This window comes from Notolepis coatsorum (assembly GCF_963971535.1).
Source record: "Notolepis coatsorum genome assembly, chromosome: 1".
Taxonomy (NCBI): Eukaryota; Metazoa; Chordata; class Actinopteri; order Aulopiformes; family Paralepididae; genus Notolepis; species Notolepis coatsorum.
This window is the reverse complement of record NC_140165.1, coordinates 90,837,447-90,909,535: the sequence shown is the minus strand read 5'-3', so window position 1 is coordinate 90,909,535 and position 72,089 is coordinate 90,837,447.

Below are 72,089 nucleotides of genomic sequence, written 5' to 3'. Positions count from 1 at the left end.
GGAGAGGATGAAAGAGGGTGAAGACAGACAATAACCTCCTTCTCAACTCATCAAAAACCCAAGAACTCATCATAGATTTCAGACGCCAGCCAAACCCCAAAACCCCCATATCCATCTCCGGCAAACCCATAATCACCACAGATTCCTTCAAATTTCTCGGCACTCACATAAGCAATAATCTCAAATGGAAAACCAACACAGACCACATACACAAAAAAGCAAATCAAAGACTCTTCTTCCTCCGCCAGCTTAAGAAATACAGAGTCAATAAACATCTCTTGCTCCGTTTCTACCAGGCCATTATACAAAGCATCCTCACTTTCTCCATAACTGTTTGGTACAGCAATCTGGACACTCACTCAAAAAACAAACTACAAAGAATCATCAATAAATCCTCAAAAATAATCTGCACCCCCCTCCCTTCCCTCGAATCACTCCACCGCCAAATTACAATCAGGAGAGCCAGGAAAATCATCTCCGACCCCACTCACCCAGCACACCACATCTTCCAGCTGCTGCCCTCCGGGAGGCGCTACAGATCCCTGACCACCAAAACAACCCGGTTCAAAAACAGCTTCTTCCCCACTGCCATACGGACACTGAACTCCCTGTAGCACCCCCCCCCCCCTGCAGTACCCCCCGCAACCCCCCTTACCTCTGCTGACATGGACATGGACAAACTCACAAACTCTGAACTGTATCTATGTAATTGTGTTTTCTTTTATGTACGCTGTAAGTGATGTTATATGTTCTATGTTTTTGTGGTTTTATGTTTTTATGTTGGAACTGCTATGAAACCTGCACTGAAACTAAATTCCACCAGCCTGGCTGTGTGGTCATTAAATAAATTGAATTGAATTGAATTGAATTGAATTAAATAAATTGAATTGAATTGAATTGAATTGAAGGAGAGGAGAAAAGAGGGTGGAGGAGAGGAGGAAAGAGGGTAGAGGAGAGGAGAAAAGAGGGCGGAGGAGAGGAGAAAAGAGGGTGGAGGAGAGGATGAAAGAGGGTAGAGGAGAGGAGAAAAGAGGGCGGAGGAGAGGAGAAAAGAGGGTGGAGGAGAGGAGGAAAGAGGGTGGAGGAGAGGAGGAAAGAGGGTAGAGGAGAGGATGAAAGAGGGTGGAGGAGAGGAGGAAAGAGGGTAGAGGAGAGGATGAAAGAGGGTGGAGGAGAGGAGAAAAGAGGGTGGAGGAGAGGAGGAAAGAGGGTGGAGGAGAGGAGGAAAGAGGGTGGAGGAGAGGAGAAAAGAGGGTAGAGGAGAGGATGAAAGAGGGTAGAGGAGAGGAGAAAAGAGGGTGGAGGAGAGGATGAAAGAGGGTGGAGGAGAGGAGAAAAGAGGGTGGAGGAGAGGATGAAAGAGGGTGAAGGAGAGGAGGAAAGAGGGTGAAGGAGAGGATGAAAGAGGGTGAAGGAGAGGAGAAAAGAGGGTGGAAGAGAGGATGAAAGAGGGGAAAGAGGGTGGAGGAGAGGAGGAAAGAGGGTAGAGGAGAGGATGAAAGAGGGTGAAGGAGAGGAGAAAAGAGGGTGGAGGAGAGGATGAAAGAGGGGAAAGAGGGTGGAGGAGAGGAGGAAAGAGGGGAAAGAGGGTGGAGGAGAGGAGGAAAGAGGGTGAAGGAGAGGAGGAAAGGGGGGAAAGAGGGTGGAGGAGAGGAGGAAAGAGGGTGGAGGAGAGGGAGAAAGGGGGGAAAGAGGGTGGAGGAGAGGAGGAAAGAGGGTGGAGGAGAGGAGTAAAGAGGGTGAAGGAGAGGAGGAAAGGGGGGAAAGAGGGTGGAGGAGAGGAGGAAAGAGGGTGGAGGAGAGGAGGAAAGAGGGTGAATGAGAGGAGGAAAGAGGGTGGAGGAGAGGAGAAAAGAGGGTGGAGGAGAGGAGGAAAGAGGGTAGAGGAGAGGATGAAAGAGGGTGAAGGAGAGGATGAAAGAGGGGAAAGAGGGTGGAGGAGAGGAGGAAAGAGGGTGAAGGAGAGGAGGAAAGAGGGTGGAGGAGAGGATGAAAGGGGGGAAAGAGGGTGGAGGAGAGGAGGAAAGAGGGTGGAGGAGAGGAGGAAAGAGGGTGAATGAGAGGAGGAAAGAGGGTGGAGGAGAGGAGAAAAGAGGGTGGAGGAGAGGAGGAAAGAGGGTAGAGGAGAGGATGAAAGAGGGTGAAGGAGAGGATGAAAGAGGGGAAAGAGGGTGGAGGAGAGGAGGAAAGAGGGTGAAGGAGAGGAGGAAAGAGGGTGGAGGAGAGGAGGAAAGAGGGTGGAGGAGAGGAGGAAAGAGGGGAAAGAGGGTGGAGGAGAGGAGGAAAGAGGGTGAAGGAGAGGAGGAAAGAGGGTGGAGGAGAGGAGGAAAGAGGGTAGAGGAGAGGATGAAAGAGGGTGAAGGAGAGGATGAAAGAGGGGAAAGAGGGTGGAGGAGAGGAGGAAAGAGGGTGAAGGAGAGGAGGAAAGAGGGTGGAGGAGAGGAGGAAAGAGGGTGGAGGAGAGGAGGAAAGAGGGGAAAGAGGGTGGAGGAGAGGAGGAAAGAGGGTGAAGGAGAGGAGGAAAGAGGGTGGAGGAGAGGAGGAAAGAGGGTGAAGGAGAGGAGGAAAGAGGGTGAAGGAGAGGAGGAAAGGGGGGAAAGAGGGTGGAGGAGAGGAGGAAAGAGGGTGGAGGAGAGGGAGAAAGGGGGGAAAGAGGGTGGAGGAGAGGAGGAAAGAGGGTGGAGGAGAGGAGGAAATAGGGTGAAGGAGAGGAGGAAAGAGGGTGAAGGAGAGGAGGAAAGAGGGTGAAGGAGAGGAGGAAAGAGGGTGAAGGAGAGGAGGAAAGGGGGGAAAGAGGGTGGAGGAGAGGAGGAAAGAGGGTGGAGGAGAGGGAGAAAGGGGGGAAAGAGGGTGGAGGAGAGGAGGAAAGAGGGTGGAGGAGAGGATGAAAGAGGGTGGATGAGAGGGAGATAGAGGGTGGAGGAGAGGGATATAGAGGGTGGAGGAGAGGGAGATAGAGGGTGGAGGAGAGGGAGATAGAGGGTGGAGGAGAGGGGGATAGAGGGTGGAGGAGAGGAGGAAAGAGGGTAGAGGAGAGGATGAAAGAGGGTAAGGGTGGAGGAGAGGAGGAAAGAGGGTGGAGGAGAGGATGAAAGAGGGTGAAGGAGAGGGAGATAGAGGGTGGAGGAGAGGGGGATAGAGGGTGGAGGAGAGGGGGATAGAGGGTGGAGGAGAGGGAGATAGAGGGTGAAGGAGAGGGAGATAGAGGGTGGAGGAGAGGGAGATAGAGGGTGGAGGAGATGCAGATATAGGGTGGAGGAGAGGGTGAAAGTCAGTGCCTGCAGGACAGCATGACGGCAGCTCTGGGAGCAGGATTATATTTACCTGAGTGAAACGTTTAGTTCCAGTCAATGCTCCAGTGGTCCTTTACTTCCTCATCGGTGACCAAACCCTCGTTATATAAAGACCCTTAGAGACCCTTAGAGACCCTAACTTGAGAACTATTAGAAATGTCTGACCCCTGTGTCTGACTCTTAACCACCAAAACCTGCCCGGACTATAACATACAGTATTTTATGCCAGTTAGGGTACAGATCCTCACCCGCACCTTGTGTATACTGTTTACTTTTACTCATAGTATATATTCTGATTCAATTTATTTTAATGTATTGCCTATATTTATTGTTATATGTCATTAGTGTGTTGTCGATGTGGACTCTGAGGTATTTGTAGTCCTCAACCATGTCCACATTGACCCCCCTGATGGAAAAAGGGGGTTACAGATGTAGTCCTCCTCCCCAGATCCACAGCCAGTTCCCTGGTCTTCGTCACATTTAGCTGGAGGTGGTTCCTTTTGCACCATGTGACGAAGTCCACTACCAGTGCCCAGTATTCCTCCTCATCACTGTCCTTCATACATCCCACTATTGCAGAGTCATCAGAACACTTCTGAAGGTGGCAGGACTCTGACCAATAGTGGAAGTCGTTGGTGTGTAGACAGTGAAGAGGAAGGGAGAGAGGACTGTCCCCTGCGGGGCCCCGGTGTTGCTGACCAGTCTGTCTGACACACAGCTCCGTAGGCGCACGTACTGTGGTCTGCCCGTCAGGTAGTCAACAACCCAGGACACCAGGGGGGCCTCTACCTGCATCGCCTCCAACTTCTCACCCAGCAGCCCAGGCCGTATGGTATCAAAAGCACTGGAGAAGTCGAAGAACATGATTATCTTATCTTATCTTATCCTATCTTATCTTAGGGTCAAGTTAATGTTACGGTTAAGGTTAGGATTAGGTTAAGGTTGGGGTCAGGTTAGGGTAAGGTTAGGGTCAGGTTAAGGTTAGATTTAGGTTAAGGTTGGGGTCAGGTTAGGGTAAGGTTAGGGTCAGGTTAAGGTTAGGATTAGGTTATGGTTAGGGTCAGGTTAAGGTTAGATTTAGGTTAAGGTTGGGGTCAGGGTAAGATTAGGGTTAGGTTAAAGGGATATTTCACTTTTGTAGAACTTGTCAAGTTGCAGCAGTCTCACCTCTTTGTAAAAAACTAGCAATGAAAGTGACTGAGGAGCCTGAGGAATGGTATGTCTGTCTGCCAGGCTGCCTGTCTCTCTCTCTATTTCTGTCGATCTGTCCCAAATCCGTCCAAAGCAGCGGGCTGATAGAGCTGTCCCCGAAGCCTGGTTTTATGATTCGAACTTCGGCAGGGTTTTTTCGAACGTACCTTCGAACCATAACCTGTTCCACCCGACGGGATGGCATCTGGTCATAAATCAATATTTTTCAGAGTGTTGCAAAAAAAATTGCGATTTTAAAATCAAACGCATTCAAGTATTAACGTCACTAACATGTCAAAAAAGCATGTAGAATGTATATTATCATCAATACGTTAGTTTAGCAATAGGTTAAAAGTGCCATTAGATAGTTTTAAGTTTTCTATTTACTGAAGTCTATTGCGAGACGGCGACCATTTTGGAAATTTTTAACCATGGGAATTGTAGTCTTTTTGTGGCCAATTTGAAAACGCAGTTAGTTTCTCTTCCCTATTGTTAGCATTCAGCAACAATTAGATTTGAAAATTGTTTCAAAATGGTGCCACCCTGATAAAAAAAAAGCTACTGTACATTACAGTAGATTTCATTGTCTATTCTCATGCACGCCTGGTGATACTAAATCCAAATTGAACTCGGGCATTTGAAAGATAATATATATATATATACATGTGTGAATTGGCTATAATAAGGTGCAATATATAGCTCTCTTATTGTCTGAGTTTAGTGAGGAGATAGAGTCTCTGTTGCCTGTGTGTTTAAGGTTTTGAGGTCAATAGACCTCACATGTGCGCACACTCTGCCAAGAGAAAAATAGCTGAGCACAGGTCCCCCAACATCACCAGCTTCAGTGCATCCTCATAGTGGGGTCATAACGATAGGTTATGTAGATAACCTAGTTATATTAGTATTGGCTAAGCGTCCCGCTCTGAGCCTTACGAGATACTCCTATCTCCTGTGATACCTAATGTATCTCCCACGAACAAAAACACATGCACCCCACCTGTATGGGGCCCCGCCCCTTATGGTGGTACCGCCCATATAACCATGACCCTGGTCATGAAACACCCTTCCTCGCCAAAACCCGTCCCAGGAAAAGATCCCTCAAGAGGGAACTCAGGGCGCGCAGAGCGGGACGCTTAGCCAATACTAATATAACTAGGTTATCTACATAACCTATCGTTATATTTCGTATTGCATCGCGTCCCGCTCTGAGCCTTACGAGATAATGGGGAAGAGCGGGCGCGAGACCCGACAGATGTACCCCCTGAGGACCCGTAAGCCCACATCAAGGGGTGCGGGGAGCCCTGTCACCCCATCCTTCCTAACGAAGGGGGGGCGCAGTCAACTCCACCTGAATGCGAACAAGAGGGAGCCAGAACCCCTTGAACACACCGTACAGGCGGAACCACGTGTGACTCAACACACTGCGGCCCATACCCATACACTCCTGCTACCCGACCAAAGGACGGGAAGCAGGAAAGGCCACAGACCCCAGAACCGCCTGGGAGACAGAACCCCCGGTCATGTCCATGAGGAAAAACCTTACAAAGGAGCCCGGGGAGGACCATGAAGCTGCAGCACAGATGGCCTCCACCGAGGCCCCACCCAGGAGAGCGGCAGAGGCAGCCACCCCACGAGTGGAGTGCGCCCTGATGCCCCCAGGGGGATCCTGCCCAGCCAGCGTGTAGCAGAGGGTAACACCCTCGCACAACCAATGGGACAGGCGCTGCTCCGACAGTGCCTTACCAGCACGAGCCCCACCGTAACAGACAAAAAGCTAGTCGGTAACCCTGAAATCCTGAGTACGGCTGAGGTAAATCCCCAAGCACGGACTGGACATGACAGGTGAAGGCCCGCATCTAACTCACCAGTGTGAGGAGGAGGACGAAACGCCTGAACCACAATATCCCGGGAGCGGAAGGAACTCCGGATATTCTTAGGCACGAAAGCAGGATTAGGTCGCAGAGTGACACCGCAATCGGTCCGAAAAGACAGGCACTCTGGATGTACCGAGAGAGCACAGAGCTCACCTACGCGTTTAGCGGAAGTGACAGCCAGAAGGAACGCGGTCCTGAAGGACAGCTGTCCCAACGGCGCCCGCTCGAGCGGCTCAAACGGGGCCAAGGACAACCGACGAGGACCAATTGAAGATCCCAAGTCGGAGCCAAGGAGCGTTGCACCGGCTTAACGCGTCGAGCGCCAAGCAGGAAACGCTTCACAAGAGGGTGGCTGAACAAGACATCCCCTCAAACCCCTCATGATAGGAGGATATAGCTGCTGCATATACCCTCACCGTCGAAGCCGACAGTCTATCAAGGAGAGACTGGAGGTAACTAAGGACAGCAACCAGGGGGCAGGAGACTGAGTCCTGGCCCCCCGCCTTACACCACACTTGGAACATACGTCATCTGCCCGCGTAAGCGCGACAGTGGAGGGAGCATGCGCATTCCAGATGGTAACACCATCAGGGTCAAGAACCTGCGCCCCTCAACGTACCCGTCCCAACAACTGACCTAACAGATGTATGGGGAAGAATCCCTGGCGGCACGGCATCGGTCCCAGACCTGCCTGGCCATGTCCAGACGCAATCCTCACCCGTCAGGATGAGGGCCGCCCCGCGACAGTACACCTGCACCCACATTCTCCCTGCCGGGGATGTGGGGAGCCCTTAGGCCGCGCAGATGGAGGACGCCCATAGCCAGCCGCCCGCCGCCTGGTGCAGACAGGGGGAGCGTACTCCTCCCTGTCTGTCGATACACGACACTGACGTCGTATCGTCCGTCCTGATCAACACCATTTGTGGACCAGAAGGACCGCTTTCAACACCAACACATTGAACGTAGCGCAGACCGGGCAGCATGGTTTGCCAGCTGCCCCCTACTGCGTTGGCCCGACGCATCACCAGCGAGGGAGGCGTCGGTGAAAACGCGACGTGAGACAGCGCCGTAACCGTCCTAGGACGGAACCTCCCGAGCGTGTTGACAACACGCTCTGAGATGGATGCCCATAGCCCTCCAACCGTTGACTGGGAAGAGGAATACTCTACATCCAGTCTACAGCAACCCCAGGCTGGTAGAGACCTGCCTGGTACGAGACCTGACGATCCACCTTGACCGCGAAGGACCAGAACGTCATCAGGGCAGAACACTCCGTAACCCCGGATGACGCAGAGGCCCCAGTGCGGCCTCCACGCACTTGGTGAAGATGCGGGGAGCCAGAGAAAACCGAACGGCAGCCTCTGGTACTCATACGCTAACCCTGCAAAGGAAGCGTAGGTAAGCCCTAGGATGGAAGATCGGGGATGCGCATACGCATCCTACAGGTCTATGGAGGAGAACCAGACCCCCACCTGACAGTGTTCAACAGGTAGGAGACGATCCAAAAAATGCTGAACCTTCCCATGGGACAGGTCCAGCCTGGGTCTTACACCCCTCCCTCCCGACTTCTCGGGCAGAGAACACCGGGAGGAGAACGCCACGACGATGGCTTGCTTCGTCCACAGAGATTGGATCTCGTCGACCAGAGCTGTCCCTGCTGGAGACCCCGACAACAGGGTCTGTACCAAACCTGAAAACGGGTGGGGTTGTGTAAACACAAGTCCCCGCCTCACCATTCTCTCCATCTACCTCGACATATGGTACTGCCGTAGTCATATGTGACGACACTCCCAACGCACCCGCCGTCACGTGGCGCAGGTCCGCCAGGAACTGTAGATAGTTGGCCCGGTCCCCCCCGCTGTGCGAAGACAACCCTGGAATCGTGCGAGGAGCGCGTTCCGTGTCGGAACACCTGACCCTGACACCACCCACGAGGCAATCGCACCCAAGGGGGAACCCCGACAGAAAAAGGGCCTGTCTGATACGGGGGGCTTCCGATCAAAAAAGCCCCCCCACTGAACACCCCTCCAGAACATGCTGAAGGAGTTGTTCTGCAGCCGGACATGCAAGGTGTAAGGCCCCCATGGGTTCCTACACACCGTAGCCCTGCAGTGATATCACTACCACCCCAAACCATGTGAGCTGCGACCACTTGCCAATATTCCAGGAGTGGGAGCACCAACATGATACCTGGCCTGGCGAAGGCGAGGCCGGGGAAGCCCGCACTGTGTGCCTCAAAAGGTTTCGAGCCCCCCTGCTGACAACACTTAAGTTGACAGACGTAACACCAGGCTCAACCAACACAGTTCAAGGTGTGGGAGCCGCTTGACAGCACAACATTCTCACGGACAGACCCAGGCTCAGCCGTCAACTGGGTGTCAGCCCCTGTCTCCATGAGAAGCGAAGAATGGGGCCGCATACGTTTCAAGAAGGTTCGCGGCCCGCAGCCAAAGGAACACACCCAGAGCCCCGCTTCTGAGGGTAACAGAAAGCGGACTGAGCGGGGAGCGGGCTGCTCGCGGCAAAATGACGACGGAGTGGTTTACCAACACCGAAATCACCCAAAATGGCCGATCCCTCGGCCGCCAAGACTGTCGGCCTCGCGATACCCTGTCGATTCTCCAACCAGGGCACCACTGGCGGGGGAAACATGGCCGCCTGTCGAGGGCCCCGTCATCGCCGCTGACGAGGCCGTGCTCTCTCTTCTTCTGGCTGCGCGGTGTGAGGCGGTGTAGGGCCTAGGACAATACCGCCCGCGCTCCAGCAGAAGACCAAAATCCCCTGCGGAGAGGGGAACCCTGAGCGGTTATAGCTTGCGGCTGGGTCAAAGCTAATAACGTCAACAACCTCGCGCGATGTGTCAACGTCGGCCGGCCCTCAAGGCCCCTCCACCAGACACCATTTCTTTAATAGAAAAAACACCAATTCGAACACAGTTCTAATCGTTGCCAATTCCATACCGTGGCGGTACAAGCCTTAACAGCCCACCAGCCACTCGCCAGGCCGACCCATGGTGTCGGCCGGGCGGGGCATTGTTTCAATATATCAAAAACAAAGGACTGACGTTAACATGGAGCACCAGTGGTGATTGCAAACAGCACCCTCCACTGTGGTGTGGACCATGAAAAGGTTAAATGAATAAAAGAGCTAAACCACAAAAACTGTAGAATGAGCAAACCCATACACACAAAGTTTAAGGGGAGACGGACCAGACCCGTCTTCATTCAAAATATTCACAACAGAACACCAGCCCTAGTTTAGCCCATTTACCAAAAAAGGTAAACAAAGCCCCCCCCCGCACTACTCCCCCAGTATACCGATTGACCGTCAGTATGAATGGTTTGAGAGGAGAGAAAGCTGTAGCAAGACAGACCTTCTCATAGCAGAGTGACAAAATGAAACAATAGCCCCCTACACAGGGCCGCCCCAGGAGATGGGGGCCCTCGCGTCTAAAAACGCACAGGGCCTCACATTTCTCCCAAGCGGCCCTGCCCTTATACTACTGCAGCCTAACGCCAGGCAATGTGGAACCCAAGACAACAATTGCCTGTGCACAGACACGCAACATGTTTACCATGTCGGCTGGACCCATAGCCCCACTACCCGACGCCAACCCAGATGGGAACACCGTTCAACAAACCCCGCCGGAACACAAGGTAATACCTGGCTAGAACCTAGCCACGACCTACCCCGTTGTCAACCCATTTACCCGAAAAAGGTAAATAGAACTCAAAACCCCACAACAGCTACCGACTGACCTTCATTGATGAACCGGGCAAGAGGCGGGAGAGTGACAACATCTCACGGCGGAGACATTAAAACAGCATAGCAATTAGCAGTAGTGATAGCATGCGGCAGTAGCGATAGCATGTTAGCATAGCTTTAGATGTTTTAGCAGCACGCCCAAGACAGCTTGGAAACCGTTCCCTGCAGAGAACGTTCACCAAACCATCTTGCCCCTGGCGCCAACACACAACAAGGTTGTGTTAACAACACAAACCAGCATTACTAACACTAATACCCATGCCTGAAGACACAGGGCCTACCTGAGTACAAGCTGGCCCGACAGCCAGCCTTGTACAGCTGAACCTCGATGTGCAGTCATCAAACGAGGAACATCACAGGCCCGTCGTGTCGCCGAAAACATGCGTCGAAGATGCCAGGGGCCAGCAACCTCCGGTAAGCTTCCAACATTATTAATCTTCCTTAATCTTTTCATTCCGCTAGCTCGTATGGTGCACGCATCCAATACGCTGGGACGAAAATAGAGGAAAGGGTGTTTCATGACCAGGGTCATGGTTATATGGGCGGTACCACCATAAGGGGCGGGGCCCCATACAGGTGGGGTGCATGTGTTTTTGTTCGTGGGAGATACATTAGGTATCACAGGAGATAGGAGTATCTCGTAAGGCTCAGAGCGGGACGCGATGCAATACGAAATATAACTCATAACCAAATTGTAACATCTGCTCCTCTAGTGTTATCAATGTGGCTATTAACACATATGAAATCATCCAGACCCACAGTCTCGGTGTCATCAATGTGAAAGCAAGTGGTTAGCAGTGTTAATTTTGGCAGCTATTTTCATTTTAGTTTTAGTCTTAGTCATGTGTCAAGTGCTCCTTTTTCGTTTTCATCATATTTAGTCATCTTCATTTATTTTTAGTTTAGTCAGTTTTAGTCAACTAAATGTCTGAGCATTTTAGTCTTAGTCAGTTGTTGTCTCAATTTTGTCTTTTTTGTTTTAGTCTAGATTTTGTCGACGAAAACGAATGACAATTTTGTCTATTTTTAGTTAATGTACTAGCTAGATGGAAATACAAACAATGTAACGTTACTGGTGAAAAAGTGATTTACCTTGGAATACTCCTTTACCAACTTGCTGTACTTTGCTTGCAGGTCTGCAGCTGGATTATGAATAGTCCCAACTTTAGCCAAGGTAACGTTAAGCTAAAACTAGCTTTTCAAATAGCTCTTCAGCTAACTTTAATGCTAATAACACAGAGCTCCCCGTCAGCCGTCACACTGCTCTGTCGGGACGATGACATTAAGAAAAGTTATAATTATTTTGTCTCGTCTTGTTTTAGTCAACAATATCAACATACATGAAGAGAAATTTCGTCCTGGTTTTTGTAAATTACATTCTTGTGTCCTCAGTTGTGGTCAACGATATTTAATAAACTATTTAGTCTCGAGTCGTTAGCGTGACATGGTTGTCACGATGGGGTTAGGTAGAATGCAATAATACAGAAAGGGAAGGAATGGAGGAGGCAGAGGCGAGGAGTGAAGCTTGGAGAAGGGTGTTTACTGTAGAAAAAGGAAAAATACAGAAACTACATAACAACTTCACAATACAAAACAACAAACACTAAGACTTACTAGAGGGAGAACGGTGCGACAAGACGTGGAGGAACAGGGGGTAACTGGAGGAATGTCGCCACACAGAAGGGAGGACAGACAGAACCCTATATACCCCAACTAATTAACAATTAAGAACACCTGGCCAACACAGAATCACAAACAACACCTAGACAATAAGCAAAGAACAACTAAACACAAAAGCAACTCCTAACAACCCAACAGTACACCACATCACACAAGGGAAGGGAAAGTCAACAACAGTACACACCATGACACCACATTAATCATACTATTAATTATTGTTATCACAGTAGTCAGGATGTCCAGTGTACTGGAGCGCACCGATTGTTTGTCACCACTAGAGGGTGGTAGGGCGCCAATGTCAGGCCGAGGGCCAATGTCAGATAGAGGGCATTGCCCAAAGTTAGGTGGAGGATACTGCCCAATGTTACCATCCTGCCCAGTCCAGCCAGGACCGGGCCTAGGATCCTGACAGTACCCCCCCCTCAACGGGTGGCTTCCAGACACCCGAAAACAACGTCCATAAGCAGGTGAGGGAGGAAGCCGGAACCCCGGAGAGGACCCAGGGAGAGGACCCGAAGACGAGGGACCAGGAGGCTGAACGAAAAACCCAGGAGGGGCATAGCAGCCAGGGGGGTAGAAAACGGGCGCAGATGCCCGGAGAGGGGGGGTGGGGACGGGAACAGAGGCCCGGGGAGGAGGACTGGACCTGGGAACAGAGGTCCGACGAGGGGGGGTGGGGATGGGCACCGAGACCCGGGGAGGGGGGCAGAACCTGAGAACCGAGGCCCGACGAGGAGGGCTGGACCTGGGAAACGAGGCCCGACGAGGGGGGGTGGGTACAGGTGTAGAAGCCCGGGAAGGGAAGCTGGACCCTGGAGCCGGATCCCGGACGAGAGGCCCTCCAGCCGCCGGACTAGGGACCGGTTCAGGAGAGCCGGAATGGAGGTGCGGCGGCGACGACCCCCGGAGCAGGATCCCACGCAGGCCCCGGCGAAGACCACGGCGAAGACCCCGGCGGAGACCACGGCAAGGACCAGGACGCCGATCACGGCGCAGAGCTGGACCAGACGGGGAGCCAGGATCCGTCGAAGAGCCGGGAGCCGGCACGGCAGCCGGACCAGGTGGAGAGGCCGGGCAGGGCGTGGAGACCGGATCGGTCTCGGCGGCGAGGCGTGGTGTAGGATCCGGGGATGAGGAGCCAGGACCCAGAGCAGAGGCTGGACTGGGCATGGAAGCTGGACCAGCTGTGGAGGCCTTACTAGCCATACTAGCCTCGGGGGCTAGGCTAACTGTGGGCCCTGGACTCACTGTGGGAACTGTGCTAGCTGAAAATGCCTGGCTAGCTTGGGACATCTGGTCCGTCTCAGGTACTAGGCTCACCCTGAACCTGGAGCCTAGTCTGGCAGTGGAGACTGTGCTAGCTGGAGACATCTGGTCTGTCTCCGCTACCAGGCTCACCCTGAACCTGGAGCCTAGGTTGGCAGTGGGCGTCTGGTTAGCTACTGTAGCGGGGCTAACAGGCGGAGCTGTGCTAACTGAGGACGGCCGGTTAGCTATTGACACAAAGCTAACCGGCGGAGCTATGTTAGCTGTGGAAGTCTGGTTAGCTGTCTCGGGCGTGGAAGCCGGAACAGCTGTGGAGGCCTTGTTAGCCATACTAGCCTCAGGGGCTAGGATAACTGTGAGCCCTGGACTCCCTGTGAGAACTGTGCTAGCTGGGAATGCCTGGCTAGCTTGGGACATCTGGTCCGTCTCCGGTACTAGGCTCACCCTGAACCTGGAGCCTAGTCTGGCAGTGGAGACTGTGCTAGCTGGAGACATCTGGTCTGTCTCAGATACTAGGCTCACCCTGAACCTGGAGCCTAGTCTGGCAGTGGAGATTGTGCTAGCTGGAAATGGCCGGTTAGCTATTGAAACGAAGCTAACGGGCGGAGCTAGGTTAGCTGGGAGTGGCTGGTTAGCTATTGACACGAAGCTAACGGGCGGAGCTAGGTTAGCTGGGAGTGGCTGGTTAGCTATTGACACAAAGCTAACCGGCGGAGCTAGGTTAGCTGAGAGTGGCTGGTTAGCTATTGACACGAAGCTAACGGGCGGAGCTAGGTTAGCTGGGAGTGGCTGGTTAGCTATTGACACAAAGCTAACCGGCGGATCTATGTTAGCTGTGGACGTCTGGTTAGCTGTATGAGCGGAGCTAACGGGTAGAGCTGTACCAACTGGGGACGTCTGGCCATCTATAGTGGCGGAGCTAACAGGAGGAGCTGTGCTAACTGGGGATGGCCGGTCAGCTATTGACACAAAGCACTAGGTTAGCTAGGTATTGACACTAGGTTAGCTGTGGACGTCCGACCGGCGATGGACATCCGAGCAACCTCAGCGGCTGTGGGAGGATCTAGGCTGACCGTAAGCCTGAGAACAGTCGGCAGGCTAGCTACCCTAGCCTTCGGCTTATGCTTCTCCATGAGGACAGCAACATGTCCAGCCATCTCCCACATCGCCGTCTGCAGTGTCGGATTCTCAGTGGCGACCTGGTCGATCTTCCGGAGTAGGAACCCCCATTTGGCCAGTGAGTAACTCTTCATGTCACCGGCCATCAGGGCCAGGACAACGGTGATGGTATCGCTTGCCTTTCCTGCTGCATTCGTTAATGTTGGTGGCGACATTCTGTCACGATGGGGTTAGGTAGAATGCAATAATACAGAAAGGGAAGGAATGGAGGAGGCAGAGGCGAGGAGTGAAGCTTGGAGAAGGGTGTTTACTGTAGAATCCAGTGCAATACAAGGAAAAATACAGAAACTACATAACAACTTCACAATACAAAACAACAAACACTAAGACTTACTAGAGGGAGAACGGTGCGACAAGACGTGGAGGAACAGGGGGTAACTGGAGGAATGTCGCCACACAGAAGGGAGGACAGACAGAACCCTATATACCCCAACTAATTAACAATTAAGAACACCTGGCCAACACAGAATCACAAACAACACCTAGACAATAAGCAAAGAACAACTAAACACAAAAGCAACTCCTAACAACCCAACAGTACACCACATCACACAAGGGAAGGGAAAGTCAACAACAGTACACACCATGACACCACATTAATCATACTATTAATTATTGTTATCACAGTAGTCAGGATGTCCAGTGTACTGGAGCGCACCGATTGTTTGTCACCACTAGAGGGTGGTAGGGCGCCAATGTCAGGCCGAGGGCCAATGTCAGATAGAGGGCATTGCCCAAAGTTAGGTGGAGGATACTGCCCAATGTTACCATCCTGCCCAGTCCAGCCAGGACCGGGCCTAGGATCCTGACAATGGTCTTCAATAACGTGGCGTCACGTCTCGTTGTCGTCATGAAAAAAATCTTTGTTGACGAACTGTTGAGGAGCACACTTATGATTAATTGATTGATTGAAAATGTTATTAACAGATTGCAGAATGGGTACAATACGGTACAGCTCAATACACACAATTGTTAAGGGGATGCAGACCAGAGACCAAGGCCTTCTTGGAATTAATTAATTAATCATAATTTCAATAAATATGACAATATTTGTACGATAAAAAATTACCCATTTGATGTCGGAAAAAATAAATAATATGGATTCATCTGATCACAGGGCAGCTGGAATAACCATATCTGAACTATCTATTTTGGACAAATGTATAATTACTTTAATTACTCAGATATTCAGACACAATTATGCAATTATTGTGAAATGATTGAAAATAATAATTATTTAATGCCTTCTGTGGCATTTGTATTTCTTATTTGTTCGATATCTGTTTTATTGATTAATTATACATTTGAAAGAATGCAGGTTATAGCCAACATGCACTTATGATTGGTACAATGGGACAGACATTTGTTTTATATAGCTATAACCTGCATTCTTTCAAATATATCATTAATCAATAGAACAGATATTGGAATACACTATGTAGCCTATGTGTCTAATGAATGAACAGTAGGCTTATATTATTCTTTTTTTGATTTATCTTTTTTTATTGGAAGAATTAGTACATATTTATACATTTCAGTTATCAAAATTATACAACTTCCATTTCCTTCCTCATTCCTATCCCCTAATCCCACCCATCCCACCCAGTGAGGGCGACGACAAACATACATGAAAAAGAAAAAAAGAAAAAAAGAGATATAAATAAAAAATAGACATTTAAATAATTAAACAAAAGTACAGATGTGGCAGACAAAGCTACGCAAAAGAAAAATAAAGTCAAATTAAAATAAAACAAAGATAAAACAGAGATATTTGTATATATACATACCGTAATAATAATATATAATATAAGTGTTACTCTCCATTTTAGTAGCGTAATTTCCAGATGGTAAAACAAATAAAATGGAGAGTAAATTTAACACCCTTAGCAGACCACCACAATGCCATCTCCCTAGCCATGCGTGGGCTAGCAGTGTCATGAAGGTAGATAGGGGGTGGAGGGGGGTCATGGGGTCCCAAGATTGGATGGAGTCATATGGGTTTTGAAATGGGATAGGAAGGGCTGCCATGTTTTGTGGAAGATATCCGTGTGGCCTTGTGTAGTAAATCTGATTTTCTCTATATGTATAAGAGACATGACATCCCTCATCCAGTGTAAGTGTGAAGGGGGAGTGGCTGCCTTCCAGTTGAATAGGATGAGACGTCTGGCAATGAGTGAGGCAAAGGCCATGGCATTGGATTGCCCAATAGATATTGTAGCGTTTTCCGGTGTCAAGCCAAATACACAAGAGGGCATGGGTCAATGTTCATAAAAAATATGTCTGAATAAGATTTAAAAATGGAAGTCCAGAAAGGGGCCAGTACTGGACAATGCCAGAACATATGGATAAGTGAGCCAGGGGCTTGGTGACACCGGTCGCATGTGGGATCCATGCCAGGATTTATCTTCGCCAGTCTAGTCTTTGACCAATATAGACGGTGGAGGAGCTTGAACTGTATCAGTGAATGGCGGGCACATATTGAATAGGGGTGGGAATCACCAGTTTCATCATGATACGATACGATATCGATTCTTTGGACAACGATACGATATTTGCCGATATCACAAAGTCTCTCACGATACAATACGATACGATTAGATTCAGGTGCCTGCGATCGATATGAGATGATATCATATGCCCATTTAACACAATCAGTAACATTTAGATCAACAAAAAAAAGGTAATGAAAATATCATTTGACATTTGTATTTTTGAGCTCTTCCAGACATTTAAAGGAAAATCAATCTATTGTTTTTAATACAAATAGACCTCCTGTTCACTGTAAAGTGCCATGTTTTTATATATTGAGCTTTAAACTTTAAGCTACATTTTTTGGAACTCAAAACTCACAACCTCCCTCTCCCAAACCGTTCCTACAACAATTTGTTGATGTTGCATGATCATGTATAGGCCTACATTTATTATGTATTATATTGTTTATGTTTAAATAACATTTAAACATCAAACTCCTCTGACCTCATCTGGTCTTTCCAAAGACTCGCGCACACACACACACACAGAAAGGGAGAATGCTATGCTGTAACGTCTACACACACGGAGCTACTGCTGTTGTTCTTGGGCGGATATGAGACTCGCCACAGGATTTTCAAAATAAGAGTATCGATATGAATCGATCTTATTACATCGCATCGATCCGATTCGATTGTTGATAATTACATCGATGTATCGATCTGGATCGATGTATCGTCCCACCCCTAATATTGAAGAAGAGTGTATTCGGGCAAGAGCGTTTTCCCATTCTTTGTCTGTAAATTGATGATTTAGATCGGACTCCCAGTTTTGTCTTATAGCCAATACTGAGGAGGGTAGGGATAGGGATATGATGTTATATAGTTTAGATATTGAGCCTTTGATTACAACCTTCACCTCCAAGATGCGATCGATCAAAGTTTTTGGGGGTGTATGGGGGAACTGGTCAAATTTGCTCTTAACAAAATCACGTATCTGTAGATATCTGAAAAAATTTGTTTTTGGTAAGTTAAACTTTAGGGACAGTTGTGTGAAAGACATGAAAGAACTGTCTTGGTACAAATCATAAATGTTCAGAATGCCCTTCTTAAACCAGTTGCTGAAGGTTTCATCCACCATAGAGGGAGGGAAAAGGAAGTTTTTGTGGACAGGTGACGACTGTGACATGGCGTGGAGACCAAAGTGTTTTCTAAACTGGGACCAGATCCGGAGGGAGTGTTGTACTAAGAGGTTGTTGGTATACTGGGCGGTTGTGACTGGGAGCGAGGAGCAGACTAAGGATTGCAAAGATGTTCTAGAACAAGATGCCCTTTCCATGTCCACCCATGCCGGTACCCACTGACAGAGTCCGTAGTGGGAGTGACTCCAGTAGAGAATGCTGTGAATATTTGCAGCCCAATAGTAGACCAAGAAATTGGGTAGTGCGAAGCCTCCCTGTGATTTAGGCTTCTGGAGGGCCATTTTATTTATTCGGACTGGGCGTTTGTTCCAAATAAAATCTGATATTGCCTTGTCGAGGGCTTTAAAAAATGACTTTGGAATAAAGGTTGGAATATTTTGAAATAAGTACAGAAATTTCGGTAATGTGTTCATTTTCACAGTGTTCACTCTGCCAACAAGTGATAAAGGAAGTGATGACCATCTGATAAAATCCTGCTTGGTGCGCTCCAGTAGAGGGGTGAAGTTGGACGCTATGAGATTAGAATGTTTATGTGTTATCGTTATGCCAAGGTAACGGAAGCTGCTTGGGGAAAGCTTGAAGGGGAACCTAGAGGGGGGGATATTTCTAGCTAAGGAATTTATGGGGAAGAGTTCACTCTTGTTTAAGTTTAATTTATAGCCAGAAAAAACACCAAACTCGTGTAGTATGTGAAGGACACGTGGAAGTGTGGCCGCTGGATCCGCGATATACAACAGGACATCGTCCGCATATAGCGAGATTCTTTGTTCCTGTCCATTTCTGATGATGCCTTGGACATGGCGGTCCTTGCGAAAGGAAATAGCTAGTGGCTCGATCGCTAGTGCAAATAGTAGCGGAGAGAGAGGGCAACCCTGTCTTGTACCGCGTTGTAGGGGGAAATATTCCGAAGTCACATCATTTGTTCGAACTGATGCCACTGGAGAGGAGTATAAAAGTTTGACCCAGGACACAAATTTCTCGCCGAAACCGAATTTCTGCAGAGTATAGAATAAATAGTCCCATTCAACCCGGTCAAAGGCCTTCTCTGCGTCTAGCGCAACAACGACCTCTGCAACGGGAGACTCGGTGGATGAGTAAATTATATTCATAAGGCGCCGCAGGTTGAAAAAAGCCATTCTATCCTTCACAAAGCCAGACTGGTCTGGATGGATAATACTTGGTATAACGGATTCCAGTCGTCGAGCGAGTACCTTTGCCAAGATCTTTGCTTCATTGTTAAGGAGAGAAATAGGACGATATGAGCTACAGTCTTTCGGGTCCTTATCTTTTTTTAAAAGCAGGGATATTGAGGCTTGATAGAGAGTCGGAGGAAGCGAGCAGGATTGAAAAGATTCCTCAAACATTGAAGCCATAATGGGACATAACTGGGTGGAATATTTTTTTTTAAATTCCACTGGGAACCCGTCTGGGCCTGGGCTTTTCCCACTCTGCATCATAGTTAAAGCCTGTTGGATTTCATCAGCGCTAATGGGCTCTTCCAAAAGAGTCATTGAATCATTGTCTATGACTGGTATATCCAAATTTGCGAAGAAACTATTCATGAGAGAGGGGTCTTTGGGGGAATCAGAGGTATATAGTGAAGAATAAAAAGTTTTGAATTGACCATTTATTTCCAATGGGTCCGTATAGATCTCTCCAGTGGCAGAGTTAATTTGTGTGATCAAGTTCTGAGCGGTGCGGTGTTTTAGCTGTAGTGACAGCACTTTACTAGGTTTATCACCGAATTCAAAAAAGGACTGCCGTGATTTGAGTAGAAGCTGCTCAGCATGACTGGTGGAAAGGAGGTTAAATTCCGTCTGTAGGGTCACTCTTTCATTATAAAGTGCAGGTGTCGGAGAGACTGCGTATGAATAATCCAATTTAATAATTTGGTCTGAAAGTTCAGTGCGTCTGCTGTTGTGCAGTTTATTACGTCGAGCACAATTAGAAATAATTTCTCCACGGAGAAAAGCTTTAAGAGCTTCCCAAATGATGGACATAGGCATGCCAGGGGTAGAATTTACCTCAATAAAAAATTTGATCTTAGTGGACAGGAACGATGAAAATGAGTCCTCAGATAGCAATAGTGGATTAAGTTTCCACGGCCTGAATGATGGACATTTGTCCGGGAAGGCTAGCTCTAAGATTATTGCTGCATGGTCTGAAATAACAATGCTATCGTAAGAGCAGGAACGCACTTGAGATAGAAATGTGTTGTCAATAAACAAATAATCAATTCGAGAATATGTATGATGAACTGGTGAAAAGAAAGAGTACTGTTTGGCGGTGGGATGAAGGAAGCGCCAGACATCTGAAATACCGTATTGCTTCAGGAAGGACACTATGGCTCTAGCAGTCTGAGATTGTGGAGCTGGATTAGATGATGATCGATCTAAGGCTGGGTTAAGAGCACAATTAAAGTCACCTCCCATAATCAGTTGGTTAGAGTTCAGGTCGGGGAGTGAAGAGATAAGTTTATTGATGAAATGCGTGTCACCAAAATTTGGAGCATATACGTTGACTAGGACTACCTTTGTGGAATAGAGAATTCCTGAAACTATAATGAATCTGCCATTAGGGTCAGAGATCACATCAGATGGAGTAAATGGTGTGTTTTTGTTGATCAGAATGGCTGTTCCTCTGGCTTTGCTCTGAAAACCAGAGTGGAACACTTGACCTACCCAAGCTCTGTGTATTCGACGGTGATCTACTCGCCGAAGGTGAGTTTCTTGCAGAAAAGCGATGCCAACCCCAAGCTGCTGTAAGTGAGTAAGGATCCTAGTACGTTTCAAGGGGTTATTTACACCCTTCACATTCCAACTAATTATGTTAGTATTGCCCCCTGACCCCCTATTAGGATTAAACACTGGCATAAGAAAGTGAAAAAATATTCATGACATTTGAGATGGCAAAGTGGTGGTCCAGGGTGCTTATAATTAAAGATGAAAAAAAGTCATAAGAATAGAAACAAAAAACAATAAACAAAAATAGACAAAGATATTCACTGTTAATATTAGCAATGAAAAACAAACAAACATAAAACGCCCTCTCACGTCCCCGTGGGGCGTGACTACTCACAGCCATAGTAACACTGACTGTGCCTAGCATTACAGCTAACCTTGTGCACCCTGTGCTCTAAACGAGCACCCTGTGAGAACTGTAATTCTTAATTACACATGGCAAGAACCAAAAAAGAAAAGAAAAAAAGGGAAGAAAGAAAAAATAATGAATAAATAAATAATTGCTCGACACGTGGCCATATATAATTATGTAACTAGCTTGGTTGGATAAGGCAGGTTTCTAACAATGTATACACCTAAACCCCTGTTTGGAATCTCATTGTAGTCCACCCCCTCAAGAGACAGGTACTGCCTATTTAGACCAGTAGAATGTAAGATATCTCTCTTTGGTTAGAGTTCTACACCAAATGTTTGGGCCATGGGGTATGTTGTTTTATAAAGGTGCATAGTGGCACCAAACCTGCCTTTTCCATATAACTAACACACACACCCACACACACACACACACACACACGGGGGCGGGGGCCAATTGATCACCGCCCTGACACACACATACCCACACGCACTCACACACCACGTATGTTGCTATGGTTAACTTGAATAAGTATGACAAAGATAAATCGCAAGCCTGCAGCCAATTCGGCGCATATAATGTAATGATACTAAATAATACGATATCACCAGTGTGGGATATGGGCGAGTAAACAGTCAGCTTGTACCCAACGTAGACTGAGACTGAAAGTTTAGCAATAGCCAGGCGGCTAGCTGTGGTAAGTGACGTCATCAAGTCAGCCACCAGTGACCCGGATGAAGATGAATATACATGTTAATCGCCAGCGGGATGACAGTCAGCTTGTATTTAACGAAAGAATAATAATAATAAGTTGGCTTTAGCAAGTAATAATAATAGTAACAATGAATTCACAGTGAACCGAGTTAGCCAACAGTCTATAGTAAGTGACGTAATCGAACAAACCCGGCAGTGACCCGGAAGAAAAAGAAATACAAAAATAATAAAAAAAAAATAGGCGACATTCACCGGCAGGTTCACATTCGGCTTGTATTCTACGTAATAAAAATAGTAGTAACAAATGAGCTTTAGTAAATTAAGACTAGTCGGCCGGTTATAACGAGCAGGTTGGCCGATGTACACAGCAATTGCATAGCGACAATCATACCGTGTTGTTACCCACATCAATTTCTTCAACATTATGTAATTATAAATAGGAGCAATAACAGATTATATAGTCTTCCATTACCTCCCAGATAATCTCAATGCAAAAAATTACGAAAAGTGGTGGCCCCCCTGATAGTAGATGAATGCGAATAAGAAATCATAATGATAATAGTAGTAATAATAATAATAACGGTCTAGCTAGTTGCTAGGACCGTGAGGATCGTTATCAGTCAGCCAAAATGTTCAAATCCACTTCAGCCGGGGGTGTAAGGGGAAAAAACCCTGAGTCCACTGGTGTGTATCATATCCAAATGTTGTTAGTCCTTTAGTGTAAGCAGGATTTATCGTCAACAGTATGGTATATAATATGAATAATAACGGATTGTTTTTTGGATAGTGTTCCATTACCTCCTAGGTAATCCCAGTACGAAAAAAAAAAAAATACGAAAAGTAGTGGCTCACCTGATAGTAGACAGATGCAAGTAAAATAAATCATAATAATAATAGTACTAATAATAATAATAACAACGGTCTAGCTAGTTGCTAGGACCGTGAAGAACGTTACCGGTCAGCCAGAATGATCCTTCAGATCCACTTCGGCCGGAGGTATGAGGGAAAAAAGTTTTTTCAAAAAACTGATGTGTATCATATCCAAGCGTTATTAGTCTTTTAGTGTAGGCATGATTTTTTCCTTGTAGAAATCGGCTGCCAGCTCTGGAGAGTCAAATGTGTAGCCTTCCCCACCGAATGTCAGGCGCAGCTTAGCCGGGTAAAGCAAGCCGTATCTGATGTTGGCCTCGCGGAGCAGGTTCTTGATGTCTTTGTATGCCCCTCGGCGTCCGGATAGATCCGCAGAAAGATCGGGGAAAATGTGTACCGTGGAGCCCCTGAATGTTAGCCGTCCCCGCTCACGCGAGAGCCGCATGACCAGCTCCTTCGTCTGGGAATAATGGAACCGTACCATCATGCCTCTAGGAGGGGCCTTCTGGTGCGTTTTGGGTGCCATTAGGCGATGTGCGCGGTCTAGGACTACCGGCTTGTCGAAGGCCTCTTCACCGAACAGCTCCACGAAAAAGGCGGACATGAATGTAATAGAGTTCTGCCCCTCGATTCCTTCAGGGATTCCAATAATTTTTACGTTCTGCCTGCGTGAACGGTTTTCGAGGTCATCAATTTTGAGTCGTAGGTTAGTGTTTTCGCTTAAGGATTCACACAATGTCTCCACTGTGGATGCACACAGTGTCTCTACTGTGGACAACCTCTCGTCCATATCCGCCAATGAAGTCTCCACGTGCTGTATTTTCTGCGTCTGTGTGGATATCGAGGCCTGGAGGACCGAGAGGGAGGTACGGAGCTCGGCCAGGAATTCTGTACGGAGGGAAGCTACCTCGGCACGAATTGTAGAGGTAATCAGCTCTTTCATTATCGCTGGCGTCAGCTCTGTTGGTTCCGCGGCGTCCGCCATCTTGTCGCCTGTACTCGAGCCCGTTTCCTCTAACTCTTCAAGTTCTGTCTTTCGCATATATCTTGTTGCATATATCTTGTTGCTGGTTGTTGCTGGTTTTTTAGGCATACCAAATGTCTGATAGTGTCGTCTGTTTAGTCAGAGAACATAAAATAATACTTTCAGTTCGAGCCAATTCAAATGGGCTGTAGTAAAACTTAATTTCTCACGGAGCTACTCTCATGTGCGTCGTTACTCCGCCAGCTTATATTATTCTAATTACTTGTTTAATTAGGATTTAGTAGATACTATATATATGCTCTGCCCTATACGTACAGTAAGTACAGTACACATATTAAGGCAGCCAGAGTCGGGCAGCGGACTGGTGGACTGTACTACTATATGCAGCGCAGTATCTGCGATCTCCTAATAAAACAAGTCATTAGAATAATATAACCCTTCTGCGTTCATTCATTACGCACGTAGACTATACAGTACTGCGAGCGTGTGTGTGTGTGCGGGGGGGGGGTATGCGCGCGCTGAAGCAGGTGGTCATTTTTAATGAGCTGGACAGGTGTGTCTAAACTCTCTACTTTTTTCGATTTAATTTGCACACGGCACAGAGCCTGCCTTATAAGGAGCTCTGGAGCCTAGGCGTTGTTTTGTATGCAAATTACCTAGACGGGAACGCGTGTTCATGTTTCTGAACGGTGAGATTCCTCAATGCCGGCATCACAGCTGTGATCAGGCATCAGAGTGAACTTGTCATTGATTCTGTCTCAGTCAGTTCCAAGATGGTTGTGTAGTACTTTTCCGAGCTTTATTGTTCTGATATGTATCAGAACCTAATATCTAATCTGCTCTGCGTTGTGATTCAAAACCTTTAAAGCCCTGAAGTACTATAAACAAAGACTGGGGGTCTTTGTTATGACGATCAGCGGTGAAGCAGGAGGAAGGGAGAGGAGAAGGTAGTTATTTCAAACGGAGTGGTTTATTAAATCCACAAAGTTATACAAAAATGATCTGTTTCAATTAAAAGTAAAAATGCTATAGTTGTGATCACGACACTATGCCGTCTGTGATCCCAACTAGGCTAATATTACAGTAGAGTTGATAAGTGTTGTTGATGGCTTTGTTCTCTGGCTGATGAACAAAGAAGTATATTCTCCCTCCTCTGTGATGTTCTTTGTTCTGCTGAATCTTCCTCTGCTTCCGCCGTCGTCTGCTCCTGTGTGCAGAGATGGGTGTGGTTCCTCCTCGGTGATTTGGTTTTCAGAGTTCTCTTCCATCATCACAACATCCCATTATATCCAAAAGCCTAGCGTCTCTGTGTGATGACATCAGCAGCTGTGTTCCTCCAATCACAGCCTCTCTACGTTTGAATGCAAATTGGGGGTTGTCTTTACACAGCCAACTGGACTTTCCTTTGTTCTCCAGTCAGAGACCCAAACCATCTAACAACCCAATACTTAAGTTATTCATTTCATAACATATATATTTGAATTGCAATTGATCACATAAACACAGAGATATTATACTTGTACACATTCTGTTATCATTAAGACTAATTTCACCTTAAGTAAAACTAATCTTATTCTGCAGGGGATTTAAATCTGTACCACAAAGTCTGCTGACTTTCAGTGAATTGCTAACAGGTCTAATCATTCTTTTAGCTTACATCAATATCTTCTATACAGTTTATACTTTAGCGTTCATTAATAATATGCTTTTATACAGTTTAGTATGCACATATTTAAGTATTTTCCAATGTAGTTTCAAACGTGACCCTCATTTCAAACTCTGTGATTCCCAGCCATAAACCTGGCCTATTTCATATTATTTAATTCAGAATTATTACCACAATATAAACAGGCCTAATTGTAGTTCATATCAAACTAATCTAAGTGTGTTACTAGACATTTGAAGATGTACTTATTGTTAATCAAGGCAGGAGCAAGCCAGGTGGTCACATGTGTTTATTACTTATTACTTACTAGGAGACCAAATGGTGGTCACATGTGTTTAACTAGGGCTTATCTGAACTCCTTCCTGTCCCCCACCCTGACGAACCCAGGTGGCTCTTTGTTCTAAAACCCCCTAAGGGGAAGTAGGTTATCTTGTTCAAACAGTTCCTTTTAACTTTTACAGCAGGCTATTTTGAGTGGCCATTGACACAACCTGTTTGAGAGGAGTCTTGTTGACTTACTCAGGCGGCTGTTTTCCTAATCAAAACTTAATCTTATGACCTTTTCTATGGGACAATGCGGTTTATGATCTATGTCTATTAAAAACGACTACAGTTGCCCTAAGTCTAAGAGAAGTCTTTGGAAAATATTGGGGAATGAGACCCAATGCCATTACATACAAACAATGTACTGTAGATAAAATAGCAGCAACCCCTCCCCCTTTCCTGTTTTGCCTGACCGATTCATAATATTTATAATTTAGAGGAATTCTATCAGCGTTGTCGCACCAGTAATGTTGTTTAGGCAGGTCTCGACTAGGATTATGCATTGCAAGTTTTTTTCAGTTATTAGATCATTGATTAAGATTTGTTGCTCAACGATCTGACATTCAGGAGGGCCATTTTCGGTGATCTTGTGATGGGGACTGATGATAGGTCTGAGGTTACTAGGTGTTACAGAGCGTGTCGGGTAATTCTTCTTAGTAATTCCTCCCTTAGAGAAGAGAGAGGGAGTAAGTACGTGGCGATGGAGCAGGAGAAAGGTGGGAGGGAGGGTTAGAAGAGAGAAAATTGTGAGAGAGACAGAGAGAGGGTACAGATTGGAAAATAATATATTCTAAAAAGCTATATAAACCAAATCACAACAAAACATTCTAATGCTGAAAGCATTCAACCCTAAATAAACGATTCCATGTTGAGCTTTAATATTCAGAGAGAGAGCCAGAGATCTGCGTGCGTGCGTGTGTGTGTGTGTGTGAGAGAGAGAGAGAGAGAGATTGCGTATGAGTGCCTGTGTGTGAGAGAGAAAGAGAAAGAGAGAGTGTGTGTGTGTGTGTGCGTGTGTGTGTGTGTGTGTGTGTGTGCGTGCGTGTGTGTGTGTGTGTGTGTGTGTGTGTGTGTGTGTGTGTGTGTGTGTGTGTGTGTGTGTGTGTGTGTGTGTGTGTGTGTGTGTGTGTGTGTGTGTGTGTGTGTGTGTGTGAGAGAAAGAGAAAGAGAGAGTGTGTGTGTGTGTGTGCGTGTGTGTGTGTGTGTGTGTGTGTGTGTGTGTGTGTGTGTGTGTGTGTGTGTGTGTGTGTGTGTGTGTGTGTGTGTGTGTGTGTGTGTGTGAGAGAAAGAGCATCTGTGAGTGTGTGTGTTACTAGAGTGTGTGTGTGCATGCATGTGTGTGTGTGTGTTGGTGTGTGTCTTTGTAGCTATGTTAACAACTGTATATTATATCTGTATATGTTTGTAACTGTATGGGGAATATAATAATAAGGATGTTTTCCCACTGATTGTCAGTATGTATGGGCGGTTCTTTAATTCTTTAAACAGCGGCCATCTTCACTAACAAACTGAACAAGCAGTTGAGGAAGGCTAGCTCCGCAGCAGGAGTGGAACTGGACAATCTAGAGGGGGTTGTGGAGAGGAGGATGAGAAATGAGCTGGACGCTTTCCCCCGGAGAACCCCTCCCACCCCCTCTATGAGGAGCTAGCTAAGACGAGGAGCACGTTCAGCCACAAACTCTTACCCCCCCCAACACATCATCACCTCGGTCAGTCCTTTGTGCCAGTAGCCATCAGCCATCAGCCACAGACTCTTACCCCCCCAACACATCATCACCTCGGTCAGTCCTTTGTGCCAGTAGCCATCAGCCATCAGCCACAGACTCTTACCCCCCCAACACATCATCACCTCGGTCAGTCCTTTGTGCCAGTAGCCATCAGCCATCAGCCACAGACTATTACCCCCCCAACACATCATCACCTCGGTCAGTCCTTTGTGCCAGTAGCCATCAGCCATCAGCCATCAGCCACAGACTCTTACCCCCCCAACACATCATCACCTCGGTCAGTCCTTTGTGCCAGTAGCCATCAGCCATCAGCCACAGACTCTTACCCCCCGAACACATCATCACCTGGGTCAGTCCTTTGTGCCAGTAGCAATCAGCCACAGACTCTTACCCCCCCCAACACATCATCACCTGGGTTAGTCCTTTGTGCCAGTAGCCATCAGCCATCAGCCACAGATTGAGCAGAGTAGCATCATCGCCTTCGCCACCGTCGGAAAGACGGCAGATTGTTACCGGGTTACGCGCACAATAACAATACTCAACCAGTAATGTACAATATGTACCTTTGCTAAACCACTTTTAAGATTGTTGCATTTTTCTGCTGTCAGTTTATAGAACCAGAAAAACTATATGGCGGCTATGGAACACTAGATCATTTGTGATACAGACTCGATAAATTGTATCTGAATCAGGAGATTCTCTCCTCTCCGTCAAAATGTATATTTCAATTTAAAGTCAATCTCTCCATCGCCCAGAGGCTGGCAGTTCGCTGACTGTTAAGTTATGATAATGATATCCCAATCACATCTGTTATTTGGCATTCAATGACATGCTTTTGAATTAATACATCATAGGCCACTGTTCTTATATTATCATAATTATTATATTATCTTCATCATATAGCCTACTGTACATGTTTTTTGTCTAATTCAATTTATTTCAATCTTTTTTTTGACATTTTTGGGACATGGAAATGTAGGGTTTGTGAAATAATAATAATAATAATAATTATAATATTATTATAATGATGATCTTGTATCTTTGTTTGTGAAATATTATGATCATTTTTGGAAAGTTGTGCTTCGATCAGCGATTTATCTTGGCTGCTCCTACGCCTGAGAGAAAGCTGGTCTTAACTTCATCATAAGTTATGTCAAATTTATATAAATATGTTTAGCATCAGTCAGGCTTTGCGCCTCCAGCACAGCACTTTTTTTTATTATAATACATTCAAATCAACAGCTTAAGTGTTGCCTATTGCCGCTGGTAGAATGGGGGACAGATAATCTTGCTCCATCTGTATATACAAGGGGGGTATCATACGTACATGCATTGTGTTATTATTATTATTATCAATAGAGTCTACATATGTCTCACCTGTCATTGTTTTGTTATTATTATCAATAGAGTCTACATATGTCTCACCTCTCATTGTATTATTATTATTATTATTATTATTATTATTATTATTATTATTATTATTATTATTATTATTATTATTATTATTATTATTATTATTATTATTATTATTATTATTATTATATTATTATTATTATTATTATTATTATTATTATTATTATTATTATTATTATTATTGTTATTGTTATTATTATTATTATTATTATTATTATTATTATTATTATTATTATTATTATTATTATTATTATTATTATTATTATTATTATTATTATTATTATTATTATTATTATTATTATTATTATTATTATTATTATTATTATTATTATTATTATTATTATTATTATTATTATTGTTATTATTATTATTATTATTATTATTATGATTATTATGATTATTATGATTATTATGATTATTATGATTATTTATTATTATTATTATTATTATTATTAATATTATTATTATTATTATTATTATTATTATTATTATTATTATTATTATTATTATTATTAATTATTATTATTATTATCAATAGAGGACTACATACTGTATGTCTCACATGTCCGGGCTGACCCAGACCCTCACCTCATTCTTTTACCTTTTTTTTCTTATATATTTTTTATTCTCATATATTCCTATAATTTCCTATTACCCTGCCTATACCACCCCCCCCCCCCCCCTACTTCCACTGTGCTGCTATGACCACTGAATCTCCCCAGGGGGATGAGTAAGGGGACATCTTATCTCGTGTTGCTTATAAGCCAGGCCTAACCCAGCAGCTTGGTGTGTTGTCCCCGTCCCCCCATGCCGTTGCGCGCTAACCCGAGCTGAGGTCGAGGCCTCACCAGTACGCTGTGACCCCCAGCTGAGGTCGAGGCCTCACAGTACGTTGTGACTCCCAGCTGAGGTCGAGGGCCTCACAGTACGTTTGTGACCCCAGCCTGAGGTCGAGGCCTCACAGTACGCTGTGACCCCCAGCTGAGGTCGAGGCCTCACAGTACGCTGTGACCCCAGCTGAGGTCGAGGCCTCACAGTACGCTGTGACCCCCAGCTGAGGTCGAGGCCTCACAGTACGCTGTTGACCCCAGCTGAGGTCGAGGCCTCACAGTACGCTGTGACCCCAGCTGAGGGTCGAGGGCCTCACAGTACGCTGTGACCCCCAGCTGAGGTCGAGGCCTCACAGTACGCTGTGACCCCCCAGCTGAGGGTCGAGTCCTCACAGTACGCTGGTGACCCCAGCTGAGGTCGAGGCCTCCACAGTACGTTGTGATAAGCTCTGAACGCTGCATGCATGCTGTAAGGTTACTGATACAGTATGATATGATATGAGTATACAGCATACGAGCGGCAGCTCCCCACAGAGGTGTGTTGTAATCCTCTTGGTGTTTTTATAAACAGAGGAGAACACACACGGCCTCGAGGGGAGATGGAGTGCACTCCCTCTAATGCAGCAAGGGGGTTACAGTCATACTATGATGTCACCTTCCATTATATACCATCACATTAAAGGCAATTAGATCCAAGACAGTTTATATTTTATTGTACTTTTGATTAATTGATGCACGAATACATTATTGATATAACATATAACAATGTGCCCATCAATAATCAATCAACATATTATGACATCCTTAGTGTGTGTGTGTTGTCTGTGTGTGTGTGTGTGTGTGTGTGTGTGTGTGTGTGTGTGTGTGTGTGTGTGTGTGTGTGTGTGTGTGTGTGCATGTACATGCTTGTGTGTGTGTGTGCATGTATGTGTGCAGTGTGGTTGTGTGTCCAGAGCAAGTGAATGCATCTATGTGGTGTGTGTGTGTGTGTGTGTGTGTGTGTGTGTGTGTGTGTGTGTGTGTGTGTGTGTGTGTGTGTGTGTGTGTGTGTGTGTGTGTGTGTGTGTGTGTGTGTGTGTGTGTATGTGTGTGTGTGTGTGTGTGTGTGTGTGTGTGTGTGTGTAGGTGTGTGTGTGTGTGTGTGTGGTGTGTGTGTGTGTGTGTGTGTGTGTGTGTGTGTGTGTGTGTGTGTGTGTGTGTGTGAGTGTGTGTGAGTGTGTGCGCGCGCGCGCGTGTGTGTGTGTGTACAGGATGGAACGAGACCAAAATAGATAGATATAAACAGAGAGAGAGAGAGAGAGAGAGAGAGAGAGAGGAGAGAGAGAGAGAGAGAGAGAGAGAGAGAGAGAGAGAGAGAGAGAGAGAAGCTTTCTTTCTTCTTATCTCCCTTTTGTACTTTTGTACAGAAGGGATTTGAGAGAGAGGGTAACCTGGAGGCGATCAGGGAGCAGAGAGAGAGACATGGATACGAACAGAGAGAGAGAAACAGGTAGGGACAGAGAGAGAGAGAGAGAGAGAGAGAGAGAGAGAGAGAGAGAGAGAGAGAGAGAGAGAGAGAGAGAGAGAGAGAGAGTGAGAGAGAGAGAGAGAGAGAGAGAAGAGAGAGAGAGAGGAGAGGGAGAGGAGAGTGGGAGAGAGAGAGGAGGAGGAGAGAGATGCGATGGATGGATAGGTAGAGAGAAGAAAGAAAGAAAGAAAGAAAGAAAGAAAGAAAGAAAGAAAAGAAAGAAAGAAAGAAGAAAGAAAGAAAGAAAGAAAGAAAGAAAGAAAGAAAGAAAGAAAGAAAGAAAGAAAGAAAGAAAGAAAGAAAGAAAGAAAGAAAGAAAGAAAGAAAGAAAGAAAGAAAGAAAGAAAGAAAGAAAGAAAGAAAGAAAGAAAGAAAGAAAGAAAGAGATAAACCTGATGGTGTGGAAAAGTGGTGATGCAATAGAGGAAGGTGAGTCAGAAAGAAAGAGAGAGGGGGGAGATGGAGGGAGAGAGAGAGGGAGAGAGTAGAGATATAGAGTAGAGAGAGAGAGACAGAGGGAGAGCTAGAGAGAACCTATCATAGAGAGCTAGGGAGAAAGAGAGAGGGCTACAGTCACGAGAATGAGAGAGAGATGGAGAGAGAGAGAGTGAGAGAGAGGGGGGAGACAGCTAGAGAGGACAAGAGAAACAGAGAGGGAGAGGGCTATGGAGAGAGAGAGAAACAAAGACATGGAACTCTATTTTTGCGAATATAGATGCAAGCAAACACAGGTTTATGTTCAGAGTGCTGGCACACATCTTATCTTTGGTCATTTGTTGACCAGAGATGCAAGCACACCCACACGCAGCACAGCACAGATCTGGAGTAGGAGGAATACATTATTAACAGGTGGAGTAGGAGGAATACATTATTAACAGGTGGAGTAGGAGGAATACATTATTAACAGGTGGAGTAGGAGGAATACATTATTAACAGGTGGAGTAGGAGGAATACATTATTAACAGGTGGAGTTGGAGGAATACATTATTAACAGGTGGAGTAGGAGGAATACATTATTAACAGGTGGAGTTGGAGGAATACATTATTAACAGGTGGAGTTGGAGGAATACATTATTAACAGGTGGAGTAGGAGGAATACATTATTAACAGGTGGAGTAGGAGGAATACATTATTAACAGGTGGAGTTGGAGGAATACATTATTAACAGGTGGAGTTGGAGGAATACATTATTAACAGGTGGAGTTGGAGGAATACATTATTAACAGGTGGAGTTGGAGGAATACATTATTAACAGGTGGAGTTGGAGTTGGAGGAATACATTATTAACAGGTGGAGTTGGAGGAATACATTATTAACAGGTGGAGTTGGAGTAGGAGGAATACATTATTAACAGGTGGAGTCTGTGTAGGAGGAATACATTATTAACAGGTGGAGTAGGATAAATACATTATTAACAGGTGGAGTCTGTGTAGGAGGAATACATTATTAACAGGTGGAATAGGATAAATACATTATTAACAGGTGGAGTCTGTGTAGGAGGAATACATTATTATCAGGTGGAGTTGGAGTTAACAGGGATTGATATAAACTTTTTGGCTCACTAGCCACTGTGGCTAGTGGTTTTCCAAAGTCACTAGCCACTCAGCATTTTCACCAGCCAAAAATCACCACACTAAATAATCTTTTCATCAATACGTTCCCATTTTATAGCGTGATGATGAATAGGTTTAAAATCTAAATGCATATGATCGGTATCATGTTCCACCATGAATGCATGAAAGGGGACGGACGGACGGACGGACGTTGTTTCTGATTATTGATTACCAATAACGGCATTCGTTATTGTAGCATCATACACTGATGTGTCATGATGTCATGTATGTTGTGTATGTCATAAATGTCACTATAAATTGAAAATGGGGGACCCTGACAAACGTCTTTCTCTGGTCTGCATCCCCTTAACAATTGTGTGTATTGAGCCGTACTGTATTGTACCCATTCTGCAATCTGTTAAATAAAGTTCTATTTCGTTATGGCTTTCGCTCAGCATCATACTGCACTGTACTTCACTTCGTGCACGTGCACTGAATAAAAAATTCCACCATGTACCTTTACATCCCAACATTCGTCTGGCCACACCCCCATCCGCTTACCTTCATAAGCAGGTGTGTGGTCACCTACTCGCCTCCTTCTTCACTTTCACCACAAGGAAGTGCCTTCGGTAGATCCCCACTTGACGAGGTTGTTAGTAGAAGAAAGTTGGAAAATAAAAGAACGGGAAGATACGTTGACATCATATCTTTATTTTCTCTCTCACTATTTCGAGAAAATACGGCGATATTGTCTTTGTTACTGGAGTGTCTGGAAGATGATGATCATTCTGACCTTCAACGGCTTTTTCGTATTAGGAGCTCACGCCGCTGACATGCTCCCCAGCTACAGTCCTCCTTGCTGCGGCTGGATGGGGTTGCCCTCCGGCCACACAGCTGGACTGTGGGAAGCACCGACTGTTGTGAGAAGCGGTTGTTTCCAGGATGGGGTACGTACTGTTTTGCTTGCGAGCTCTGGTTGTTGTTGATGCTGTGGGGGTTAGCTGACAATTTACGAAACGCCGACTCCAGGCTGGGGTCCTCTGCTCGGCTTAAACGGCGGTCGGAGGATCTTGGTCTGACGCCCATGATGGTCAATCTAGTGGGCCGCGACCAGGTCCTGGTGAACCCAGGATTCTTGAGCGGATGCTTCTCTGTCCCGTGCAGGCCCCATCTTTCACATAAAAATGAAAGTACACCCTAACGAGAAAATGTGGGCATAGGATCTTCTTTATCGGGAGTTCCATGCTCAAAGTCGGCTGCAGCCCGAAATGGGAACTGTGCTGGCCCCGCTGTATGTCTGGATCACCGTTGAAAACTGTGTTTGACATTCTTTTTCTTTTCCCTCTTAGGGGAGGGACTTGGACAGCGGCCTGTCTGAAGTGTGGCTTGTTATGTCGTTGTGTACAGTTCAGGTGATAGCTGCTTAGCTGGCGTGCTAGTTGTGGCCTACTGTGTTAGCCAGTCAGCTGTTAGCTGCGGCGCTAGCTCGCTGTGTTTACCAGGCTAGTAAACGTTAGCTTGTTGCTATCAGTCAGATAGCTGCTTAGCTGGCGTGCTAGTTGTGGCCTACTGTGTTAGCCAGTCAGCTGTTAGCTGCGGCGCTAGCTCGCTGTGTTTACCAGGCTAGTAAACATTAGCTTGTTGCTATCAGTCGGATGGCTGTTAGCTTACTGCTACACTGTTGAACGTTTTCTATGACTATAACATGCCTTAAACACTCTGACTACGACGTCATCTTTGACAGAGGATGTTAGTCGAACCTACACCGGGAGCCCTGCCAGCGAGGACTGCGTCAACATGGAGAAACGTAGCGGCTGGGTGGCGCAGCGACGTTACCCTCGTCGCCAACACAGGAGATGCTGTGTTCAACTTCGGTGTCCCGTTAGCCAGATTGCAGTTCTCTTGGCCTGCGCTCAGGGTAGGAAGGTCCCGACCGGACTTTAAACACTTCTTCTTTCCTTCCCTTCTAAATGTTTTGTAATAACGATGTTTTCCAAAACGTGTGTTGCTGCAATACATTGAGGATACGATGCGTGTTGTGTGTGAATTGTCTTGTCACTGTGTGTTCATGTAACGTGAACTCACAACTAAGGGGGTTAATTAACCTATGAAGATATGCTTAGTGACATGTGATTGAGGAATGAATTCTTTTCTCAGCCTGTAATGACAATGAACAGTGTGTTCACATATTAACAGGGTTACCTGTTCAACTTGGTTGTATCAAGGGTAAGGAAGGAGGGGTGGTCCCCCCGGTTTCCCTGGGGCTTCCCCACCCTCCTCTCAGACATGTTGTTTACAATATATTGTGTCACTGTGTTTGTGGGGATACGATGTAACCCTCTGCTTAATTGCTGGGGTTGTGCTTTCCGCTTGAGAAACAATTTTTTCCTAAAGAAAAGATTGTTTGGTCACTTATCATGTGTGCTTATCAAGGCCTGTGGCCAATACATAATCGAGGATTCTGTATTCTCTCGTTATGAAAAACGGCGTTCCTCTGTAGCAAGAGTGTACTTTTGCCATTTTTTGTTGTGATGAAGGGTTGTGTGTGTCTTGTGATCTACAACTGGGTTAGGTTTGGCCCACAGAAGCACATATGTAAGTCTGGTACCGGGGCTCTTAAAGGGGGCCCTCTCTGTTCTGTGTTTTTTCCTTAGTAAAAATCAGATAGCAGGTTAGCACATGAGCTATGTGAGGCTGTTCGATGCTTCATGTAGCGGGCTATGACTGTGTCATGCTCTACTTGTCATTACATCGTATCATGGGTGTGGGGTCGTGAAGGGGTGAACTGGTAATCCTTTCCTCCCCTTTTCTGATTGGTCAGGGGTTAAAACCTCCTGTCCTTCAAGGTTCCTGTTACGTTGCTGTTCGGCACGTTACAGGGTAAGAGGGGGGGGGGGGGGGGAGTTTCCTGGTCCCACGCCCTGGAAGATTGGGCGTGTGCACCGCGGAAATTCCCCCGCCATAGAGTACGTCACTGAGCGCGTCTCTGTTGGTAAGACTTCCGTGGGTTGTTCAGGTCCATGTTATGGATCTGTTTCAGGGAGTTGTCAGAGCTCCTCCTCACGAAGCTCCTCCTCGGGGAGAAGTGCCTTCTGTGAGTTCGGACTCTCCTTCCCTGTGAGGGAGCCTCCTCAGAGTTTCAGAGCCTCCTCCTCAGATTGTCAAGGTGAGTAGAACTTCAAAAAGGAGTTCTGCTCTATTGTGTGTGTATTCGATTCAATTCGATTATTGAGTGTGTATTGGTTCAGTGCCTCCTCCTCGGAGAGCTCTAACCCAAGTGTTACATAGCTCAATGTTGCAATATATTCTTTTCAATCTATACAGCTCGCGTGGGAAGTCTCTCTGGGGATTTCCGTCTCCTCCCTGTGGCGAGGGTGGTGGGATGTAAAAATGTAAACAATTTTTACCCTCAGCTGCGTCACGTGGGATTCATGTCAGTCTGTGTTTCTTTCTTTTTTAAATAAAAAGAGGAAGGAACATGAAGCACGACGGCTCCTTGTCGTTCTCCCAGGTGACTTGGAGGAACAATGTTTGGTGTCTTGCTAGACTATCCATTGATGTGTTTGGGTCTCGACGCGTATGTAAGTGCTGGCTCTGGGTGTTTCTGATGGGAATCACGCAGGGGCTAAGTGCGCCTTGGTTGCTTGTTATTAAAACAGCGTTTTTATAGGGCAACTGGGATGGAGTTTTGTCTCTTCCGAGCGCCAGTTTACTAGGTTGTTTCGATGAATTCTCGTTCATATCTGGGGGATGTTAACGGAATAGATCAGGACATAGGTAGAGGGGTCTCACGCCCTTGGGGTGGGCCACAGAGCACGGTTCAAACCGGCCCGTCTGGGTGGCGCCCTCTTTTCATGTTTTAGATCAACACGCATATCTGCCCCTTCTCCTGGAGTAGGCATGTCCGCGTGGTTAGGGCACAGGACTGGTTCTGGTCACGCTGGTCCAGGTCAGTTAACCCGTTGTCCGCCGGGGATGCAGATCTGCTGTTCTGGTACCCTGAGGGACTTGGGCTTTTTTCAGGGGGAAAAATGCCGGGTCGGCCCGGTTGTCACAGGGTTAGACGTTATGGAGACCCTTGTTGGGTACTCTTTTGTACCTGGCACTATCATAAGGGGCTGGTTCTCCTTTCTTCGCTCCTCTCTCACGCATGGCGAAGAGGGGGCTGTTGGGGTGGTCTTCTGGACCTCCTCTGGTAACCCTGTGTGCTTCCCGAGCTGCCGGGCCCGGTCCGAAGTAAAGTTGCGTTGATACCGTAGGCCTGGGATAACCCTTTTTTGAAAACTGAAACACTTGTACTGCGGTATAGCTGGTGTATACCCGCAGGTGTGTTTTGGAGTTTTTTCTTGAGGGGTTATAGGAACAACCACCGTCTGTACCGAGAGGGTAGTTGATTCCCTGGTATGTTGGGGCAGTGTCAACTCCCGGGTTGCCCGGTTGAGTGTGCCCCTGCACGTTCATGACGTCTGCCAATCATGTCAGCCTTCTCTGCCTCGACCCCTCTGGGTGGTTTTTTTTTAATGGAGGCTTTGTCATGGTGATCAACAACGCCAGCATACGCCCCTTCCGCCGGGGGGGCTGTTTTCAGCTGACTCCTTTGGCGCCTGTCTTGTCCGCAGTGCTCCAGGCTCAGGTTACAGCCTGCTGCCTGGTTTCCCCGGTGCGCTGCCTGCTTCCGTTGGTTAACCTTTTTGAGTGCTTACGGCCATGCTGACTGCCTGTTCTGCAGGGTCAGTGTGCCAGGCGGTGTGCTATTGGGGGGAAAGGGCCCGCTCTTGGAGGGGCCTTATCCGAATACGCTGACGATGTGGGGGGCGGTGTCACTAAGTGACCGCCTGGTGGGGTCTTGATGCCTGGCGTCATTGACCTCTCCGGGCCCCCTTTTTTCCGGGGGATCCAGTCCCTTCGGTGGGTCTGGGTATTCCTTCGCGCTCCGCTGCTACAGCCTTGCCACGGGGTTGGGTTTGCTCTTGACCCCGTGATTTTGGGGGCAGTAACGAGGTTGTTCCTTCCGTTCGTTCCCTGGTGGCATGCGGGTTGTGCTAACAAGGCCTGATCAGCATGAAATCGTTCTTACCTGTGGCCGGTTGGATCCCAAAAAGGATTTCCCAGTTATTGATCGCCATCTGGTAGATCGATATGTCCATTGGCTGATGCTATATTCCTTTACTGCATACTGAATTTGGTGTCGCAAAAGGTATTCCATGCGATCTGATGAAGGCATAGCTTCACGCTAACAGAAAAAGTAGGCCTGAATGAATTTTTTTTACATCTGGTCTGAAAACAAGGAGTACTCCATTCTCGAGACAGCACCACTACCAGGATCTTGCCGGTAATGCACTTTTCCGAATTTTTGTGGGAGTTGTAGTATTATGTAGTGTCACTTGGATTGACTTAATTATTGCCAATGCCTTTTGTAGACTACAATGTTTTTTTTTCATCGAAAAAAAGTCACCGGCCACTGTGGGCGGTAGAATGACAGAGTTACCAGCCACAGCCGAATTCTACCAGCATTTGGCCGGTGGTCAGGTGTTAATGTCAAGCCCTGAGTAGGAGGAATACATTATTAACAGGTGGAGTTGGAGGAATACATTATTAACAGGTGGAGTTGGAGTAGGAGGAATACATTATTAACAGGTGGAGTTGGAGTAGGAGGAATACATTATTAACAGGTGGTGTAGGATAAATACATTATTATCAGGTATGGTAGGAGGAATACGTTATTAGTCCTTTTAAATAGCGTGATTGATCACTGATTATCTAGCTCACAGCCATATGAGTATTATTAGTATTGATGATATCGAGCTGGAACAGGCGGCCAACACAGCACTGCAGATCTGATCACTCTATTCTCTATCCACCTGCCAAGCAACACACAGTAAATTATAGAGAGATATTAGGCTTACTAGGCTGCAGGTCAAGGGAGATATTAGGCTTACTAGGTTTCAGACCAAGATAGATATTAGGCTTACTAGGCTTCAGGCCAAGATATATATTAGACGTACTAGGCTTCAGACCAAGATAGATATTAGGCTTACTAGGCTTCAGCTCAAGGGATATATTAGACATACTAGGCTTCAGGTCAAGGGAGATATTGGGCTTACTAGGCTTCAGGTCAAGGGAGATATTAGGCCTACTAGGCGTCAGACCAAGGGAGATAATAGGTTTACTAGACTTACATTTACATTCAGCATTCAGCCATTTAGCTGAAGATTTTATCCAAAGCGACTTACAAGTTGTGTACAACAAGTCAGCAGGAAGGGTACAAATCTGGCAGCTAAGTGTAATAATATAAGGTCCAGTCAGAATGCTCTTTTGTGATCTTTATTCCAAGCTGTCAAATGCAATACAGGTCCAATGCCATACACAGCTGTTCCTCATTATTCTACCTAAGTAGGACCTGCATAGGACCCTGCAGGTGAAGGTCTGACTGCCTGAATGAAAAGTAACTCACATTATAACAATCCCTTCCCCCATAGTCCTGAATTTTTTCAGGACTATAGACTGCCCCTCCTCCAGACACCCAAGGGGATTATTCTGCCCCTGCATTGAAATCAGTGGGTGCCTGCCTAACTCTCCCTGGATAACACCATCCTATTTTCACTATTGTGACTGATCATAAACCACTACTAGGCCTTTTGGGAGAGAGTAAGGGCATCCGACAACCCGCGGCCGCCAGAATGCAAAAATGGGCATTCATTTGAGCAGCTCATGAGTACACCTTGGAGTATAAAAAACTGGAATGCAGACGCACTGAGCAGACTCCCACTGCCCATAACGCCCGGCAATACACCACAGCAGGAAAAGGTGGTGCTGCTTATGGAGCATAGGAATGGTACACCACTGCAGGTAAAACAAACCCGGCACTGGACTCGTCTGGACCCTATTCTGTCCAGAGTCCACCAGTGGCTGCTGCAGGGCTCCTGGCCCTCACAGAGCACCGACCCAGGAACACCCACGAGACGACAACACGAGCTGAGCGTGGAGGACGGGTGCATCCTGTGGGGGAGTAGAGTGATAATACCACTGTGAGGAAGACAGACTCTGATCAAGGGGCTTCACGAGGCTCATCCAGGGTCTCTAGGAGCTTCATGAGGCTCATCCAGGGTCTCAAGAATGAAAAAATTGGCCCGCAGTTATGTGTGGTGGTGGCCAAACATGGACACAGATTTAGAGTCAGCAGTGCACAGATGTCATGCATGTCAGTTGAACCAAGCCGCCCCAGCAGCAGCAGCTCCACACCGTGGAGGTGGCCAGACCAACCTTGGATGAGGCTGCATGTGGTGTTTGTTTTTAATAGTCATTGGGTCTCATTCCCGAATGAAGTTACGACAATTTTTTTTGTCTTAGCCAGATTTCGGCCCATTTAAGACATATTAGGGCTGGGAGTGGGAGTCCCCAAATTTTCCTGAGATCAGATTTGATCGTGGCTGAGAGCAGATTTAAGAGTGCTCATGATTGATTGACTAATTTAAAATGTCATTATAACTTGACAGACTGTGTTCTCATAGTGATTCCTTCACGTCAACGCTACAGGCCTCCTTGGAATTAATTACTTAATCATAATTAAAATAAATATGATAATATTTGTACGATAAGAAATTACGCATTTGATGTCGGAAAAATAAATAATATGGATTCATCTGATCACAGGGCAGCTGCTTAATGATATCTGAACCAGCTATTTTGGACAAATGTATAATTACTTTAATTACTCAGATGAAATGATTGAAAATAATAATTATTTAATGCCTTCTGTGGAATTTGTATTTCTTATTTGTTACACATCTGTTTTAATGATTAATTATATACATTTGAAAGAATGCAGGTCAACATGCAATGTATCCCATTGATTGGTATACAATGGGACAGACCTTTGTTTGATTGATTGATTGATTGATTGATTGATTGATTGATTGATTGATTGAAAACTTTATTAACAGATTGCAAAATGGGTACAGTACAGTACAGCTCAATTACATAAGGGGATGCAGACCAGAGAAAGAATTTCGTCTTGTTTACATCAGGGTCCCCCATTTTCAATTCATCATAACATATATGACACACACGACACAGATAGACAGTACTGCTACATCTATACATTTATGACATACCAGATTTGCAAATACAGTACTGTTTGTGATACAAAAAGAGTCCAGAAAAGAGAGTACATTTGACGTAGAAACTGTTGGAGGAGGTTGGGTAGGAGGGGTGGGTGGGGGATAGACTTACACTGTACAAGCAAAACTGTACATTGGAATATTGACAAAACCATACTTGGTAATTTACTGTACATTGGAGGGGGTTGATATAGCTATAAACCTGCATTCATTCGAATATATCATTAATCAATTAAACTTATATTGAAATACACTATATAGCCTATACACCAACACTGAAATGACATGATTGATTGATTGATTGATTGATTGATTGATTGATTGAAAAGTTTATTAACAGATTGCAGAATGGGTACAGTACAGTACAGCTCAATACATACAATTGTTAAGGGGATGCAGACCAGAGAAAGACTTTCGTCTTGTTTACATCAGGGTCCCCCATTTTCAATTCATCATATGACACACACGACATACAGATAGACAGTACTGCTACATCTATACATTTACCAGATTTGCAAATACAGTACTGTTTGTGATACAAAAAAAATCCAGAAAAAGAGTGTATATACATTTGACATAGAAACTGTACATTGGAGGAGGTTGGGTAGGTGGGGTTGGGTAGGGGGACATTGTACATTGGAATACTGACAAAGCCATACTTGGTCTTTACTGTACAACTGGGTTAGGACATTTGTAGGGGCCAGTTTTGAATTGCAGTCTCCCATAGGTGTTCTTTGAGAGTGGGTAGTGATTCACATTCCTTTACAGCTTTGGGTAGTGCGTTCCACATTGATGTGGCATAATTGCGAAACGTGTGGACAGTGGATAAATAAATAAGAACTAAAGCTAATCGGTGGAAATAGACTGCATTAATATTCCATAACAAGTCTTGTGTGCGCCTACGAATGAACGGTAGCCTATAGGCTTAATTATGGAATAATAAGCCATACTGCGTTCATTCATTACGCCCGCCGTAGGCTATATATATTATATTTCATTCATTCATTCATTCATATACAGTACTGCGCACGCGCGTGCGCGCTGCGGCAGGTGTACCGCAAGCTGTATATGATGCCAATACATTAATCTAATCTAGTTTTGATGGCGCGCAATCGTGATTACGAAACCTAGCCGCATTTCTCGGAGACGCTCTCTGATTGGCACTGACTGACGCTAGGTTTCGTAATCACGCGGCTCGCAAGACTCACAAAGCACTTCCGCCATTCCATTTGCACACAGCTGCGTCACTAGTTGCCTTATAAGGAGCTCTGGAGGCGTTGTTTTGTATGCAAATGACCTGAACGGGAACGCGCTTTCGAGTTTAAGACAGAATGCCATTCTCCAAGCAGATATCAGATCATAATTTGTGCGACCTTTTCAGCCACTTAAGACATATTACCAGCACGTTCAGGACTCAGAGTGAACTTGTCATTGATTATGTCTCAGTGGTTCCAAGATAAGTCTTCCAGAATATATCTTTGAAACATTTTCGGGAATGAGACCCATTGACGCCTACTCAAAGTGGATTGAGGCTCACCCAATGCATTACTTCATCCATGACGAAATTGAGGAGCATTTTTGCCACCCAAGGAATCCCAGCAGTCCCGGTTAGTGATAATTGACCAAGTCTGGTCACATTTCCTCACATAATTTTTTTATTAAAAGTAACTCACATTATAACAGGTCAGGGGGCGACAGTGGCTCAGGAGGTAGAGCAGTCGTCTGGCAATCCGGAGGTTCCCTGTTAGATTCCCGCTCCTCCCGAGCAGCGTGTCGATGTGTCCTTGAGCAAGACACTTAACCCCTAATTGCTCCCGATGAGCAGGTTGGCACCTTGCATGGTTGCCTCCACCGTCGGTGTGTGAATGTGTGAGTGAATGGGTAAAATGTGAGTAACAAATTGTAAAGCGCTTTGGATAAAAGCACTATATAAAAAAAGCAGCCATTTACCATTTATAACACTATGGGTCAGTGAGTGCATAGGAGTATAGACATATTGGCATAATAGGTAGTAATATAGACACAGTAGATTACTTAGTAGCAAAGTACATAATAGTAAAAGATAGACAGTATGAAGGTCAGTTGTTTTTTCTTTAGCCTATGGGGGCTGCTGGCTGCTGGCTTCCGATTCCCAAGACTTCCAAGACCAAGACCTCTTCCGTGCGCCGGTAATTGTTTACTGTCCGATTAGCAACCAACTCCTGTCATTTTTTAAAGGCAATTGTGTGATTCGACTTTGGAATTGAACAGCTGTCTTGTGGTAATTAGCATATAGCTGGTTAAGGACTGGGGTAGTTCTGTCCTTGAAGCGTTTGCTATTGAAAAGTCACTACAGTAGGTCCTCTGAGGCGCTGACATCAAGGTGTTTCATCCTGGAGACACTGTAGCTGTTTATAGAGATTAGGCCTGTTAGACAAACAACACCACTTGGTATTGACTGCCAGGAGTGCACGCTTCTGCTGGCTTTGTTTACACAATGTCAGTCACTTTGGATAGAAATGTCTGAATGACTAAATGTAAATGTGATTGTTCCATGTAATTGCTTTCTGACATGAAGTGGAAACAGTCTTCATAGTCCAGTCACCCTGACTTACTAACCACATGTTGTTTAAATACAGTTTACACTCCAGTCACCCTCTTTCAATCTGGATTTAGTACCACCAGGCGCCCCTGACAGGGCAGCAAAAACCGTGAATGAAATCTACTGTAAAGAAGGGAGGAAACAGAGAGAGAGAAAGAGGGAGTAAGAGAGAGAGAGAGAACTATGGTAGCTTCAGAGCGCTAGCTGTATTATCGTATAAATCATATCAGTGGGCAGTGGGCACAGTGAGATTGAATTAGCGTAGCAGTTACTTTTTTGTAATGTAAATAGCTCCGGCATTTTTCATCTGATTGAGCCCCGGTCTTTTTCCAGACATGCACAGAAAGGTAAAGAAACAAACTACATTCTATTTTATGGCAATAACATTCAGGTTTGTTCAACCCGTGAGATATGATCCCAAAAATAACGTAAAAAGAATTTCACACTGGAAGTCAGATGATTGAAGGGCTGGCGTGAGCTGGGAAGTGTAGTTTTATAAAATTCTAAAAAGCCCATCGAAAGTCCTGGGTCTCCTCGTTCATAGGACTACACACACATAGGACAGCTTCCTTTATTTCCATCTAATTCATCCGGTTTCCGTGGGGATGCGCCAAGATATTTATAAACTCATATTTTGCTAATAACACCTAAAATCATTGGTAAACAAACGTAGTGCTGAAAATATACATGTTGACTGTTGTTTTGACAGGGTTATGGTCTTTACTCTTGGCTACATTTGAAAAAGAAACGCAACATTAATTAATACGTTCTGTATTGATCGATTTATGGCATGATATGAATAATAATAATAATAATAATAACTTTATTTGTATAGCACTTTTCATACAGAGATTGCAGTTCAAAGTGCTTCACAACAGTAAAAAATACAGGCATGAGCGAGCATAGCAAGGTATGGTAAATCACAGTGTTTCACATTAGGATCTAGCATCCTAATAGGCTCTCTATTCAGTAATACAAATAATAAAATAGTTTAAAATGATTAAGTTTAAAGATAGTCTAAAAATTATAAAATAGAACGGACATACAACAACAGTAAAAAATACAGGCATAAGCAAGCATAAGAATAAAAAATGTAAATAGCAAGGTTACAGTAAAAAGTGTGATAAGATTGTTCAATCAGATGAAAATGGCCCAGTTAGGAGAATCAACCTTGGCACGATGTACCTAACTGGAATGGTAAACAACTTTGCTAGATTTAGGTCAAAAGTCATCTTCTCCTCACAACAGAGCATCACTCTAACATACATATGAATTTCATTGGAAGTGTATGAAAGTAGGTAGGGTAAGAATTTAGCTCTGTTTACAGTTTGATTCAGTAATCCAAATAATAAAAATAGTTTAAAAATTATTCTGTTTAAAAATAGTCATCAGTAAGAAGTAAAAAGTGTGATAACCGACACATAAATTTGATAGGCAGTGTATAAAAGTAGGCAGGGTAAGAATAGTGCAGGTAAGTACAATTTGTGTCAGGATATCCCTGATGTTTCTATAATAATATTTACCCTTGCCACTAGTTGGTAGCAGATATCTATCTTCAGATATTTACCTGCATTACCCCACAGTGAAATGCCTGAGCAAAGAGATAGGTTTTAAGCTGTCTTTTAAAGATGTCTAGCGAGTTGGCTTCTCTGATGTTTTGGGGTAGTTTGTTCCACAGTTTTGGGGCATAGTTGATAAAGGCTGCATTACCGATCCTCTTTTGACTGTTTCTGGGAGCCTCTAGTAGTCCAGCAGCTGATGATCGCAGTGTTCTTGCTGGTGTGTAATTTATTAGAGTGTTGGCGATGTAGCTAGGTCCCTGTCCATTTAGAGCTTTGTATGTAAGGAGAAGGACCTTAAAGTCAATTCTAAATGTTACAGGAAGCCAGTGTAAAGCAGCTAAGACTGGACTAATGTGCTCTCTCCTTTTGGTTCTAGTTAGCAGTCGGGCTGCAGAGTTTTGGATTAGCTGAAGCCTCTCTGTGGTTTTCTTAGGGAGACCTGTGAAAAGTGCATTACAGTAGTCTAACCAGCTAGATATGAATGCATGAATTAGCTTCTCAGCATCGTTCTGATTAACAAATGGTCGTACTTTTGCTATATTTCTGAGATGGAAGAACGATGTTTTCGTCACTTTGTTGTCTCGGTCCTGTACCGGGCCCGCCAGGCTTAAGGGGTTAAAGTTTACAGTCCAGTCACCCTGACTTACTAACAACATGTTGTTTAAATCACAGAAACAAAGTAAATTAAATCTTCTGTTCAATGGGGGCTAATGTAAGAGAGGGATAGAGAGAGGAGAGACAGAAAAGAGAGGGATAGAGATAGGAGAGACAGAGAAGAGAGGGATAGAGAGAGGAGAGACAGAGAAGAGAGGGATAGAGAGAGGAGAGACAGAGAGGATAGGGATAGAGAGAGGAGAGAAAGAAAGAAAGAAAGAAAGAAAGAAAGAAAGAAAGAAAGAAAGAAAGAAAGAAAGAAAGAAAGAAAGAAAGAAAGAAAGAAAGAAAGAAAGAAAGAAAGAAAGAAAGAAAGAAAGAAAGAAAGAAAGAAAGAAAGAAAGAAAGAAAGAAAGAAAGAAAGAAAAAGAGAGAGGGAGAGAGTGGGGGAGGGAGAGTGAGTGAGTAAGAGAGATGGAGTGTGTAGCAGAGAAGAGAATGAGTGACAGAAAGAGATGGAATATGACATAATGAATTAATCATTGCGTGTGCAGAGAGAGAGAGAAATAGAATGATAAAGAGAGAAGGTATAAGTCGACTTAATAAAGGATTGGAGGTAAAAGAAGGGAGGAAACAGAGAGAGAGAGGGAGAGAGAGAGCTACGGTAGCTTCAGAGAGCGCTAGCTGTATTAGCATATAAATCACATCACTGGGCAGTGGGCACAGTGAGATTGAATTAGCATTAGCGTAGCTTTGGGTTAGCATATTGCTTAGTTTAGTGATGAGGGCAGATAACATTACATTAGCTAACTATGTAGCATAGCTCCACTTTGCATATTTTCTGGAAGTGGTCAGGAGAAGATAGGGCAGAAATAGAATTAGCTCAAGTTGTGCAATTTAGGGGGCAAGGGCAGATTGGAACCAAGTAAGCATATAGCTTTGTTTGGCAGATATTGCAGAGACATTTTAATTCTTTACCTTGGGTTGCCTTGCTGATTTGAATGACAGTTAAGGTTGTTTATAGCCTATACCATGCCAGCAGACATCCTAGCATAGTATTGCTTATTCTAGCAGTTTGTTTATTTTAATGTCATACTTATGTTATTCAGAGCAGGACAAATCTAATTAGTTAAAAGGCAGTCAGCACGGGTGTCAATCATAATGCAATGACTCGGAGAGCTGGGTGAGTCATTACCAGAGAGACTGGGCAAAGCAGATGGTTGGGGGCATTCATAGAGCATGCACAGAGCGACTGGGCAAAGCAGATGTTTGGGGGCATTCATAGAGCATGCACAGAGAGACTGGGCAAAGCAGATGTGTGTGACCAACAGCACGCTTATAAGGAAGGTCACTCAACAAGTACACAAATGACAGATGGCTGGCTGAAATAAATGTATCAAAATAATATTATGGGAGTAGTACTGTTAGATTTCCTGCCTATGATGTGATTGATCACAAATTGAATAAATGTATATAGAAAATAACAAAGAACAAACAAAAAAGTCTAACTAAATTTTTTTTATTTTTTTTGTCATTTACATATTTGAAAAGGAGTGGAAAGAAGCATACACTTATTTAATCCCACCCCTATTTACTCATCAGAACATACTATATTTGATTTACTAATTCATACATTACTAGACTTATATTGAAAATTAACTTAGTTTAACAATACATTTTTTAATAATACCTTATTAATATGTGCCAAACTGTATGTTACCCTGTAAAGTTCCTCTAGCCATTTTTATACATATATACAACTATATACCTACATATGCACATATATACATTTATATATACATACACAGGGCCGCCTGGGAGAAATGCGAGGCCCTGTGCGAGATTTAAACGCGAGATTTTTTTCATACAGTCAACATATTCTTAAATAATAGCGCTGCCCGAGGCTGGGCATGATACAGTCAACATATAGCAAGAGAGAGAGCGAGAGAGAGAGCTCCCGTTCTACAGTCAATATACAGTGTTATTGCTGCACAGACCCGGCAATGCCCCTGACCCTCCACCAGAGCAAGGCCAGAGAGAGAGAGAGAGAGAGAGAGAGAGAGAGAGAGAGAGAGAGAGAGAGAGAGAGAGAGAGAGAGAGAGAGAGAGAGAGAGAGAGAGACACACACATTGGAAAGAAACAACCCAAAACCAGAGCAAATTGAAATGCTATTTGGCCCTAAACAGAGAGTACACAGTGGTAGAATACCTGAGCACTGTGACTGACCCAATACTAAGAAGATCCTTGACTAGGTACAGACTCAGCGAGCACAGCCTAGCCATCGAGAAAGGCCGCCATAGGCAGACCTGGCTCACAAGCGAAGACACAAGATGAGGTGGAAACCGAGCTCCACTTCTCAACAACCTGCCCACTATACCAAGACATATACTTCCCACAAATTGCAAACACCCAAAGAGACTTTGAAAACATGGACAATAACTCAAAACTCCCATACCTACTGGGAGAAATACAAGAATGTGAAATAAAGCCCATTTGAATTGAAGAGAGAGTGATAGATAGAGCATGTCTGTGTGTGTTAGAAAGAGAGAGATAGAGAGAGAGCATGTCTGTTTGTGTGTGTGTGTTAGAGAGAGAGCATGTATATGTGTGTTAGAAAGAGAGAGAAAGATAGAGAGAGAGCATGTCATTTTGTGTGTTAGAGATATAGAGCATGTCTGTGTGTGTTAGAAAGAGAGAGAGAGAGAGAGAGAGAGAGAGAGAGAGAGAGAGAGAGAGAGAGAGAGAGAGAGAGAGAGAGAGAGAGAGAGAGAGCATGTGTGTTTGTGTGTTAGAGAGAGAGAGCATGTCTGTGTGTGTGTGTGTTAGAGAGAGAGCATGTATGAGAGAGATAAGCAAGACAGCTAAGATGAGCCCCTAAAGGATATTCAACTTTTAATGGAAGAACAAAACAGAAGGAAAAGATAACTTCACAAAGGCAACATGAATATACATAGATCCAAAAGGACAAAGATCAACACTTAAATCCAAAGAGAAGAGGGTCTATCCCAGAGAAAACAAAGTAGCAAGGAGCAAACGGCCGACATCAGCTAAATAGGCTAACTGCAAATAGAGTAGCCAGGTACTGACACCAGGTACACACCGTTAGCTACCACAGCTAGCCGGCCCGTTTGGCTCAATATAACGTTAGCTACGTTAGCTAGCCGGCCCGCTTTGGCTCAATATAACATTAGCTACAACAGCTAGCCGGCCCGTTTGGCTCAATATAACGTTAGCTACGTTAGCTAGCCGGCCCGCTTGGCTCAACATAACGTCTACGACAGCTAGCCGGCCCGCTAGCTCAACATAACGTTGGCTACGATAGTTAGCCGGCCCGCCAGCTCAACATAACATTAGCTACGATAGCTAGCCGGCCCGCTAGCTCAACATAAGGTTAGCTACGATAGCTAGCCGGCCCGCTGGTCCAACAGAACGTCAGCTACGATAGCTAGCCGGCCCGCTGGCTCCACATAAGGTTAGCCAACATAACGTTAGCCATGATAGCTAGCCGGCCCGAGAGAGAGAGAGAGAGCGATATCTCCACGGCGGGAATAGAATAGAGTGCATTAAAAACTCACCAAACGTCCAAGAGGATGGAGACAACCGCGTGGAGTTGACGAAGTTCATGTGCCGAACGACCGTCCTCTTCATCTTGGCATAACAATGCTGCATGCGCTCTCTCTAGGTTAGCTAACGCTAGTTAGCCTTTAGCTAAGATACTAGCCGACATGGCTATCCCGACTGAACCACACGTTAGCACTCGATATTATAACATAGTTAAAGCTAACTAGCTGTCCCTGCCTTTAGCTAAGCCGACATGGCCAGCCTGACTGAACTGTCTAACATGCAACAACTTTCATCTTCAGTCCATCTGCCGAACGACCGTCCTCTTTGTCTTGGCTGGCATAACCTCCAATGCTGCACGCGCGAAATAGTCAGACACAGCTGACGCACGCCGGCCGACTGTACACATGTAACCCCTCCCTTCGTTGAAACCAATAGTATGTCTGCTGCAGAGCCCCAGAGCTCCAATAGTGTATCTGCAGAGCCGCAGAGCCAGGAACAAGTCAGACACATTCTACAAACGTGTCTAATGTGAAATATATAAGCATATAAGAAAAACTAGATTTTAGGTCTGTGATGAAAAAGGGCCTCGCGGGAAGGGGGGCCTCGCAAAAAAAATAAAAATAAATAAAAATAAATAATAAAAATATAATAAAAAAATTATAAATAAAAGATATTTTTTTATTTATTTATTTTTTATTTTTTTGTGCGAGGCGCCCCTTCCTGCGAGGCCCTGTGCGACCGCACTGCTCGCACACCCCCTGAGGCGGCCCTGTACATACATACACATACTGCCAGTTATCAAACCCTGTATCATGGATAGAAAGTTATCTATCCAATAGAAGACAAAGAGTTTAATTTAATGGATGCTTTTCAGAGGCTAGGAATGTAGCGTGTGGCATTCCACCAAAAAGGTCTGTGTGTCCATGTTTGCAGATCATACAGCAATATACACATTTCACAGTTAATGAAATCACTGCAACCCTCAACAAGCAGTAGCAGAGAGTACTAGAATGGGTTACTAAAGTAGTCTTAAACATAGCAAAGACTAAGAGCATTGTATTTGCTGCAAATCACTTCTTGAGCTCTAGACCTCAACTGAATTTGATGCTGAACAATGTAGCTGTTGAGCAAGTAGAGGAAACAAATCTTCTTATAATGTTATTTTACATTGTAAACTGTTTTGATTCTTGTTGTAAAGATGTGGAGGAATGTACAAACCAAACAGGTTCAGCTGACACTAGTTTTGACACTCGTGCTGCAAAGAAAGATCTAGGAAAAGTGTAGCTGGCTCAGAACAGAGCAGCTGGTCTTACCCTCCGATACACATACAGTCTAATGTGAACAAGGTGCATGTGTTTGAAAAAAGCAGTATATGGTTGAAAGGTGAGCAGAGACAGGCAGCGGTTCGTAGAGCCTTCAGAGAGTAGAGACTGGTGAAGCAGGGGTTCATAGAGCCTTCAGAGAGTAGAGACTGGGTGAAGCAGGGGTTCATAGAGCCTTCAGAGAGTAGAGACTGGGCGAAGCAGGGGTTCATAGAGCCTTCAGAGAGTAGAGACTGGGCGAAGCAGGGGTTCATAGAGCCTTCAGAGAGTAGAGACTGGGTGAAGCAAGGGTTCATAGAGCCTTCAGAGAGTAGAGACTGGGCGAAGCAGGGGTTCATAGAGCCTTCAGAGAGTAGAGACTGGGCGAAGCAGGGGTTCATAGAGCCTTCAGAGAGTAGAGACTGGGCGAAGCAGGGGTTCATAGAGCCTTCAGAGAGTAGAGACTGGGCGAAGCAGGGGTTCATAGAGCCTTCAGAGAGTAGAGACTGGGCGAAGCAGGGGTTCATAGAGCCTTCAGAGAGTAGAGACTGGGCGAAGCAGGGGTTCATAGAGCCTTCAGAGAGTAGAGACTGGGCGAAGCAGGGGTTCATAGAGCCTTCAGAGAGTAGAGACTGGGCGAACCAGGGGTTCATAGAGCCTTCAGAGAGTAGAGACTGGGCGAAGCAGGGGTTCATAGAGCCTTCAGAGAGTAGAGACTGGGCGAAGCAGGGGTTCATAGAGCCTTCAGAGAGTAGAGACTGGGCGAAGCAGGGGTTCATAGAGCCTTCAGAGAGTAGAGACTGGGCGAAGCAGGGGTTCATAGAGCCTTCAGAGAGTAGAGACTGGGCGAAGCAGGGGTTCATAGAGCCTTCAGAGAGTAGAGACTGGGCGAAGCAGGGGTTCATAGAGCCTTCAGAGAGTAGAGACTGGGCGAAGCAGGGGTTGATAGAGCCTTCAGAGAGTAGAGACTGGGTGAAGCAGGGGTTCATAGAGCCTTCAGAGAGTAGAGACTGGGCGAAGCAGGGGTTCATAGAGCCTTCAGAGAGTAGAGACTGGGTGAAGCAGGGGTTTGTGGTTCGAGAGCAAGTCTCTTTAGAGCTCCTTGGAAGGCCACGGGGTGTGGCCTAAAGCTTTAAGGTTGTTGGTTAGATTCCTGGATGGCAGGAATACATTTGGGAGGGAGTGAATGAATAACACAGACACTGAGATATTCTGAGGAGGAATGACTGAATGAATAGATGAATTGATGAATACATTAACAAATTAATTCATGAAATAATGAACGAACGAATAAAACAAACGGATGGACGGACAAATGAATGAACAAATTAATTGACGAGTGAACCAATGAATGAACGAACAAATGAACAAATGAATGAATGAATGAAAGCTTTATTTATTAATGTGTCATGCTACATAAGCGGCCCATCCCATATGGAATTACAAGACACCATGATAGAAGAACAGAGATCAAGCCTCCGGGCCGGCGCTGACAGGGAAGGTTGTGGAGCTTCACATGGTCCCCGAGGCACGAGGACACACAGTTCTCACCTTATTAAAAAACATAACTGCCGATAACTCCACCATGTCTTATGTAAAAACACTACCGGGTTACCTTTAAAGAACAGTGTCTCTCCGCTCAGGGCATATTGAGATTGAGTTTAAGGAAAACATTATTCAGAGAGAGAGAGAGAGATAGAGGGGGGAGAGAGAGGGGGGAGAGGGGGGAGGGAGATAGAGAGCTAACGCAGCTACAATAGGGACTTCATTCTATACTTCTAATATATCACGTATTGTAAAATTGTTTATACTGCATCATGTATTTATGAATCATTTGTATTCACAGGGGGGTTAGGGAGAGAGAGACAGAGGGATAGAGAGGGGGGAAGAGAGAGATGAAGAGATAGAGAGACAGAGAGGGAGAAGAGAGTGGTTGGGGAGAGAGAGAGGCAGCAGAAGAGAGAGAGATAATTGAGGAAAGAGCAGGAAATATGTTTGGCAATTGGAGAATGTTTTAGAAAAGAGACGTGAGGTTGATGTGAGATGACAGATGAAGAGGCAGCCAAGTGGAAATGAACAGAAGGAGAGAGAAGAGGATTCTGGAGTGAGTGAGAGAGAGAGAGAAAGAGAGAGAGAGCGTGAGAGAGAGAGAGAGAGAGGGGGGGGGATTAAGTCAGACGTGGTAAATGGATACAGTCTGGACTCTGGAGGAAGGTGTTAAAGGTCAGAGAAGCAGGCTTGTGATTGGTCCAGTCCCCCGGCACGTTGGGAAAACGTGGGTTGGGGAAGTAAAAAATAACCCTCTCCCTTCTTTCATTAACTGCTGTTGAAGTCAAGTCAAGTCAAGTCAAGTCAAGAGTTTTAATTGTCACGGCATACAGGTATACAATGAAATGCGGCTGGTCTTGCCCGCGACGATGTGCAATACAGTGGTACAACATATAATAGAATCCAATAAAATACAGTGGTACAACATATTAATAGAATCCAATAAAACAGTGCAATAAACAGGTACATGGTGTGCCATCTCGGTATCTGTACATTAGTATTTACAGAGCATATAGGACATGCTAGGTAGCTTTAGTAGTGCAATACACTGTTCCTGATGCTATACTACTTTAAGTGGCCTTTCCTCTGGCCATAAGTGTGCGTGTGTGCGGCATGAGTGTTAAAGTGGCTGCTAGTGTGTGAGCGTGCTCAGCGTGCGTGTCGTGTATGTGCTTGTGTGTGGATAGTTCAGTTTCTGTGTCTCTCAATGTTCATTGTTCAAGGCTCTGATGGCCTGGGGGAAGAAGCTTAGCCTAAGCCTCTCCGTCCTAGTAGCTGGAGTTCGCAGGCGTCTGCCTGACCTCAGCAGCTGGAACAGGCTGTTATTGGGGTGGTGGGGGTCTTTCATTATCCTGCAGGCTCTGGATTTGCACCTCTTGTTGTATAGAGCCTGCAGGGGAGGTAGCGCAATACCCGTGGTACGCTCGGCTGAGCGCACCACTCTCTGTAGGGCCTTCTTGTCCTGTGCCGTGCTGTTCCCATACCAGGCAGTGATGTTTCCGGTCAAGATGCTCTCTACAGCTCCTGAGTAGAAGGACTGGAGTATCTTCCCCGATACTCTGAACTTCCTTAACTGTCTCAGGTGGTAGAGGCGCTGCTTCGCTTTCTTTACTACTGTGTTTATGTGTGTTGACCATGTCAGGTCCTCTGAGATGTGGACCCCCAGGTACTTGAAGCTGCTCACCCTGTCCACGGTAGCCCCGTTAATCGTCAGTGGTGTGTGTGTCTCCTGCTGTCCTCTCCTATAATCCACAATCAGCTCCTTGGTTTTACCAATGTTCAGGAGCAGGCTGTTGTCCTGGCACCAACGTTCCAGTACCTCAACCTCCTCTCGGTAGGCCTTCTCGTCGTTGTCCGAGATCAGCCCCACCACCACCGTGTCGTCGGCGAACTTCACAATGGAGTTGGAGCTGAACTTGGCCGCACAGTCGTGTGTGTAGAGTGAGTACAGCAGGGGGCTTAGAACACAGCCCTGGGGGGACCCGATGCTCAGGGTGATGGTGTTGGAGGTCTGACCCTCCACCCTGACCGCCTGGGGTCTTTCACTCAGAAAGTCCAGTACCCAGGCGCTCAGGGCGGAGCTCAGGCCTAGCTCGATCAGCTTGTCCACCAGTCTGGTGGGGACTATGGTGTTGAACGCTGAGCTGTAGTCAATGAACAACAGTCTCACATAGCCCCCCTTCTGATGGTCAAGGTGGGAGAGAGTGCTGTGCAGTACCTGGGAGACCGCGTCATCAGTGGACCTGTTTGTCCTGTATGCAAATTGCATAGGGTCCATATCACTGGGGAGAGAGGCACAAATGTGGTCCTTGACCAGCCTCTCGAAACATTTCATGACCACAGAGGTGAGTGCCACCGGTCTGTAATCATTTGGACATGTTGGGGAGGGTTTCTTCGGTACAGGGATGATGGTAGACATCTTGAAGCAGGCAGGGACTACTGACTCCGCCAGGGATTGATTAAATATGGCGGTGAACACCGGGGCAAGCTGTGCAATTGTCACTGAACCCCTGTGGTTGTACTGGGCACTGGGCAGCTCCTAGTGGTCAACAGTGTCAGACTGTGGTTGCACTGGGCAGCTCCTAGTGGTCAACAGTGTCAGACTGTGGTTGCACTGGGCAGCTCCTAGTGGTCAACAGTGTCAGACTGTGGTTGTACTGGGCAGCTCCTAGTGGTCAACAGTGTCAGACTGTGGTTGTACTGGGCAGCTCCTAGTGGTCAACAGTGTCAGACTGTGGTTGCACTGGGCAGCTCCTAGTGGTCAACAGTGTCAGACTGTGGTTGTACTGGGCAGCTCCTAGTGGTCAACAGTGTCAGACTGTGGTTGCACTGGGCAGCTCCTAGTGGTCAACAGTGTCAGACTGTGGTTGTACTGGGCAGCTCCTAGTGGTCAACAGTGTCAGACTGTGGTTGTACTGGGCAGCTCCTAGTGGTCAACAGTGTCAGACTGTGGTTGTACTGGGCAGCTCCTAGTGGTCAACAGTGTCAGACTGTGGTTGTACTGGGCAGCTCCTAGTGGTCAACAGTGTCAGACTGTGGTTGCACTGGGCAGCTCCTAGTGGTCAACAGTGTCAGACTGTGGTTGTACTGGGCAGCTCCTAGTGGTCAACAGTGTCAGACTGTGGTTGTACTGGGCAGCTCCTAGTGGTCAACAGTGTCAGACTGTGGTTGTACTGGGCAGCTCCTAGTGGTCAACAGTGTCAGACTGTGGTTGTACTGGGCAGCTCCTAGTGGTTAACAGTGTCAGACTGTGGTTGTACTGGGCAGCTCCTAGTGGTCAACAGTGTCAGACTGTGGTTGTACTGGGCAGCTCCTAGTGGTCAACAGTGTCAGACTGTGGTTGTACTGGGCAGCTCCTAGTGGTCAACAGTGACAGACTGTGGTTGTACTGGGCAGCTCCTAGTGGTCAACAGTGTCAGACTGTGGTTGTACTGGGCAGCTCCTAGTGGTCAACAGTGTCAGACTGTGGTTGTACTGGGCAGCATCTAGTGGTCAACAGTGTCAGACTGTGGTTGTACTGGGCAGCTCCTAGTGGTCAACAGTGTCAGACTGTGGTTGTACTGGGCAGCTCCTAGTGGTCAACAGTGTCAGACTGTGGTTGTACTGGGCAGCTCCTAGTGGTCAACAGTGTCAGACTGTGGTTGTACTGGGCAGCTCCTAGTGGTCAACAGTGTCAGACTGTGGTTGTACTGGGCAGCTCCTAGTGGTCAACAGTGTCAGACTGTGGTTGCACTGGGCAGCTCCTAGTGGTCAACAGTGTCAGACTGTGGTTGTACTGGGCAGCTCCTAGTGGTCAACAGTGTCAGACTGTGGTTGCACTGGGCAGCTCCTAGTGGTCAACAGTGTCAGACTGTGGTTGTACTGGGCAGCTCCTAGTGGTCAACAGTGTCAGACTGTGGTTGTACTGGGCAGCTCCTAGTGGTCAACAGTGTCAGACTGTGGTTGTACTGGGCAGCTCCTAGTGGTCAACAGTGTCAGACTGTGGTTGTACTGGGCAGCTCCTAGTGGTCAACAGTGTCAGACTGTGGTTGTACTGGGCAGTTCCTAGTGGTCAACAGTGTCAGACTGTGGTTGTACTGGGCAGCTCCTAGTGGTCAACAGTGTCAGACTGTGGCTGTACTGGGCAGCATCTAGTGGTCAACAGTGTCAGACTGTGGTTGTACTGGGCAGCTCCTAGTGGTCAACAGTGACAGACTGTGGTTGTACTGGGCAGCTCCTAGTGGTCAACAGTGTCAGACTGTGGTTGTACTGGGCAGCTCCTAGTGGTCAACAGTGTCAGACTGTGGTTGTACTGGGCAGCTCCTAGTGGTCAACAGTGTCAGACTGGTTGTACTGGGCAGCTCCTAGTGGTCAACAGTTTCAGACTGTGGTTGTACTGGGCAGCTCCTAGTGGTCAACAGTGTCAGACTGTGGTTGTACTGGGCAGCTCCTAGTGGTCAACAGTGTCAGACTGTGGTTGTACTGGGCAGCATCTAGTGGTCAACAGTGTCAGACTGTGGTTGTACTGGGCAGCTCCTAGTGGTCAACAGTGTCAGACTGTGGTTGTACTGGGCAGCTCCTAGTGGTCAACAGTGTCAGACTGTGGCTGTACTGGGCAGCATCTAGTGGTCAACAGTGTCAGACTGTGGTTGTACTGGGCAGCTCCTAGTGGTCAACAGTGACAGACTGTGGTTGTACTGGGCAGCTCCTAGTGGTCAACAGTGTCAGACTGTGGTTGTACTGGGCAGCTCCTAGTGGTCAACAGTGTCAGACTGGTTGTACTGGGCAGCTCCTAGTGGTCAACAGTTTCAGACTGTGGTTGTACTGGGCAGCTCCTAGTGGTCAACAGTGTCAGACTGTGGTTGTACTGGGCAGCTCCTAGTGGTCAACAGTGTCAGACTGTGGTTGTACTGGGCAGCATCTAGTGGTCAACAGTGTCAGACTGTGGTTGTACTGGGCAGCTCCTAGTGGTCAACAGTGACAGTCTGTGGTTGTACTGGGCAGCTCCTAGTGGTCAACAGTGTCAGACTGTGGTTGTACTGGGCAGCTCCTAGTGATCAACAGTGTCAGACTGTGGTTGTACTGGGCAGCTCCTAGTGGTCAACAGTGTCAGACTGGTTGTACTGGGCAGCTCCTAGTGGTCAACAGTGTCAGACTGTGGTTGTACTGGGCAGCTCCTAGTGGTCAACAGTGTCAGACTGTGGTTGTACTGGGCAGCATCTAGTGGTCAACAGTGTCAGACTGTGGTTGTACTGGGCAGCTCCTAGTGGTCAACAGTGACTGTGGTTGTACTGGACAGCTCCTAGTGGTCAACAGTGTCAGACTGGTTGTACTGGGCAGCTCCTAGTGGTCAACAGTGTCAGACTGTGGTTGTACTGGGCAGCTCCTAGTGGTCAACAGTGTCAGACTGTGGTTGTACTGGGCAGCATCTAGTGGTCAACAGTGTCAGACTGTGGTTGTACTGGGCAGCTCCTAGTGGTCAACAGTGACTGTGGTTGTACTGGACAGCTCCTAGTGGTCAACAGTGTCAGATTGGGCCTCATGCATGAAGCGATATAAGAACAGATTTTGTCATTCTTACCCAGATGAGAAACATTTAAAAAAGCCTACCATTCATAATAATAATAATAATAATACATAAGATTTATATAGCGCTTTTCCTAATTCTCAAAGACACTTTACAAAACAAACAATATAATACAATACAGTTTTAGTAGATCAAATAAAAAGATATATATAAAATGGTGAGAGAGGAAGGAGTTCATGGGTTGAAAGCAAACCATTGGTCAATTGCCCCCAAATACAGTACCCCCAAATACGACTTTATAAACCCATGCAGAACTTTTCAATAATAATTATTATTATTATTATAATAATAGGCGTTCTGCTTCTGACATGGATTATATATTGCTGTTAGAACAGTTAGAGGCTGGCTGCCCAGGCCGTACGCATATAACGCATATTTACAACCTCTCCTCTCCTCTCCTCTCCTCTCTTCTCTTCTCTGTATAGATGTAGCAGTACTGTCTATCTGTATGTCATGTATGTCATATATGTTATGATGAATTGAAAATGGGGGACCCTGATGTAAACAAGACGAAAGTCTTTGTCTGGTCTGCATCCCCTTAACAATTGTGTGTATTGAGCTGTACTGTATTGTACCCATTCTGCAATCTGTTAATACAATTTTCAATCAATCAATCAAAACTCTGCTCCACACCTAAAGTTCTGAGCGCACTCTGAGTTTTATCCACGGACATTTTAGAGAGAGATGACAGGTGACAGATCCGGTATTTCCGAACCTATAGCTTCGGAAATACCGGATCTGTCACCTGTCATCTCTCTCTGAAAGGAGAGAGCATTATGGATCAGCGGCATTATATATATCAGTATACTGCGCGTCGCGATTGGTTCTTGACAAGCGCACAGCCAGTCGTTCAAATTGAAAAAGCCTACTTTGCTGGAACGTTTTATTTCACACTATACAGTACGTATAAGTACAAGTATAAGTCTGTATTTGTCATCAGATTAACACACACACACATGCGATGAGCGACCCACAGGAACACACACACATGCACTGAGTCGCAAGTCGTGAGACGTGTGTGTCTGTGTCATTTTGAGATCGCAAAGCGCTTCCTGTTGAATATACAGTATCACACAGGGATCAGATGGCGAAACTCTGCTGTTTTACACCCGCCTCATTCGCCTTATAAGGAGATGGTGGGCGTGTCTATATGCAAATGAATTTAGCGCAAACACGCTTTTGAGTTTAAGAATGAGTGGGATTCAGCATGCAAATCTCCTGGGTACGCACATATTTCGATGTTAAGAACGGCTTGATGAATGTGGCAGTGGCTTTTCTTATTGTTCTCTTAACAGACAGGTAAGCAAGAATATAAGAAAAATAATAAGAGAGTATTGTTGAATGAGGCCCATTGTCCTTATACATCACCTTAATCTTGGCAATGAATCCAGGGCTGAGGCCAAACCTTTCTAACACTTTCCACAGGTACTGGTGCTCAACCCGATCAAAAGCCTTTTCCTGGTCCAAAGAAACCAGACCCGCATCAAAACCCGCTGAACCAGAGACTTCCAAAAGATCTCGAATTAATGACACATTGTCAACAATGGACCTGCCAGGCACACAGTACGTTTGTGTCCTGTGGATGACCTGGTCCATCACCTTTTTCAGTCTGTTGGCTAGTGCTTTAGACAGCAGCTTATATTTGCAACATAAAAGCGACACTGGTCTCCAGTTCTTTATTTCTTGGAGGTCTCCTTTTTTGGGCAACAGAGCCAGAACTGCTCTCCTGCTACTCTGAGGCAGCAATGAGTCCTCAAAACTCTCATTAAAAACCTCCAACAGATCTTCCTTCAATTCATTCCAGAAGGCTCGATAGAACTCTGGTGGGAGCCCATCTATCCCAGGAGCCATCCCCCCCTGCATGCTCTGCAGCGCCACATCCACCTCCTCTGCGGTCAAAGGGTCCTCCAACTCCTTATTGCTCTCCTTTGAAACAATAGGTAGACCACTGCAGAAAGATTCAAACGCTGGTTCATCCTCATATTCACTTTTAAACAAGTGAGTATAAAAATCAACAGCCCTCCGCCGGATATCCCTGGCTTCAGTTAGAACCTGCCCTTTATCCGAACGGAGAGCATGGATAAACCTGCTCTGTCCATTTCTTTTTTCCAGACTGAAAAAAAACTTTGATGGCGAATCCATCAGCGCAACATTCTGAAAACGTGACCGGACCAGCGCCCCCTGTGTTCTAGTGCCCAACAAGTCTGCCAGTACAGCTTCTTTGAATTTGAGGTCTTCATTATACCCTCGATTTCCTGTGGACTCCGCAGAAGCCTGCAGCTCCACTATTTCAATCTCCAGATCTCTCATAGATTTGGTGATGTCACAAGAAACACTGAGAGCATATACTGTTGACAACGCTGTTGAATCTCCACTTTCCCACAATCCCACCACTGTTTCAATGATGCAAATTCCCCTTTCCTAGTTCTAAAAACCTTCCAAAAAAATACAAACGTTTCCTTAAAATTCACATCTAAAAGCAAAGCCGTGTTAAAATGCCAGTATGCAGATTTGTGTTTAACATGTGCAATAAACACATTGCATGATACCATTGAGTGATCAGAAAAACCTACAGGTATTATCCTGCACTCTTTCACAATACTAAAGTGATGTTTAAAACAATAAAACCTATCAATCTGGCCATAGAAAAACGATTATCTCTACAATGAGCCCAAGTGTATTGTCTTTGTTTATCGTGGATTCCCCTCCATACATCAATTAAATTATTAATGTTCACAAGCTGCTCCATAGCTTGTTTTGAAGCAGGATGTGGTTCACTGTGGTTTTCTGATCATTCTCCGTACAATTGAAATCACCTCCCAAAAATAAAAAGTCTTCAGGCTCACACTGACCTAAAACTACTCCAATTTCACTTAAAACTGAACCCTGGTAAATCAAATCAAATCAAATCAAATTTATTTATAGGGCCCGACAACACACGTTAATGTCCCCATGGGCCGTACAGGTCTTCTTTAAACAAGTCAAGAAGAAAACATAACAATAAGTCAAGAACAGAACAAGAACACCATAAGGTCCAAACATTTTTAGATGAATGCAAATAAATGAAAGAATGCAAGCACTCCCAGACATACCCCACGCGAAGGTAAGGAAAGATCCTACATTTGGAGCATAAACATTTACAAAAACAATATTAAAAAGCTCATATTTGGCTTTAACTACCAACAACCTACCCTTAATATTTTCTTCCACAACGAAAGATTTTGGCATAACATTTCTGGAGAAAAGGACAGCCACACCTCCACTACTGTTACTTAAGTGACTTAAAACAACATCCCCATCCCATTCTCTCCTCCAGTCAGTTTCATTTAAAGGGTCACTGTGCGTTTCTTGAATCATCATTACATCGCATCTCTTCAATTTACAGAGTTCAAACAGGCTTGCTCTCTTCCTCATATCTCTGGATCCATTTATATTGAGGGTGGAAACCTTGATATCACTCATGATCTCTAGAAGGAGTGTACAACAGGGAAAAAAACACTGGAAACGTCCTAAACTACCTGGATTCTGGTTTCCCTTCATTGTGTGTTTTATTGTGCTTCTGTACAATTTTCCTCAGCCTAAAAACCTCATGGGAAGTCTACCCCCCATTATTCTTTGTTCTCATTTGAATTTAAAATTTGAAGTTAACAAACATCTCCTCATCTTCAAAATAATCTCTAATTTCTACTTTCTTCATGTTTTTTGTTTGTTGCAAGAACTTTTGAATCTCTTTAACTGTATACCGTTTCTTCTGTTGTGATTCAGGCACTTGTGAATCAGTGAGAAACTAATCTTCTCCACTACTTGTTTCAACATTATGATTATCCTCTTTACCCTCATCCATGCTGGACAAATAATCTCTTTCTACATCCTGCTCTACCTCCTTCTGACTCTCTTTGACAACACTTTCTTCTCTTTTTTTAGCCTGAGAGCCACTATTGTCACTTTCTTTTTCCTTTTCAACTGACTCAGGTATATCTTCCTCCACCCCACCACTGTTGTCATCCAATGTCTGGCTGTTTACATTATTCATCACATTCGACTCTTTCTCTACTATTCTACTGTCACTTGTTGTCACTTTTCCCACTGTTTGGCTGTTTACAATATCCACCACATTCAGCTTTTCCCCTACTATTCCACTGTCACTTGTTGTCACATTTTCCACTGTCTGGCTGTTTTCATTATCCACCACATTCGGCTTTTTCCCTACTATTTCACTGTCACTTGTCATATTCTCCTTATCCCTTTTCTTTCTCCGACGCGGTATTGGAAGGACCGAACCACCTCTGTTCTCCCCTGTTACATCGCAGTCGCCACTGGTTGGGGGGGGAGCAGCATCTCTCACTCCTCCCTCCTCCTCCCTCCTCCTCTCTACCTGCACTGCTTGCAGCTCTGCGCTGCCACACTCCTCCCTCTTCTATACCAGCACTGGGCGCAGCGCTGCGTTCCTCCTGGGCCTGAGGTTGTCTCGCCTCTCTCCTCGGACAATCGCGCACTATATGTCCTTCCTCCCCACACTTGAAACACTTTCCAGAGTTTCCAGAGTTCACAAAAACCACATAATAAAACTTGTCAACTTTTATCTTGAAAACAAAATCAAACTCTTCTCCGCTGTTGTTGAGAATCATTAAAACCTGTCGTCTATGTGAGACAACATGCTTTAAAAGCGGAGATTTACATCCCGACAACATTTTCCTTATCAGGGAAATTATCTTCCCATGTCGTGCTAGTTGACTTATTAATAGTTCGTCACTGATGAACGGTGGAATGTTGGATATAAAGATCTTTCTGCCTGGTGTGGAGAGAGGCTCCACGCTAAAGAATGCGCCATCAACACTAATCCCTGATTGTACCACCGCATTCACCTTGTCCAAAGAATCGAGAAAAATCACCACTCCACTGTTAATTTTCGCAGCTGATTTAATACTTTTATGCCCAACAATTTCCGCCACTGCCAAGCTGCAGTCCTCTACGGACACATTAGGAACATATATTTTAACGACATGCTTTCCAGTGATGCCGGTAACGCGTTACTAAGTAACGCGTTATTGTAATCTGATTACTTTTCCCCGAAAATAGTAATCTAACGCGTTAATCTTTAAAAGCCAGTAATCTGATTGCAGTTACTTGTCCAAGTGGCTGTGCATTACTATTTCGTTACTATCTCATCATAAATCCATAATGCAGGCGGAATGCAGTATTTTATTTCGTTTTTGACAGTCAAAAATACATTTTTGAGCTGTTTTTCTTATTTGGGAGTGACGTGGTGTGGCAGTGAAAGGGTTACACAAGAATGTGTCCCCACTGTCCCGCGGCGTGACTGGACTCTCTGTCTGTGAGTGACTCTGCTTTGGCCCAATCACATTCCCCATCCACAGTCTGCGAATCAGAGGCAGAGTAGGGCGGGTCTTCACAGCACGTCATGTGACATATGCGCCAATCGTGTGACAGCAGGGCTCCGTTGCATTCGTCTGAGAATTCCACCCCAAAACGCTTACAGGAAGAAAAAACGCGGCTTATTATTATTACCGAGGCGCGCGGCTTATTATATTATTAAAACAGCTACTTGTGGGCACTCATAAAAACACTGTGGTCTACAAGTTGTTTAGCGAGAGGATGGTGGTAATGTGCTTCAATAGAACAATGGATCAATGCCATGTCAAAACTCGCTCCGCTGGGCTCCGCAGTACACACACAGACACACACACACGCGCGCGCGCACACACGGGATCGCAGCAGCCACACACACATTTCCACTGTCCAATAGACAAGCGCCCTTTTCGACCGCGTGACATTGTTCAGAAGGTCTCGGTCCGCCTCTGTGTGAAAGCAGGCGAACCAAATGAAGAATGCAACAATGTTGCAACTTCACCCCCAGAACCGCACAGAGTCCACCAAAACTATATGTGAAAGCGACCTAAACGTAAATACTGTCTACCGCTAAAAACAGCACATCCAATTGCATTGAAAGCATCTGGAATCACAACACTACGACGCTTCGACTAGGTACAGGAGGACTCGGAGGCCAGCCAAACAGCAAAAGAGAGAGATTGTTTCTTTCCCTATTGATTAATGTATATTTGATGGTGGCAGAGCAAAAGCTCTTATTTGCCAGATTTACAGTTAATTTACATGTTAAAGAGAGACTGATTGTATGTTTATAGAGAGACATTTATAAAAACAATTTAATAGTTACAGTTGATATAATTGAATAGTTCAGCCTGCATTTGTTAGATGTGAATGGATACACTGGTTTTGTAAAACCACTGGCTGGCTGCTCTAATGCTGTGCGCATCATAGACTGTTGCTTTACCATACTTGATGGTACAGAAGCTGAAGCACTAGTTTAACAATTTACGTTATGTGCAGAGAAACAAGTTAAAAACAATTTATGCACTTTCAATAAAGCGTTTTAAAAAAACTGTTGGGGGAACGACGACGACTTCGTAACCTAGTTACTTTCAAAGTAACTAAGTTACTCTGATAATCAAGTAATCAGTAAAGTAACTTGGATTACTTTTTAAAGGAGTAATCAGTAATCAGTAATCGGATTACTTTTACAAGTAATCTGTGGCATCACTGATGCTTTCTACCGAGTCTGGAAAAATCCATACTGGCGTCTCACGCCAACCAGTAGCACAGACTGGCCGACTGCCAAACAAACAAAACACTCCCACTTAACCCTGTACACACCAAAACACACAGCAAACTAACACTACACTATAATACAATATCTCATAAATAAATGAACAAATTAGATAGATAAAGATAGAAAAAAAACTCACTCTACCTCCACACACCTCCAATCTCCACTCTCCAATCTCACTCCCAGCATGCACAGAGAGAGAGAGAGAGAGAGAGAGAGAGAGAGAGAGAGAGAGAGAGAGAGAGAGAGAGAGAGAGAGAGAGAGAGAGAGATACAGGCAGACAGAGAGACAGATGGATGAGCGGGAGAGATCCTCAGATGGATGAGAGAGAGAGAGAGAGAGAGAGAGAGACGCAGACGGATGAGAGAGGGAAAGAGATCCTCAGACGGATGAGAGAGAGAGGGGAGCAGAGTATACACTTTATTGGAGCTAAGAGATCAGCCCCCTCATTAGCATACTGTTACCATAGCAACAGGACACTACAGCAGCGACATGGCCTGACATGTACTGGGAGAGAGAATGAGAGAGAGCAAGAGAAGGATCGAGTGAGACACAGAGAGAGAGAGAGAGAGAGAGAGAGAGAGAGAGAGAGAGAGAGAGAGAGAGAGAGAGAGAGAGAGAGAGAGAGAGAGAATGAGAGAGAATGAGAGAGAGGCAGAGAAAGAGAGAGAGATGGAGAGAGAGGATGAGAGAGAGATGGAGAGAGAGAAAGAGAATGAGTGAGAGAGAGAAGGAGAGAGAGAAAGAGAGAAAACAGAAAGATGGAGAGAGTGAGGCACAAAGGTCTCTTCTTCAAGCTTCTACAAAGTGGTGTTGGAGGAAATACATAATATGATTTCATCAAATCTATTTACACAAAAACCAGATGTGCTGTTAGAGAACACATGGGAGCGGAGTCCACCAGGGGTGCAGTTTAAGCCCAACATTGTTTAATATATATATAAATTAATTACCAGAGTTATTAGAACATTCTACTGCACCCAGTCTGACTTTGCACGATACCAAAGTAAAATCCTTGATGTATGCAGATGATCTAGTTCTGCTGTCAGCCACTAAAGAGGGTCTACAACAGAACCTAGACATCCTCCACCAGTTCTGCCAGACATGGGCCCTCATTCATCAACGTGGCGTACGCACAGATATGTGCGTAACCCGTGCGTACGATCATTTCTAAGCAAAGTGTGGGATTTATCAATTTGAACTTGTGCTTGACTTTGTGCGTATATTTAAGCACAAGTCGGACCATGCGTAGCTGGCGCCGGTGGTAGAATATTTTTACAACACGGAAATAAGCACTGACTGCGCTCCGCGTAACTCAAATCGTTATTATTTTGCGCATATATTGCAGAAATACTACTAATACGGGAACGTTTTGATTATATTTTAAAGGCTTTGCCATTGTTAAACGTAATAAGTGGAACCCCGAAGCTGTAAGCAGAATACAAGTCATATGAACACCCACAATATAGTGTTCTTCCCCCTTCCTATAAGAAAGAATAAAAAACGCATTGCAACAAGAACAGACTGAGGTTATTTGTTGAGTGTATGTGTATACAAAACCCTTGCAATAAATGTGTCTTAAATGTATGAAAAGCATACATGCTCTGGACACAGAGCATATATCGTGTGGGTGATATCATGACTTGTATTCTGCTTACAGAATTTCACTTATTTAGTTTTACAATGTCAAAGCCTAAATCAAAACGTTCCCGTATTTCTGCAATCTATGCGCAAAATAATAACGAGTTGAGTTCTAACAAAGAACGTATTACATGCTGGTAGGCTGATAGAGTAAACTATGATATGAATATGAATATGATATGATATAAAGGTATACTGGTCCGTCCGCGAGGATATCGAGGACTCGAGTAGGATAGCCATTAAATGCAATTTGAGAATATAGGCTAAAGCGACGGCCTATAGCCTATACATATTATTTAATGTTTTCATAAGCGTAAAGATACAACAGCTAGATTAATGATCAAGTTAGTTTACTGTGCAGGGTTCACAGGGCTGTGCATTGTGCTATTATATATGTGCAAGTTACTGTTGCATAATGTAGGCTATGGCTGCTATTATTATGTAATTCATATAGGCTACCTAATAGTATATGATTTTTAGAGGCATCTATTTTGTTGTCGGTATTAGGCTAATACCGACAACAACAGGGGGGGACCCTGATGTAAACAAGACAAACGTCTTTCTCTGGTCTGCATCCCCTTAACAATTGTGTGTATTGAGCCGTACTGTATTGTACCCATTCTGCAATCTGTTAAATAAAGTTTTTATTCATTCATTCATTCAAAATAGATGCCTCTAAAAATCATATTATAGCCAATCGAACACAACTAATAAAGGCATTCATATTACAGCACGGTTATAATGACACACCACCAACGCCAAACAGTGGTCAACGAACGGTCTTTATTAGTATTTTGAGCTGTCCAAGCAGAATTGCAGCAATGGTCTTAGGGAGCCGTTGATATCTGACATCACCGTGTACAAGTCAGCCTTTTATTTATCCCATAACACACGGGTTGTGTCTTCTTGGTTCGGCAGCGCCTCAGTGAACAATCTCCCGTGAAGTTTCTCAGAGTTCCGCTCGGGTCAGTCCATTATTTCACATCCCATGGGGGGTGTTTCATGACCATATATGGATAATCATGCACAAGCATTGACGGTAGAACAAAGAGGTGTTTATCAACACAGAGGAGCGTAGGACCTGTGTACGCACGGTTGATAAATCCCAATATTTCTGTGCGTGCACACATTCTAAATTCTGTGCTTACGTATGAAAATAGAACACTTTCTAAGAAGTGTTAATAAATGAGGGCCATGGTCTCTGAAAGTAAACTTGAAGTTATGGTGTTTCAAAGGAGAGACAAATCTCAGAGCTCAGGAAATACATTAAAATTAGGCACAAACAAAAAGTTACCCATGTTTGGGACTGAAAATATCAGTAACTTCAACATGGCTGTGAATGAAATGAAGGAGAATCAAAGGAAAATTCAAATTGATATCCAAATTAGGACCTGGCTCAAAATTCAAAATTCTGTAATAAATCCAATAATATTATGTGTCAGTAAACAGGTAGGTAGCCTACTTTGTCATCAGAGAGATGTTGAGACAGAATCTCACTTCCTACTACACTGTGAGAGATATCAGTCAAATCAAATAAATTAAATATATCCTGAGTTTATCCATCTCCCTCATCCTAAAATACTGTTACATCTATGTGGGGAGAAAAGTCTGTGTTCAGTATTAGCTGCAAAATATGTAGATTGTTGTCATACAATAAGAGAACAAGCTCTGTAATACATGTTCCTGGGTGGCTACATCTGTACAATTATTACCTGATTGAATGATGTTGTAATTTAACTGTAATTTAACAAGTTTATGTTGATTGTTTTATTGTTATTGGTAATGTTATGGTGTTTTTGATTGCTTATATGTTCGTGTTTGTATGTTGGACTTGCTTTGGCAATAGGTACTTTGATATTTCATACCAATATAGCCTTATAAATACATTTTGAATTTTGAATTTGAATTTCAGTGAGAGAGGGGGAGGGGAGAGGGATGGAGGGGAGAGAGTAGAGAAAGAGATGGAGGGAGAGAGAGGTGGATGAGATAAAGATGGAGGGGAGAGAGAGAGACAAAGAGAGAGAAAAGGGGTCCAAGAAGGAAAGCGGAGATATGGTGGAATAACAGAGAGAAGAGACAAGAGGGGGGGGGGGGGGCAAGAATAGAGACAAGAGGGGGAAAGAGAGGTGGAGATGAGAGAGTTATATAGTGAGAGAGGGAGGGGCGGTGAGGAGTGGGTTGGCCTTGGTTTGACTTTAACACAATCTCTCTCTCTCTCTTCCATCTTTCGTTTCATCTTTATAATTAAATCCTTCTTGTTATCCAATATCCTATTTGCTGTCACACACACACACACACACACACACACACACACACACACACACACACACACACACACACACACACACACACACACACACACACACACACACACACACACACACACTTACATAGAAACACATAGACGATATACAGTACAGTATGTGCACACACACACACACACACACACACACACACACACACACACACACACACACACACACACACACACACACACACACACACACACACACACACACACACACACACACACACACACACACACACACACACACACACACACACACACACACACACACACACACACACACACACACACACACACACACACACCATGGCCGATAAGAGGCAACCTGTTCCGACACTAAAGGAATACTGTGTGTGTGTGTGTGTGTGTGTGTGTGTGTGTGTGTGTGTGTGTGTGTGTGTGTGTGTGTGTGTGTGTGTGCAATACATTATCAGCCTGTCCCATGACCTCTACGCGTGTTCTTCATGCTCAGACACCTCAGACGTGTGTTCTTCATGCTCAGACGTGTGTCTTCAGGCTCAGGCATCCCCTTAACAATTGTTTGTATTGAGCCGTATTGTATTGTACCCATTCTGCAATCTGTTAAATAAAGTTTTCATCGATTCATTCTACTAGCGTTAATGTTACTAGTACAACCAATAGCGAGCGATATAACAACATTAACCAGACTGCTATATCAACAATGTTTGTGTCCAGCAAGATAGTCTCCCATGTGTAACATTACTACGCTAATGTACGCTAGCCGCAATGCTAACTATTATAATGGCAAATCCCAATCACATTAGCATGTAAGCTAACAAAATCTGCGACCTTTTTGTGAGACTAAACTCTCCGCTCTTGGTGGTAAATTGTGTTGATGTTGGTTTTGTTTCATCAACAAATGAGGCAGAACACACAGTGAATGTATCCTTTTTTGTTTATTGCACTTGTTCTTGCTGCAAACTGTAGAATGTTCGGCTGTGAGTAAGGAGGGATGTTTGTGTTCCACGCTTCAGTTCAGTTTCCGGTATTAACGCTAAACCGTTCTGATTGGTTGAAATGGCCTTCATGTTTGAACTACATTGCCACCTATTGCTTTGGCATTGTACTACATGTATATTACATCACTCAGTGCAGAGTTTAAACCAGTCGTGTGTACAGAGGTTTATTCTTTTTAAAACCTCGGTGTCAAAAATACCTGTGATCGTGTGGACTGGGCCTCAGACTTGTGTCTTCAGGCTCAGACGTGTGTCACGTGTGTCTTCAGGCTCAGACGTGTGTCTTCACGCTCAGACGTGTGTCTTCAGGCTCAGACGTGTGTCTTCAGGCTCAGACGTGTCTTCACGCTCAGACGTGTGTCTTCAGGCTCAGACGTGTGTCTTCATGCTCAGACGTGTGTCTTCAGGCTCAGACGTGTGTCTTCAGGCTCAGACGTGTGTCTTCAGGCTCAGACGTGTGTCTTCATGCTCACCCTATAAATGTTTTTAATAGGGATGTTCGATATTGGATTTTTTACCGATATCCGATAACCCGATATTGTCCAACTCTTAATTTCCGATACGATATATGCGGGATTCCCCCCCCCCCCAAAAACACAACATTATGCATACTTTTCACAATAAATAAAATAAGAATTTGGTCTTACTTGCTTGCCTGGGTAAATAAAGGTTAAATAAATGTAATGTTTTGAAAACCAATACGGATCATTTCGTATATTACATTGTAATGCCAATATCGGCCAATAATATCAGACATCCCTCGTTTTTACACATTCACCCTATAAATATAAAATAACCGGTTAATTATATCTCCAAACTATCAACACAATTTCTGAAAAACGCATGGATGTGATTCATTACTTGTGAATGCATTGTCCGACTTCAACCAAACTTGACAAATGTGTTTGCCTCACAAGAGCAAAGAGGCCTGTGAAGTTCTGGGTCATCTTGATTTAGGGGCGTGTGCAGACTAGAGTGTGGCCCCATTGACTTTGCATTAGTTTGTGGCTAACTAGCCTGAGCTGTGGGCTGTGCTGATTGGTTGACATTATTGGTAGGCCTATAGGAAATAGGGCTAGGGTTACAAAAGTCCTCCCTTTTTGCACGACAACAATGGTCTTAACTTCCTCTCTGATGGTGATTTTAAATATTCCATTGTGTTTTACTGCTAGGAGATGAGGTGTCTTTGCCTTTAAAGGTTTGATTGAATATTCATGGGAAACGTAACACGTCTGTTTGTGTCCTTGTGCGAAGGTAGCAGGAGAATGAGGCTACTATTCATTCTATTCATTAATAGACTATAGGTGTGTTTGTTTGACACATACACAAACACACACACACACACACACACAAACACACGCACACACACACACACAGTACCATAGGGCGTACATAGGGCGTACACAGCCATATTGCGGCACGGTGGTGTAGTGGTTAACACTGTCACCTCACAGCAAGAAGGTCCTGGATTCGATTCCCGCTTGGGGACCAGGTTGCCGGGTTGGAGTTGGCATGTTCTCCCCAATGGAAAACATTGCAGAACAGATTGCTAGCGCTGTGGCGTCCCTGATGAAGACGGACAGGAGCACTTGGATTGGTCCCCAGGTGCAGCCCCACGCCGCAGCCCATGTCTGCTCCCGGCTGCCCTTGGGGGGAAGGACGACAGGATGGGTCAAGCACAGAAATTGTATCGGCGACCTAACAAAAAAAAGCATGTGTGTTTCCTATGTGTGTCGCCCATCGCATGTGTGTGTCGCTGCATGACTACATTGCAATGTGTGCAATAAATAAAGACAAAGTCCAGTTTAATCTTAATATTTTCTAAGTACTGGAAGCAAAGAAACGTGCACACACACATACAGTACTGTAAACCCATGTGCACACACACATACAGTACTGTAAACCCATGTGCACACACACATACAGTACTGTAAACCCATGTGCACACACACATACAGTACTGTAAACCCATGTGCACACACACATACAGTACTGTAAACCCATGTGCACACACACATACAGTACTGTAAACCCATGTGCACACACACATACAGTACTGTAAACCCATGTGCACACACACATACAGTACTGTAAACAGGCATGCGTTGTTCATGGGACGGGGTAGCACGGTGTGCAAGCTCACTCGCTATTTGCATATCAATAGCGCCGGTCGTCAGGTGTGTTAAATACGTTCTCAGACACATTCACACCTAACTTGTTGTGAAGACGTGTTACATTCCATTCGTAGAGGCAATTAGGCACTGTCTTTAGTCTGTGCCCAAGCGAGGGGACATTAAATGCGCATTCGCGGGAGCGCGCATGCACGTGGTGCGTGTCACCCCAGATGATTTCAATAACGCACCACTGACTGTAAACCCATGTGCACACACACACACACACACACACACACATACAGTACTGTAAACCCATGTGCACACACACATACAGTATACTGTAAACCCATGTGCACACACACATACAGTATACTGTAAACCCATGTGCACACACACATACAGTATACTGTAAACCCATGTGCACACACACACATACAGTACTGTAAACCCATGTGCACACACACATACAGTACTGTAAACCCATGTGCACACACACATACAGTACTGTAAACCCATGTGCACACACACATACAGTACTGTAAACCCATGTGCACACACACATACAGTACTGTAAACCCATGTGCACACACACATACAGTACTACTGTAAACCCATGTGCACACACACATACAGTACTGTAAACCCATGTGCACACACACATACAGTACTACTGTAAACCCATGTGCACACACACATACAGTACTGAAAACCCATGTGCACACACACATACAGTACTGAAAACCCATGTGCACACACACATATAATACTGAAAACCCATGTACACACACATACAGTATACTGTAAACCCATGTGCACACACACACACACACACACACACACACACACACACACACACACACACATACAGTACTGTAAACCCATGTGCACACACACATACAGTACTGATAACCCATGTGCACACACACATACACGTTTAAAGTATATTCTAATATACTCTGCAGCTG